The sequence below is a fragment of the Heterodontus francisci genome, chromosome 5 (assembly GCF_036365525.1).
Source record: "Heterodontus francisci isolate sHetFra1 chromosome 5, sHetFra1.hap1, whole genome shotgun sequence".
In the NCBI taxonomy this organism is placed as follows: Eukaryota; Metazoa; Chordata; class Chondrichthyes; order Heterodontiformes; family Heterodontidae; genus Heterodontus; species Heterodontus francisci.
In genome coordinates, this window is record NC_090375.1 from 125,868,396 (window position 1) to 125,940,484 (window position 72,089).

At 42.8% G+C, this 72,089-nt stretch overlaps 1 long non-coding RNA gene across 1 annotated transcript; it reads right to left on the reverse strand.

Moving 5' to 3' along the window:
• Positions 1–23,827: 23,827 nt before the first annotated feature.
• LOC137369613 (uncharacterized) lies at positions 23,828–45,600 on the reverse strand. The gene is made up of 4 exons (XR_010974982.1): positions 45,496–45,600; positions 43,691–43,767; positions 31,999–32,061; positions 23,828–27,248 (listed from the first exon to the last, which is right to left on the reverse strand). It is a non-coding gene; the product is annotated as an uncharacterized lncRNA (long non-coding RNA).
• Between the last annotated feature and the right edge of the window lie 26,489 nt (positions 45,601–72,089).

Sequence of the window (72,089 nt, forward strand, 5' to 3'; positions counted from 1 at the left end):
TGCAGAGTTCACCCCTTCCCCACCCCCACCCCCCATCAGAGTGCAGAGTTCACCCCTTCTCCACCCAACCCCCCCCCCCCATCAGAGTGCAGAGGTCACCCCTTCCCCACCCCACCCCACCCATCAGAGTGCGAAGTTCACCCCTTCCCCACCCCACCCCACCCCACCCATCAGAGTGCAGAGTTCACTCCTTCCCCACCCCACCCCACCCATCAGAGTGCGGATTTCCCCCATTCCCCACCCCACCCCACCCATCAGAGTGCAGAGTTCACCCCTTCCCCACCCCACCCCACCCATCAGAGTGCAGAGTTCACCCCTTCCCCACCCCACCCCACCAATTAGAGTGCAGAGTTCACCCCTTCCCCACCCCACCCCACCAATCAGAGTGCAGAATTCACCCCTTCCCCATCTCAGTGGTGCCAGCTTTCCTTAAAGGGGAAAGTGAAGGCGCGCGGGTACCGCTTGTCGCACTGAGGATTGGGAACTGAAGGTAAGATTGCTGCGATTTAGATTTAAATTCATGCAAATATGTTATTTAAATATGCTAAGTTAGGTCCCATCACAGCGCGGCAGAGGGGCTGCCACGGACCTTCTCCGTGCTCTGATTTTCTGGCCCCACCCCGCCATGGAACACAACATCGGGCTGGGAACAAAATCCAGCCCTTATTGTGTTGCAGACTGTTGTCTCAGAAAGGATCCTTTAATCTGATTGGTGAAGGAGACATATTATTGCTTGCCTTGGTCACACAGGTGCCAAAGTCACTGTAGGGAGCGCTGTGGTGTTTAAACTCTTGAAGAACCACAAGTTCCACTGTAAAACCCCATAGGCACTCATGGTGCATAAACACCAGGATGGATCTATTGGACTGAATGGTCCGATTTCTCTTTGTAGAAAGTCTGTCGGCAAAGATAAATGTAATGAATGGCTAGCGCCCTTCGTTCGCCACTGATCACAAAATGCAGGCTAGTGTTTTCTAGTAACATTGCCCTTTCGAGTTACAGCGGCACATGTCAAGTAATGAAGAATAACAGGCAATGCCTGTTACAAAATTACAGGTTTTCCCATTAAAACTAATGTAAAGAAGTTATTGATTGACATCTTTCTCAGATGTTACCAATGTCAGAGAAGCAATGGAAAATCATGACAACAGGGTACAAGTATAACTCAGGATAAAATATGGGTTAATAATGAAATTAAAATATGAATGCAAATGCAGAAAACAGTGCACTGAACACATGAAGGCTCCAGCTCAGTGTTTCTTTATTCTACTGGCACCAAACATGAAAGTACACTCATGAAGAAAAAAACTTATCTTAAGGAAACAAACTCATTACAGTGGATGACCATTGCTCACCACCCTGAAGCAGGAGAACCGTTGAGATTTTAACTTCTTGTTTCTAATCAGCAGACTTGTTTGTTAAACAATGGGATGCAGGAATACCTCACTTCAGCAGGAGTGCAGGTTTGTGATCCTGAACCTTTCTCTCTCGACCTCTTATCCCCACTCTTTGCAAGGGGGTTTTAGACTTAATCACCATACTTGAAGCGCAGCAAAAACAAAGTTGAGAGCAGGCGCACTCGTGGCCCTCTTGTTGCTTAGTTCCACTTGAATACATGAACCACAGATTACTTTGCTATCCAGATCAACAGAGGCCCCTTCAGCATCTCTGGGCTTCTCGATCTCAGGGGTATCCGTGCTCCTTAGCTAGTCCTCCGTGGTACTTGGTAGCTGGATGCACACCCCAATTTCCCCTTGCTGGCACCATTTCCCAGTATCCGATGCAGTCCTTAGGATGCTCCCTCCGGCTCCTTCTTCTCTTGCCCATGCGCCTTCCTGCTGCCCATGGCTCTCTGGCTCCACTCCTCAGCCCACCAAAGACACTGCTCCAGTCCCCGAAGGGACTATCAGGTGCCAAAAACAGCCCCAATCTGGTGCTCTCCACTGCCACCTACTGGCTCGGAGGTGCGCACCCTGAGGAGAATGTCTGACGAAGCATAAGCTGCTCCAAACTTTGAGGAAATGCTTGCTCTCGATTCACAGCAGCTGATGAGGAGACAGCGTGACTCTCCTGCTACAGGGTAGTGTCCTAGGCCCAACCATCTTCAGCTGCTTCATCAATGACCTTCCCTCCATCATAAGGTCAGAAGTGGGGTTATTCGCTGATTATTGCACAATGTTCAGCACCATTCGCGACTCCTCAGATACTGAAGTAGTCCATGTAGAAATGCAGCAAGACCTGGACAAAATCCAGGTTTGGGCTGATAAATGGCAAATAACATTCGCACCACACAAGTGCCAGACAATGACCATCTCCAACAAGAGAGAATCTAACCATCTCCCCTTGACATTCAATGGCATAACGATCGTTGAATCCCCGACTATCAACATCCTGGGTCTAGCATTGACCAGAAATTGAACTGCAGTAGCCATATAAATACCATGGCTACAAGACCAGGTCAGAGGCTAGGAATCTTGCGGTGAGTAACTCACCTCCTGACTCCCCAAAGCCTGTCCACCATCTACAAGGCACAAGTCAAGACTGTGATGGAATACTCTCTACTTGCCTGGATGGGTGCAGTTCCAACAACACTCAAGAAGCTCGATACCATCCAGGACAAAGCAGCCCTCTTTATTGACACCCCATCCATAAACATTCACTTCCTCTCACCACCGAAGCACAGTGGTAGCAGTGTGTACCATCTACAAGATGCACTGCAGCAACGCACCTTAGACAGCACCTTTTAAACCTCTATCACCTAGAAAGACAAGGGCAGCAAATGCATGGGAACACCACCACATGAAAGTTCCCCTCCAAGTCACACACCTTCCTGACTTGGAACTAGATCACCATTCCTTCCCTGTCGCTGGGTGAAAATCCTGGAACTCCCTTCCTAACAGGAACCCACATGGACTGCAGCAGTTCAAGAAGGCAGCTCACCACCACCTTCTCAAGGGCAATTAGGGATGGGCTATAAATGCTGGTGTAGCCAGTGATGCCCACAATCCATGAATGAATTTAAAAAAATGAAGAATCAAAGAAGAAACAAATTGTCGATCTGATTTGTATTTACTGAGTAGTCACTCGAAGGAATATTGAGGCTGCATATATTGAATTGTTTAGCACCCTGGAACTTATGATATCACTCTGGTTTTGCTTGCTGCCAAGACTGATTTGAATGTGAGGTGGGAGTATGGTGCATAGGGGCCAGAGTGAGAGGGAGGTATCCACACTGTCGCCAGAATGAGGTCCAGGCAATTGTCACTCTTGGAACATATTTAAATGTCTCAATCCTAACTTCTTCCCAAAGGGTATACAAATGAGAGTTACTTGTGCTAAGGCATGCATCAATTCCTGCAAATTTGGATGGTCCTTTGCATCACGATGTAAATTATGTAATTAGCAGACATTTGGCATCCCTAAAGCCAAATAAGTAATGGAAGTGTAAACAACATTGCATCAAAGAAAAATAATGATGCATTGTAATCTCACTTATCCTGAAAATATTGGAAGAAAGGAAATAAAAATGATGACAATAACAGACTGATAAGCAAATTCATCAATTGCAATATGGGAAGTGCCTTAGTGTCATACTTCCTCTTGTTTGAGTTTAAAAACATGCCTGAGCCTTGGCATTTTTTGGCTTAACTATTAGGGCTTTGGAACATTATAGGCTTAACCAGCACAGAAACAATTGGCCCCGATGTTGACAGAGGCAGGTTCCATGAGTGGAGTGGAGGAGTCGTGGTCAGGAAACCTGGAAGTTTCCCTGCATTCTGTGGAATTTTGACTCAACACTGTGTGTCTTGTTTTTCAAGCAGTTACCCCACCTGGAAGCCAGCCTGATTGTCAGACAAGAAACGCTGCAGCAAAGGCCATATCTCAGGAGCAGGTAGTGAGCCTGCAGCTGCATTAGTGGGAGTATGTAGGGGTGTCCAAATCTTGGGGGCAGTGTGATCCTTGATCCTAGCTCGGAATCCAATACTAAGTGTGAGTCAGTTTCCTGATCCCGGGGCAATCAGCTACTCAAGGGGAGGGGGCCCAATCCCTGATCTGGAAGAAGGTAAGCTTGGTGTGCCGGGGAGAAACATGCCCTATCTTTCTGGCCTACAAGTGTTGTAAAGGCACTCACCACTTTCATGCAGCAATTCTCTCCTCCCTTTAACTTCCTGGTTTCCCGAGGCCTGACATCAGGCTGACCAAGGTTAAACCTGAAAGACAGGTTGAATATGGGACATGCAGCCTCATTATAATATTTAAATGGTCAGCCTGCAGGTTAGTTTTCTGGCCCATGTCCTGCCTCCGTTGGAGGAGATTTGGGGTTTGAAATTTTTTTTAAAAACTTAACATTCCACCCAATCCCAAATCACCTATTTTTTGTACTTAACATTACCACCCCATGTGTTCCTTTGCATTGTGTATGCATTCTAGTTCCTCAACAACATTTTCATCATATCCAATATGCAGTGGCACACATGTAACTTGTATTTATGATGGCCATATAATTGCATTTTATATAGGAAAAAATTGTATTTCTGTGACGGTTTTAATTACTACAGACACTTTGCTGGATATTATAATTTTCACATTCCATTTCAAGATCAATATAACATCAATTGGCACAAGAATTTTCTTGATTTTATGATGCAGATCAGGAATATACATTGCATCGCACGACACAACAAATTCATTTTTAAAAATCGATTGATTAAAAGAAAATAAACACATTGGGGGATTCAGATGCTGTCATAAACCTTGAGAAGAGAATGTTTTCAATGTAATCAGTCCCACCCATGATTTTCCCATATTTATGTCGTAATGTAATTTTTTAACCATAAGAATTAAGTCTCACCAATTGTTGGTGTGTGAGGATCTTTAAATTTATTTGAAGGTGTCGTGGCTGATAATGATGACCCTTGGGGAATCTGTTCAATTGAAGTATGATGATGGCCTCACTGAAGGATTAAATCTCTGCCATAATCACTGCACGATTACTAGAATTTAATCTGCAGAGGATTATTGAGAAATAATGCTGCTCTGTTTCAATCCAACTGGATATTTATATAATATATTAAATGCTAGAGTATGCACACATTTCCTGTAAGTGACACACCCTGTATTACAGGAGCCAAAATACTCACTCAAGCATAAAATTCTATAAAAACTCGTTGATGTCCTGTCATTGCGCAGTGAGAGATAAGATGAAGGCTCGATATTTATAGAGATGTGAGGAGGAAGCGGGGGCATATGCATGTGTTGGAGGAGGTGAGTGGAATTCAGAAATGTTGAGAATGTGAAGGACCTGCCAAATTACCTCATTATCAATTTTTAGCCACCTTTCCTGCCCAGATTGACAGACTGGCCAGCTGCCGGGTGGCAAAGTCAGTGGTAGATGGCCACAGCCAAGGACAGTCCCTGGCAAAGAGGAAAACATTACAGGTTAGTCGGGCGGGGGAGGTGTTCGGATCAGCAATCTGGAGGAGAAGGGACCAGGAAACATTGTGGGTTTGGAGAGGTGGGCAACCAATGGCTGCAAAAGATTTGCTTGGGGTGGGGGAGGGGTTGGGGGGGAGGTGGGGGAAGCACTCCTGCTCCTAAGGCCCCCGAACAGTGCTATATTAAAATACTTAGCTTCTGGGTCTGGCTGCTCCCACCTCCCTTTAGCTGCCAATTTTCTTGAGCCCTGGAGAACCTGGCCAGCCAGCGTTAAGTTGAAATCACTGCCAAAGTATCAGGAATAAAGCTTTGTTTACATATTCTAATCATGGACCTGCTTCTCCAGAGCGGGTTACATGGACGCCCCCAAACCCACCACAGTTAAAACTGAAGTAGGCATGTTTATGCAGGTAGGAGTAGGGCTTCACAGAGAAGGCCTGACCCTCTCCCACTCGTCTTTTCCCCAAAATTTCTGCTGACATGGATGAGGGCCAATTGGATCACAGTGTAAAACCATAATTCAGCACCCATTGTTTAAAGTCTTGATTTTATATTATTATTGAGAGTTAAAAAGCAAGACTTAGGGAAGCATAGAAGTAGAGTTTCTCTGCTGTACAGATTGAGGAGGAGGGAGAGGCACCACCTCAAAAAATGTGACAACATACAAAACTATTTTGTAAACAGGTATGTGTAGACTTAAAACACTGACAATTTTCTAGATTTTTCTCATAAATTTATACAGATATACTCTATACAATTAAATCAAATGCATGCTACGCGAAAATAATGACTGCGTACATTGGGCTGAATTTTGTTGGCGTGATGGGGATCCCAATGCCGGGCCAGAAAGCCGGGGGCAAACACACCTTCGCCGTTTGGGGAGCCCCTGGCTGCATTTTCTGGCACTCAGGCAGTTAACTGCCTGGTGCCAGGGCTCCTGCCCCTTTAAAAGACGGGAGCCCATCTCCAAGAACTGCCGGGCAATTGAAGGGCAAGCTCTTCAGTCTCAGCAGCACCACCGGGACCGGTGGCCAATGCTGGAGGGGCAGCTATCAAGAATGGACGTCGACTTCCCCACAAGGTAAATGGGGTCGAAGGTCACCAGGGCCAATAGGCTGGTCCTGGCAAGGATGGGAGGGGTGTTTACACAGGGGAAGCCCTTGCTGCTAGGAACCCCTCTGTGAGCCATGGTGTGCCTGATTAGGAGGGTACCCCCCCCACCCACCCCACAGATAGCAGGGTGCCCACTAGCCACTGGTAAAATGCCACACTCTTTTAAAATATTTTATCGTTCCATTTCATATATTTTAAATACAGGAGGGTGGCACAGTGGCGCAGTGGTTAGCACTGCAGCCTCACAGCTCCAGCGACCTGCGTTCGGTTCTGGGTACTGCCTGTGCGGAGTTTGCAAGTTCTCCCTGTGACCGCGTGGGTTTCCACCGGGTCCTCCGGTTTCCTCCCACATGCCAAAGACTTGCGGGTTGATAAGTAAATTGGCCATTGTAAAAATTGCCTCTAGTGTAGGTAGTGGTAGGAGAATTGAGGGAAGGTGGGGATGTGAGAGGAAAAAAATGGGATTAATGTAGGATTAGTATAAATGGGTGGTTGATGGTTGGCGCGGACTCATTGGGCTGAAGGGCCTGTTTTGGTGCTGGATCTCTCTATGACTCTAGGAATGATAACATCGTGGTTATGTTGCTGGACTAGTAATCTAGAGGCCTGGACTAATGACATGAAACTAAATCCCACCACGGCAGCTGGGGGAATTTAAATTCAGTTCATAAAATAAATCTGGAATAAAAAGCTAGTATCAGTAATGATGACCACGAAACTACTAGAATGTTGTAAAAAGCCATCTGGTCCATTGACATCCTTTACCAAAGGAAATCTATCATCCTTACCTGGCCTGGTATATATACAACTCCAGATCCATAGCAATGTGGTTGACTCTTAACTGCCCTCTGAAATAGCCTGGCAAGCCACTCAGTCCTTAAGAAGGCTGCTCACCACCAACTCCTCAAGAGCATTTAGAGATAGGCAATACATTCTGGCCTTGTCAGCAACGCCCACATCGCATGAAAGCATCTAAAAACCCCTGTCAACAGTTCTATCTCAGAAGCAAGATGGTGGCCATCTAAGCTTACATGGCTTACAGTGTTATGCCATGTGGAAGCTATCACCAGAGGCTTCATCATGGCAGGTTAATATGGATCAGTCCGTGTTGGACAGAATGGTTTCCATGTTCTGCACAAAGCCCTGATCCATGGTGAGCTCATCTGTGCTCTGACTCAAGCTTGTTGGCAGGCTGCGCAGTGCACCTAAATCTGGTAGCTTACATTAGATCAGCCATTCAACAAATCAACAAAGCTGTAGATCCAGGACCCAAAGATGCAGTCAGCAGTGGTTTACCCAAGGCCACATCAGTCCCATAACCTTTCACTACAGCATTTGGAGTGATCCATCTCCTGGAAGACTGGCCCTGAGGCACTCAGAAGTAGCAACAGATGAGGGGGGTAGGAAATGTTGCCTCATCAGCAAGTATACAAGTACAGAGCACTATATTTGTTAGTTTCCAATGGAAAACATATTTTTTGATTACTACACAAATTGCATTGATCTTGTACTTTGTTGTTCATGGCGACTGAAGTAATTTTTGAAAGAAAGCATTCCATTGGTTTGGCCATCTGTACTCAGGTGATGAATATTGGCACCGTCCTGTTGGAGCAGTGAAGACTAATCAGCAGTGATTTGCTAAGATTGGTAGTGCTTTCAAGGAAGATCATTGTCTTGGCAACTTGTTCAACATCTCCAGCACAGTCAATTTTTGGATGGCCTTTGAAGCAGCCAGAAATTATCCTTCTGGATGATCATCGTTCTAAATTGCTGGGACCTGCAGCTCCCTTTCCTCAGGCAGCACTGCAGCTCCTCGTCAACACAACAGAATTGATAGCCTTCCTTCAGGGCAAACTTGTGCAAAGTGCAGCTATTGTAATCTTTGTGACCCTTTGGATTGCATACTGTAGTTCCCCAGTAGATGTGTTCAGGCACCTAAATCTGCTGTTCAGCATGGTCCTCTCTGCCACAAGCCTTGTTGTGTAGACTTGGTTGTATGCATCTTCTGTCGTATTTTCAGTTGCCCAGTGGAGTCATGAACATGACTCTCGGGGTGTGACTTGTCTTAGACATTGTTATCGACACAGAAGACGTCAACAAACATGAAATGGTTCAGAATGAAAGTATCACAGCAGCTGCTGAAATTTCTAACTTTCACATTCAGGATCTCTTGTAGGCATTGCAATTCTGCACAACATTCAGTGAATGGAACCCCTTCCTATTCATGAATGTCAGCCTAACTTCTTTTGGCAACTTCTATGCCACTTGTGTGTCATCTATACTACCATGCACCCTGGTGAACCAGTAATGTAAAATCCCCAGCCCTCCCGCTCCCCCATCAAAATTATAAAAGCTATTTTCATTCATATTTTTGGTGGAATCTGCTTGCTAGGCCGCATCTACACCAACAAAACCTGAGTAGATTAGACTTGGCAGCCCAATTCTTCAGAGGCGTCCAAAAACAGGTGCTAGGCCCCTCATTAACATATACAAGAAACCTAATGCCCGTTTTAAGTGGCCACCCCAGACACCTGAAAAATTGTCTGATCCTATATTGGGTCAAAGGTCTTTTATGCATCCTCCTTGAGGCGTAGAATGTTGGCTCCGAAATTGGCCCTTGTTATGCTGATAAAACGGGCACACCAAGGTCCAATTTTATTGGCAAATATATTTAGGCAAGTAAAATTTGATTGAGCTGAAGTTCTATCAAAAGAGGATGTTTATTCGAGGAACATGGGAACAGGGTAGGTCATTCAGTCTGCTCAGCCATTCAATTAGATCATGGCTGATCTGTAATACAATTCCATTTAGCTGCCTTAGTTCCATATTTCTTGATACTGTTACCTAGGAAAACTCTTATAAATCTCAGTCTTGAAGGCTTCAATTGAACTAGCATCTGCAAGCTTTTGGAGGAGTGTGTTCCAGGTTTCTAATACCCTTTGTGTGAAAATGTGCATCCTGATTTCCATCCTAAATGGCTTAGCTCTAATTTTAAAATTATATCCCCTCGTTCTTGATTCCACTATCAGACAAAATAGTTTCTCTGTAACTACCCTGTAAAATCCTTTTAACATTTTAAACATCTTGATTAAATAACCCCTCAATCCTATACCCTCAAGGGAATACAACCCAAAATTATCCAACATTTTCTCATAATTTAACACTCTAATCCTACTGAATCTGCACTACACCTCCTCCAAGGCCAATATATTTTTCCTGAGGTGCAGTGTCTGAAACTGAACAGTCATCCAGATGGGGTCAGACTCAGGCTCTGTACAATTGACCAAGGTTCTATAACCAACACTCTAGATGTTGGAGAGTCTTTCAGCAGGTGACAAGAATAGTAACTTTGGCAGTTCATTGTCACTTGGCAAGTCAAAGTCCAGAAAAAGGCAGAGCTCTCTCACAACACATCTGTTGAATCTTAACCTAAACATCCACTGTTCCTCAAACAGGTCCAGTCATTTGCACCCTTTCCTGCATATGCATTTTGAGGACAATGGCAGGTGGGTGCAGTCCACATCTGGTGCCATCTCATGTGCCTGGAATTCTTCAGTTCCTCCTCCTCTTCTAACAAATAATAAGTACCTATAGATTCCCATAGGGAGGCCCATTGTTACAATTTGTCAGTGGCAAGCAAAAATGGGTGGTTAAGATAATTGCCACAAGTCCTCTTCAACCACTAATTTGGCTGTAAAAACAATGGCTGGATTTTACCAGCTCAATGGCGATGGGCTGGGAGGTGAGAGAAGACGTAATCTCGCAGCAAAATACATGGGGAGGGAAGCCCAATGTCTTTACTTCTCAACTGGATATTCCGAAGGGCAGCCGGCTTGGTGGGAGGGCTTGGTGCTCAAACGCGGCGGGAAGGTAATTAATTAATTTAATTAATTAATTTTACCAGGAATTTTGAATTTTACAAAGAGTATGTGGGAACAGGTGGGTATCATGGCTGCTTCCCAGGAACCGTGCACACACCTGCAGGAACCGTTTGCAGTGGTCACAGACCAGTTGCACATTAAGTGAATGGAAGCCCTTCCTGCTGATGAAGGCTGCTAGCTGGTCTATGGAAACCTTGCACCCTCTCCCCTCACCCCCTCGTCCAGCCATTGCTCCACAGAGCTCATAGAGGTGGCAATAACATGCAGGTCTGTGTACATCTCGGCATCCACTGAGGGGTATGCTGGATATGCAATGAAGGTTGTCAATCTCTCAATGGAGGAAACCAAACCCACACACACCAGAGACATGGCGGCACTCAAGGCCCGGATGGACTCCTCCATCATCTGCGTCAGGGTGCACATTGCTTCTGGATGTTCCGCCAGATGTTCGTGCATCTCACGCTGCAGCTCCAACATCTGACGCTTTACTGACGTCTTGAGGCGTGTCATCAGCCTGAGGCTCAAGCATTGCCCTGGCCTCCCACAGTCCTCCGAGTGTCAGTGGCCTCGGCTGTCACAGCCTCCGTCAGCTGCTCGGGCATGACTGTGGTATGCTCACCAGGTTGTGATCCCAAATCTACGCTCAAGTGGATACTCACTGATGTGAGTGTATCTGCGCTGGTGAAGGGTGTGGGGGAACAATGTGATGGTGTACGCTCTGAGGACCCTTCCTCCTCCTCAGAGGTGGATGGCTGTCCCCCGGTCACTGCAGCTGTCTGCTCTTGTCTTTGATCTGCGTGAGAGAGATTACTTAGAACGTGATGCACACTCCATCACATCCATCAGACCCCCCCTCCCCACCCAGGGCTGCATTTTGTTGTCCCGCTGTCAGGAGCAGCGGTGGGTGCAGAAAATGGCAGCCACCTCACACAGGAGCTGTGCCACCGTGTTGCTGTGATTACGCGGCGGGCGGCCACTTAACATATTAACAGCGGCCGCCTACCCAATCACGTGGAGAGGGCAGCATTGGTGATGCCATTCACGGCGGTCACCTGATGCTGGAGCTGCTGCTGGCGCCATTTTTAAAAAGCTGCCAGCCCTGCAAACAGTTCAAAATAATGCAGAGTTGACCACTTCCCGACCTCATTGGCGCCAGCTTCTCCTGGACAGGAAAGTGAAGGCGCGTGAGTGCTGCATGACATGCCCAAGATTGAGAACTGAAGTTAAGATTGTGGGGAATTAAATTTAAATTTCTGCAGAGCGGCATTTTAAATGTGTAAAGTAGGGTCCAGTCGCCGAGTGGCGGAGGTGCCGTCACGAAGCCTCGCCACCGCCGGGAGGATCAGGCCTGGCATTCCTGGTGTCGGGCTCCGTGGCAGCCACTGCTGCTCCGATTCTCTGTGCCCCTCCCACTACTAGGAAACCCGACGTCGGGCTGGGAACAAAATCCAGCCCCTAGTATGGAGGTCTATGTGACCAGTGTTGGACACATGAGCACTATGTCTTGAGTTCGCTCAAAGGCTTTCTTGTGCCCATCCATTAGGCAGAATCTTCTCTTGCAAGCACATAAATGACCATTGTTAGTTGCCTACCAAAGACAAGCACAATGCCTGTGCTGGTGGCAGCCACTCTGTCCGTGATGGTGTCACAGAAATTCTTCCTGCAGGCAGTCGCTCAGAAGTGGCAGTGCAGGAATCAACACTGACAGACCATGGCCCTTCACAGAGGGACTGACATGCCCCTGATAGGCAATGCTGCTAAATGGCTATTGCCACTGACTGTATAGGCATGCCCTTTCTATCAATCTCACACCTAGTCACATACAAGGCTGTAAGGAAAACGATGTATGGTGCACTCACCTTGGCGGATCATATGAGGTAATTAACTGATGCAGCACTGCAGCCGGGTTCCAGTGTCAACCCCACAGCTACTGATCTCCTCTACGATCTCCATCCAGACCTGCTTCTTCTGGCAGGCTGGTATCCTCCTCCCATCCTGGGGGAAGAGGACCTCCCGCCTTGTCCGAGAAGCATGGAAGACAATCATGCAGGGAGGCACCACTGAACTATGGGGCCACCCTGGATCGCCCTTCAGTCATTCCTCCAAAAATCATCTTCAGGGCTTCAACAGGTGCTGCCTTTGTGTGAGGAAAGATTTGTCAGAGTGTTGGCAGCCCTTTAAATATGGCGCTAGCACTTCCAGCATAGTGATCTGTCGCCACTCATGCCACCTGAGTGGTTGGCACTTCACCTCCTGTCAATTAATTGACTAGCAGCCACTAAATCGCATTCTCTAGCATGCCCCCCCCCACCCCCCGCCCAAGTGGCAGCAGCTCTTCATTCCAATATCAGCGGTGGGACTTTGGGCCTTGCCGCAATGTTTTGAAAGAAATACTAAGCTAAAAAAGTATCAAAAATGAATTCAAAAGCAGGTAGGCAAAATTATATGTGAAAAATTAAGAAACAGTGAGGGCAATTTTGTACTTTGTCCCCTGGGCAGCAGCCTAGTGGCACAGATTGCTTACCCATTGTAGAATCCATCCAATTTTCATCTCATTAATTTCCTCTGTTCAAACGAAATGAGTCTCATCTTTCAAGTGTCTATTTCCTCACACCTGGCAACATCCCAGTGAACCTGTACTGTACTTTCTCCATTGTCTCAATATCCTTCTTACAATACAAGTGCAGAACAGGTGCCCAAGACTCTAATATGGTGGACACCTTGGGCTGAATTTTAATCGAGCTGCTGTGCGCTTTCAATTCGGCAGCCTTCTGACACAACAGTGCTGCCGAGGAGCCCCCGTGATATTACATGCGGCAGCTTATTTAAATAGAGGGGGCAGAGCAGCCACCCCTGATTACTTAGAGGGGGTAGTCACCACGTCCCCGGCAATGGCGACTGGCGCCACCACGCAGGTGCTGGCACCATTTTTAAAGGGCTTTAAGTCCTGAACAGAAATGACGATTTTTAAAGGTATAGCATGATTAATTTTTATTAAATAAAAACAGTTGTGATGGAAGCCCTTCCCCAACACCCCCAATGGTCATTTCATTGCCTGGGTTAACCAAAAAATGCCTTTTTCCCTAAACGAACTATACCCACCAACCTTCAAACTTTTTAGCTTCGACCCCTTTCCACCATTCACACAACTAATCAAAATTGTTTTCCCCGCTCCCCCTCCCCTCATGCCTTGAAAATTTTATTCCTCTCCCCTCCCCACCAGGTTCTCGCCTCGGAACTCCATATGGAGTTCCGAAAGCACGCAAGGCACGAATGGCGGCCATAAAATCGGTGTGGGACGGCCCCCGCCTACAGGTAAGTAGATTTGCATATTTTATTAATGTTAATTTAAATATTCAGATGAAAGGCCTGTTGCCAGGCAGCAGGGTGGCATCACCGAGGTCCCCACGCCACCGGTAATATGCGGCGGACCCTTCTGAATGTCACAGGCCGAGGCGGGCCTCTCCCTGCAGAGTTTTACTGGCCCCCATGCCGCAACCCGCAGCGTCGAGGGGCCGGTAAAATTCAGCCCCTAGTGCGTGCTCATTATGAAACACAAATGTGTTGCCCCCCCATATTGGTATAGGCAAAAGAATAGGTGTCCAAGGCCAATGCCTGAATCAGGCTTTTTTATATGCGAAAGAGAGCCTAACATTTCCCTGTGTAAAAGGCTGCCCTGAATGCAGGTGCGCTGGCTCAGCTGCATTCACAATAACCAGGTCTAATTGAGTGTCCTTAAAGGATTCGCCTGAATGTGAAATGGAGGAGTCCTTTTCCTGACACTGCAGTGCCGTGGACCATTGCAGGCCCCTAATCTCCCCATCTGTGTCCAGATCGCTGATTTCCCCCTCCCAGTCACCTCCCCTCTCTCCTGATCATATCCAGCCTTCTCTCAATTGCCCTCCCTCCCGATTGACTCCCTTTCTCCTTTCATGATCTATCTGAGGGCTGCTGTCTGTGAAGCAGTGGCTCGAAGCTCAAAGCCTCTTCATCAGCGAGCTACCTAGGGATGTCAACAGGTATCCAAAGCTCCTCAACCTCATTTAATAGAGGAACAAGTTCTAATATTAAGTGGGCCTACACGTTCCGGTGCAGAATTGTTCCCTGCACTCAGTTAGTGCTGGCTGTCGGGTTAAAGGAATTTCTAGCCCTCTTTGTTGTGGATTTTATGACGTTAAATATTAAAAATTACTAATTAAAGCAGGAAATTCTGGAAATACACAGCCAGCCCATCAGCATCTGTAAAGAGAAAAGATAGATTAATATTTTAGGTTTGGACCCTTCATTGGAACTGGAAGATCAATGAGCCTTTTAATAGAAGTAATAAAGGGTGAGCTGGAAGAGAGGTTATTGGTGACATCCCAGACAGGTCTTCTGAAAAAGTAAAGTATTCCTTTATTTATTTGGTAAAAGGAGAAAGCACAAAATGACTGCGACCTGAATGATTTTAGGTAGATGAGTCAATAAATATTCTATAAATAGGAAAGACAAGATGACTTGCTCATTAAAATGCATTTGCACCAGTTCCTTCTTGAGACTTCTAATTAAACTTGTTATTGGTTGTAAGGTTATTGAACATTTCAAGTCCCTGTAAATATCCACTATTAATATGGTGCTATTAGTACTTTGATACTAGAAAGAGTGGGCAATTAGAGTTGGAGTTGTTTGTATGCATGATAAATATACCTTTCATGTTAGCATTTAATTGGTGCTAAAATACAGTAGATGTTCATTTTTAATCCTCTGTCACAGTAGATGTTCATTTTTAATCTTCTGTCTCCGATATAAATTGGAGACTTCTTTAATGAAACAAGTCTTGTGGAACTTATGTAACTTGTGGCAAAACTGATTCAATTTAAGTGCATTTAATTGCCAGTGATTCAACATTGTAGGAACTGGTACCTGTGCGAGGAAAAGTCTAACCTAATGTATGGAATGTTTGAAGAAATGTCTAACTTAATTTATACATCTTGTTTGCACAATCAAATCCTTAGAATTTTCACTCCCAAGGCCATTGGGTCTAAGAGTTGCGTTTGTTAATAGTTCAGCAACTTACATTTATAGTGCTCTGACATAGCAAAATCTCCCAAGGCATTTCACAGGAACACTCCTGCCTCATACTTCACTTGTAGCATTGACATGAAGAACAGAAATGTGCATGTTTTAGGATGGAGCAAAGAATAGATCATAATTTTACTCTACAATATGTGTGATTTTGCGATAGAAATTAGGTTTTGTTGCATCCATTTTACAGGCACAATGAGGCCCAATTTCAGGGATCAACATTTTACGTCAAAAAGACAGCTGAAGACCATCCAACACAAAATTGGGTTAGGGCATTTTCCAGGAATCCTTGCTGGCCACCTAAAACAGGCACTAGGTCGTTCATATATAAAAAGAATGTGCCTAATGCCTGTTTTATTTCCCTCATGGAAATTGGGCAAGGTTGAGCAAGGCAGGCATTGGAGCTGGCCTGCACAGAATGGGCGGCAAAGTGGCACAATGGTTAGCACTGCAGCCTCACAGCTCCAGCGACCCAGGTTCCGTTCTGGGTACTGCCTGTGTGGAGTTTGCAAGTTCTCCCTGTGACTGCGTGGGTTTCTGCCGGGTATTCCGGTTTCCTCCCACAGCCAAAGACTTGCTGGTTGATAGGTAAATTGGCTGTTGTAAATTGCCCCTAAAGTAAGTAGGTGGTAGGAGAATAGTGGGGATGTGGTCGGGAATATGGGATTAATGTAGGATTCGTATAAAATGGGTGGTTGTTGGTCGGCACAGACTCAGTGGGCAGAAGGGCCTGTTCCAGTGCTGTATCAATAAATAAATTCTTTAGCAGCCGCTATGGCCTAAGCAGCAGTCACCAACTAAAGGTCGGTTTTAAAGTTTTTCAAGAAACCTTCCTGTCAATCCAGGTGGAGCAGGAATGATCCACCAAAATCCACAATTTGAGGCTAGCCTCACTCGGGATTTACCATTGGGCTGCTGCTGGCAAGACAAATGGCCCAATATTCTTTAATGTACAATGTGCAAGCTGCCTATTGAGCCATGACAAGTGCCCGCAGCTCACTCAAAAAATGTTAATAAGGCCTGAGATCCCGTTTCTCTTGGGGTGGCATTGTACGCGCAGTGCTAATTCTGGGCCCAAAAACTGGTGGGTGGGGGGGCCCACCGAGGCCTTGCTGCCACTGGTAAAATGCGGTGGGTCTTTCCTGGTGTCGGGGGTCACGGTGGGCTTTTCCCAGAAGAATTTTACAGGCCCCGCCATGACCCCCGATGCGGAGGGCTGGTAACATTCAGCCCCATCTGTTCCAGGGTCTTATGAAGGGAATAATCCTTTGTTTTCAAACTGGGTTTGCTAATTGGTGCTAAAAAATGGGGCCCTCCTGCCCAGTGGAAACACATCCAAAAAATGCTGGGCAAAGACCTACCACCCAGCTGTTGTTATGACTGTAGCCACAGTGATGTTCCCCAGGACCAGACAATCTGGACCAGCCCTCTGAGTCAGGCAACATATGATGTACACATGACACCAATTGCCATTTTTGGACTGAGGTGGGCAGAAGATGTACTTTGCATTCTACAACCAATATCAGCTCGTGGTCCAGTCGAAGAGGATTCCAAAGATAGTTTTCTCTTTACTTTTGAAGGGTCAGAAGAAGCAAGAGTGCTGCTTCAGTCAGCACAAAAGCAACCTAGGCTGCTGCTGCTCAAACTCACTCTCTCCCAACATCGCCCCGCCCACCTTCCATTATGTTCCTCTGGCCAGGATGCTGGTCAGGCCACCTGATATTGCAGCATTCTGCAGCCGATAGGTTGCTTGGGGGAAAATGATCAGGAGGTGGATCAGAACAATGATCGTGAGGTCTGGATTGCATTCTGCCACTAGCCACTCATAGTCTACTTGGGGGGGGCAAAGGGAATCCCCCTGCAAAGTCTTGAGTGTCTTAATCTAGAACTGGATTTTCCACTAAGTAACTTCAGAGCATTATTCCCTTTATAAGACCCTGGAACAGATCGGGCTGCATGGGGGGGTCGTGGCGGGGGCCTGGAAAATTCTTCCGGGAGAAGCCCGCCATGACCCCAGACACTGGGAAAGACTGGGAAAGACCATTCTACCGGCAACAGTGAGGCCTCGGTGCGGTGCCCCCCCCCACCCCACCCGCCGCTGAACAGCGGGCCTTCATTTTAATATCAAAATTATGTTAAACACATGCAAATTAACTTCTCCCGGCAGACATCCCATGCCGATATTCCAGCCCACAGCCAGAACTCCCGCACCTTTGGAACTCCGTTTGGACTTCCGAGGCATGACAATGGTGGGGATGGGGGAGCAGCAAAATTATTAGGGTGGTTGGAGGGGAGAGCGGGAAAAACTCTTTGTATTGGCTGAGGGGATGGTGGGAAGGGGATGAAAGGCAAAGGTAACAAAGTTCAGGAGACACAGTTGGTGATGGGAAGAAAAGTTTTTTATGTGTGCTAAATACATTAAATGGTCATTGGGTGGGAGAGGGGTTTCGACTGGTTAATTAAGTGTGAACTTTTAATTTGTCCTCCATGTCCCTTTAAAAATTAAAATAGCTGGTAAGGGCTTGCAGCTCTTTAAAAATGGCACCGGCACTGTGCAGTGACACTGGACGCCATTGCCAGTGACGGAGTGGCTGCCCCCTCTACGTCATTGGGGGCGGCCGCTCTGCCCCCTCTATTTAAATGAGCTCCCGCGCAAAATATCGCGGGGGATCAGCGGCGCACAAGAGAATGGCGGGGGGCTTATAAAATTCAGCCAGTCATCTGTTATCTGGATCTTAGTTTCAATTGCTATCTGAAAATCAAAGCACACAGAACATCTTAATAGGAATCAATGTAAGGGTACACAATAGGTGAATCAATAATGTTTTGTAGTTCCTATGCTAAATATGGTGGCTTATTAAGAATTGTTCTTATGAACAATGCCATTAATTCTATAAGTTTGTGCTTCTAATTAGCATTCTCAGACTGTTATCAATCCTAATGTTTGTACAAAAAGATAGTATCATTAATATCATTCATTTTATGCTTTTGATTTTCTAACTACACATTGTTTTTCTTTGATAACAGCGTTTTGTCTTGGTTACTGCACAGGCTGCTCTTAATATGAAATTGTTAGTGCTCCACTGGCATTCATTATGTCCATTTGAGTGGTTTAGTATCGAGTGCTGAGTTTCAAGTACACCTGGGTTGACCTGTTTGATTCTGATTGAGTGCCTTTATGTAGTTTCTGGTTTCTTACAATGAAAATAGTTTCATACAGTAAATAACATCATCATTTGTAGGTTTCTTTACTCCTTTTATTCAAAACCGAAATGCTTGAATTTTTGTGGCCGTCTTTCAATGAGAGGATACATTACATTATTATTTTTTGACAAAAGATGGAATTTATTGGAAAGCAAAATTTAGGAAAGGAATAGGAACAGGGCTTTCTGGTTCAAATAAACAGTTAACTTCCAGCTTGTGGTAGAGCTGAACCTCTGGTTGTTGTAATTTATGGACAGATGCTTGCAGTTGTGAACTACCTACATTGTGGCAGCCTGTTCCCAGGCTTCATCAGCCATGCTGTCCAATGGGATTACTATAAGCCTTTGCAGCAGTCTGCCATCCACTGATCAGAAATTCATATCCCTGGATATAAGATTGCTCTCTTCCTTCTGTCCTGTGATGGCTATGATTGCTGTCATAGTGTCAGACTATGTATTCACATTTTTCTTTCCCAACCAGATCATAATTAGTGAAGAAAACAGATGAATAGTAATTCTATCAAAAACAGAAAATGCAGTGTTGCCCGCAATCGAGTAGTTTAAGGAAACTAGTTCAGTAAATGTCACAGTGTCTGCTGCTGTTAAACATGCAACATAAGACATACAGTTTTGATTTTGTTTTGCTCATCCTCTAATCCACTTTTCATAATCAAATCGTAATTTTCTTCTGTGGTTAAAAGAATCCTATCAGAATCCTTTTACATGCAGTGGGTGAATTAACAGTGCTTGTAGTTCCCACATTAAAACTGTGAAGATTGCAAGCAGATAGTCTCAAGGACACACTGAATTAATCGCAGGAGACTGGTTAGCAGGAGGTTACAGAATGGTTTCTGAGCATCCATTTGGGTCATATGTCTAGAGGTGATGGTTGTGCAGGCGTCCCCTTTCTAGGCTAGTATCTGATTCTAACTGGATGTACACTTTGAATAGGGCTGTTACAAAGAAAACAACCGGTAATTATTCTTAGTTTTTAACCATATTTATTAATAAATTGGAAAATATAAACCAAATCTAAATTGTTGAGAGTGCATTGTATATTATAATCTTCAACTTCCTTCTAATATAGTTTCTGCTCTATTTCATGACATGCATGGCAAATACATTTCTTGTGGTTCTGACATCAAATATTTTATTACATGATTTACAATTTTCATGTTGTGCACAATGATTAATTCTCTACAATTTATAGCACATGACAGACTTCAGTTCATATATATATGTATATATTTTTGCCAACAGCATTTGGAAAAGAAGAAAATGAAAAGGTGTGAGTAATCACATTTATTATAAAGGTGAAGGTAAGTCCTCCAGTTCTGTTTTGTTTGACTGAGGAAATCTACAGGAACCCTAATTCACTCTGCCATTAGAAGTGAACAAGCTGGGACCATTCTGATGTTTGAGTTTGCACAGATTTACTATTAACAGCCCCTGATTTTCAGGCATCCAATCTTATCCATCACATTTAATCATGCAAAAAGCAGCATTACTTTATCACAGCAGTTGAAAAGAAAGACTTACATTAGACTGAGTGACATAGGGGGAATATAAATTGAAAATAATCATCAAGGAAATTTAATATTTAGACTACAGCTCCATTGGTTTTGTGATGCTCATTTGGAGCAATGATCTGCCAAACTCCTAATGTCGAATTGATGTGAGTTCTTCCTACAGAATCTCAATGCCTTTTTATCCACACCTTAAATTGATATTCATTTAGAGAGGACATGCTAATGTCTTACATCAAAACAAAGTTTGAAAGTGTGTTAACTATATCCTTCATTTTCTAAGAGGGTTGCACAGCTCTGTTTTTGCTGATACTTCACAGCAAAATGCCAAACAAAAATCTGTAGTTAACCTAGAAAAAAATCTAAAAGCTGGTGATGTAATGATGAGATGTCACATTGGCTCCTCAGCAACAGTGGTAATGACATTTGGGAATGATCTGATACTTATTGATATGTAATTTAAACAAATCTTTATTGATTTTTTTTCCCCTCATGATAATTTTTCTTATTGCCACCCATCCAACAGACAGTGTAGGCAACTTAAAGGGATTAATATTTTCATATGATCCTTCATTATTACTTTAGAATAATGTTTATTTGATTAGTGAATACAGTGGGCGGCTGTGCGTCGCAACACCGCCGCGATCTAGCGCCCGGCAGCTCATTTAAATACGTAGGGTGGGCTGCCCCCCCATCACATGGTGAGAGTAGCCTCAGCAACACCATGAACAGCGTCAGCTGCCTCTGCGCAGGTGCTGGCGCCATTTTTAAAGGGCTACCAGACCTGCCACAAAAGGTGCAGAGTTGAACCCCAAACCACCCTCCCAACTACACGGCAAATAAATTGTCGCTCCGTTCTCCCTCCAAAAACACTTACATTGCATAGTTGTCCTCTCCCCTCAAAAACACTTAAACTGTCGAGTTGAGCTCGATCACTCCCCCAGTAACTGCACAAAGTGCAGAGCTCACTCCTTCCCCCCCACAATAGAAATGCAGAGTTGACCCCATTTCCCAACCCCCCCCACACTACAATCTTAAGTTCCCCCTTCCCCACCTAAGTGGCACCAGTGAAGGTTCATGAGTGCTGCCCGTCACATGGAAGATCCTAGGCAGCCAGAAAGCTCGCAGTGAATGGTATTTAAATGTATTCATTGTCTTTATTTAAATATTTTAAGTTGGGTTCCATCGCCTAGCAGCAGGGGGCCGACCATGGAGCCTTGCCGCCACCTGGAAGATTTTGCTCAGCATTCCCAGCGTCAGGTTCTGTGGCGGACTGCTGCAATCCTTCGGCCACACCCCCTCCCCCACCACGGAGCCCGACGTCGGGAGTTCAACAGTTTTGAAAAAGGTCAGTTCCAGAAATCATGTACGCCTGGGTTGGAGAGATAGCCCTTTTAAAGAATGAATGAATCATTGCTTTTTGAGCAATCTCATCTATCAAATGATACTGTGCAAGTTTTTTTCAAGCAAAACATTTTGGGTTGGATTTTACCAAGATCTCAACGTTGGGCTTTGTGGTAGGGGGGGTGCCTGAAGATAGGTCCAGCAACGGCCCGCCACGGACCAAGACACCAGGAAGGCCTAGTCCAATCCTCCCGGCGACAACAAAGCTCCGTGGCAGGCTCCATGGCGGCCCCCCTGCCGCTGGGCGACAGGACCTCAATTACAATATTCAAATGAATTAAATGAATAAAATTACATAAACTTAGCTGCAATCTTGAGGGCCCCTTCAGTGCGGCGGCCGGCACTCCCACCCTTTCAATTCCCATCCGGGGAAAGGTGGCGTGACACTGGGGGTGGGGGGTAAAATTTTCAGTGTGGTGGCGGGGGTAATGGGTAAAATACACGTGATGGGTGTAGGGGAATTTCAAACTTTGTGCAGTCTGGGGGTGGGGGGGGGGGGGTGGTGGGAGCTCACATTTAAAAGTTGTGTTTTGGGGGGGAAGGGCAAATAGTTACTGTAATTGTTATGTAGGGGGGGTGCTGAAATACGGGCATTAGAAATTTATTTGTTTAAGTTTGGGATATGTCTTTAAAAATGTAAATTTTCTGGCAGGGCTGGCTGGACTTTAAAAATGTGCCAGCGCCTGCGCACAGGCAGCTGACACCATTGTTGGGGGCAGACAGCCCGCCCACTCCACGTGATTGTGGGGGGGGGGGGGGGCGGCGGGAGGCAGGCTGCCCCAGATATTAAAATGAGCCGCAGCATTTGAGATTGCAGTGGTATGCGGCCCGCACGTGCAGGCTGCCATTTTTTGAGCTTGCCGCCAAAATCGACGGCGGGCTCTTAAAATCCAGCCCTTTATATTCTGTATGATATAATTACTGCATCATAGGAAAAGAGAATAAAAATTCTTTTCATCTAAAGGAATTAATTTAAAATATAAAATATAAGTAATATAAAATATATAATATAATGTAATGCAATATAATATAAAATAATATATTCTCGCATCCCTGTTGAAAACAGACAGGTACTGGCCCAGAGTTATTGAGCATTCAATGTTCTGAACAGGACTTTGATTTTGAATGAGTTGTTCTGTAGATGTGAGATGGTTCCAATGAGGAGGAGTTGAAGACTTGACTGTCACTTCCTTCTGGCCGGCTAGACAGAAGTGTGCCCGCCCAGTAGATGTTTGATTTCTTTTTGCTCAGTTGTTTTGCATTTTCTCTCTTTTCCCTTCTATCTGTCTCTCCAAAGTGATACATTGTTCCTTGGCAGAGAACAGACAGTCAACACATGTGGATGCCCAGATTGTCCTTGACAATATCTGGCAGCAACTGTCAGCATTTTTAATCCGGGAACTGAAACACTGCTTATTCATTCACAGGCCGGGATTCTACAAAGCTCCGACGTTGGGCTCTTTGGCGGATGGGGGCGGTGTGCAGAAGATTGTTCCGGCAGTGGCCTGTCATGGAGCCTGACGCTGGGAGGGCGGGGCCTGATCTTCCCGCTGATGGCGAGGCTCCAATGCAGCCCCCCGCCGCTGGGTGACGGGACCTTGATTAATAATTCAAATTAGCAGAACGCATACATTTAAATAAAATTGCTTCCAATCTTGCCATCAGGCCACGATCTTCTGAGTGGCGGCCGGCATTCACGTGCCTTCATTTCCCGTCTGGGGAACCCAGGCACCGCAGTGGTGGGGAAGGGGGAAGCTTAAGATTTTTAGTGGGGGGGTGTATTGGTGTCAAATTTACATCATTAGTGTATGGGATGGTGGGAATGGGTAACGTGTGCATTTTGTTCAGTTTGGGAAATGAAGGTCAAGTGTGGAAGGTAAGTGCTTTGGGGTGGGAAGAGGCAAATAATGAATGTTATTGTTATTGGGGGGTGGGAAAGGGATGACAGATTTTTAATCAGTACAGTGCGGGGGGGGGAATAAAACTTTAAAAAATTAAATTAGCTGGCAGGGCTTTAAAAATGGTGCTAGCACCTGCACACAGGCAGCTGACGTCATTGGTGGCATCGGAGAGTCCACCCCCTCCATGTGATTGGGCGGGGTGGGGGGGGTTGGGGGGGGTGGCCCGACCAGCATATTATTGTGGGCCGTTGTGAGGGAGATTGTGGCGGCATAACCGCCATTTTTTTCACCCGCTGCCACACCCGGTGCATAAAATCCAGCCCACAGTATGTAAAACGATTCACATTCTTTTTATATAACAAACTCAATTAGATTATCAAAAATGGGTTATAGTATGAACAAAAACACACAAAAACTATCAGTTTTGTTGTGTGTTTAGCAGCAACAACAGACACATTTACTGTACTAGGCTACTGCTTGTACTCTCTGTCGTGATAGTGCTAAAAGGAAGGAGACATTCAGATGAGAATACAACAGTGTGAAAAATAGGATTACGGACTTTTAATGAATTCTATAGATAAATCTATAGAATCTATAATAATAGTTTCATAAAATAGACGTAATAGATACAGGAGATAATACTCGTATTGTAGCAGTGGAAAGGAAAAGCAAATGGTTTCTTTTGTGGTTATTTTCTCTTTTTCCTGTCTCTGTGAGCTATGAAGTATTCCCTGAAAGAAAGGACAGGCAGGCAACATGCTCCCATCTCCGTGCCAGGACTCCTCTGTGATCTGTCAGCATGAGGTGGGTGAAAGTGGCCTGAATTAATCACCCACAGATCTTCCTCTTTCAACCTATGTGGAAGAATCCTGAATACCCCTCCTGCTGCCTTGGTGCAGATAAGTCCAGTAACTCATCATAAACATGCTTCTACTGCACGGCACAAATTGTTGGTGGTCTAAAGTACTGTGCCAATTCACTGCCTATGTAATAGAGTTTTGAAGTTGGTAACATTAAATTCATTAACTTTACACCATCCTGCCGAAGCTAATCTAATTTTAAAGTGAACCACTTCCAGTATATTTCAATATATTCCCTTTTGTTTTTCTATTTTCTCTTTGATGTACATTCATTCCCCTTACAAACCATGGTGACATTAACTCTACTTGTTCCAGCTCTGCGATTAGTATGAACTGATGTTGCAGAATCCATTTCAGTGCGCTTTGTAAATAGTGGGTGGATTGAAATTCTTGATCACGTGGCAAAATAAAACTCTAATCTGTCTGAAATGGATTGCATTAGGAATTAGATTTTTGATAATTCATTTTCTTAATGTAGAATTTAAATGCAGATGTGTCAACATATGGAGAATTGCAGCTTTATGCTAAAAATGTGGCTTGTTAGCTTTATTTTCAACAGTTTCAAAATATTCTGAGAGACTGCCAGCATTCTCTTTAAAACTAACAAAAGTACCAGTGAGAAACATTTTAAGACAAACCAAGTATTTTGTGGTAGAATTAAGTGGGGTGTTTTGGATTAATACTATTTTAGTTTAGTTTAGTTTAGTTTAGAAATACAGCACTGAAACAGGCCCTTCGGCCCACCGAGTCTGTGCCGACCATCAACCACCCATTTATACTAATCCTACACTAATCCCATATTCCTACCACATCGCCACCTGTCCCTATATTTCCCTACCACCTACCTATACTAGGGGCAATTTATAATGGCCAATTTACCTATCAACCTGCAAGTCTTTGGCATGTGGGAGGAAACCGGAGCACCCGGAGGAAACCCACGCAGACACAGGTTAAATGAGCTGTTTTCATTTTGGAATACGCTTATTATTTTGCAGAACATATAAAATGAAAACATGAAAACTTGCAAAAAATTGCACAAATTATATGCGTTCAAATATTTTTCAGTTTTAAATATTCTTATTCTAACTCTTTGTGATCAGACTTGTGAGTTGAACACTTTGATTAAAATTTACATATTTATTGACATTCATTGGGCTGGGTTTTACCAACCCCTCGATGTCATGGAATGTGGCGGGGTGGACCGTAAAATGCTTGCGGGGGCGGCCCGCAACAACCCAGTGGCGGTGAGGCCTCAGTGTGGCCCCTACGCCATCAAGCGGTGGGGCCTACATATCAATATTAAAATTAGCAGAATAAATATTGAAATGAACTTGCCTAGTCCTGGCGGCTGTCCCATGTCAATTTTACGGTCACCGGTTGCAATTCGCGCGCCTTCGGAACTCCGTACTCAGTTCCGAGATAAGACACTGGTGGGGAAGGGGGAGGAATAAAATAATCAGGGTGGGAGGCAGGGGAGGGGAGCTGGGAAAGTTTTTTTTTGTTGGCTGTGGGGATGGTAGGAAGGGGTTAAAGGTCAAAAGTGACGAGGTTGGGGGGGTGGGGGAATGTTCAGGGTGGAAATAAAATTAATGTCTGTCAGATTGGCATATAAAACAATCATTGGGGGATGGTTGGGAAAGGGCCTCCTGCTTTTGATTTATATTTTTTAAAATTAACTAAGTACTTTCTCTTTAAACATTCAAATTTTTATTAAGGGCTTGAAGCCCTTTAAAAATGGTGCCGGCACCTGTGCAGTGACGCGGACGCCATTGCCAGAGATGGAGAGGCCACCCCCTCTACGTCATCAGTGGCAGCCGCTCCACCCCCTCCTTTTAAATGAGCCCCCGTGCAAAATATCGTGGGGGTTCAGCAGCAGTGCTTCTGTGGTCAGAAGGCCACCAGCTTCAAAGTGCACCGCCATGTAGTGTGGCGCGCTGATAAAATTCAGCCCATTGTATCTATTGTTTGAAGATTATTTCATGTAGTTCTGTATGTTTCTATTCTAACCTAAAAAAGGAAAAACAGCTTAATATTTAGTAACACCACATTGCCAGTCAGCGTGCAGAACCAGTCTGTTAGATGCAGTTACCATTTCAGCACCGTTGGTGTTAAACTATCGTAGGCACCTTCAAAATGTTTCTTTCAATTTGCTATGGCTTTGTAAAATTACTCATGAAACAAACATGTCACATAGTGATGAACAAAACATTTTTAGTGATACAGAAATGAAGATTTAAGATTACAATTTTATCATTCAACTAATGCCATTCCTCACCAACAATGTCACTATGTAGCTTTCTCAAATATAGTTCGAAACTATGGGGTGAATTTTACTGGCCCCTCAACGCCGGCAGGCGGCAGCCGTCCCACGCCGATTTTACGGCCTTCGTGTGCCTTCGGAGCTCCGCACAGAGTTCCGAGGCAAGAACCTGGTGGGGGTGGGGGAGGAATAAAATGTTCAGGTCGGGAGGGGTGGAGGAGTGGGGAAAACAATTTTGATTGGATGAGGGGATGGTCGGAAGGGGTTGAAGGGCAAATGTAAAGGGGTTGGTAATAAAGCTTCATTTTCTGCTGATGTCCCATAAAAAAACATAGGGGGGAATGGGAAAGGGCCTCCATTAATTCTTCACAATATTCCTTTACAAATGTAAATTTCTCCTAAGGGCTTGTAGCCCTTTAAAAATGTCACCGGCGCCTGCGCGGTGGCGCCGGACGTCATTCCCGGGGATGTGGAGGCCTCCCCCTCTACGTCATCAGGGGCGGCTGCTCCGCCGTCTCTATTTAAATGAATCCCCACGCGTAATATTACCGGGGCTCCTCGGCGGCACTCCAAGCCATATTTTTATTGCCTTGCGTATATCTGAAAAAGAAAAATGTAACAGAGTGTGGGAATCGTTTAAGGAAACGGAACTGGGTAATACTTATTTTGGGAAACCAGCACAGCCACAATGGGTCAAATTGCCTCCTTCTGTGCTGTAACTTGATTTTACAAATAAACAGTCGATCTATGACGTATTCCCTGTGAAATGGGAGGTTCTGTAAAATCTTTGTAATTGATTCATTACAGAATCACCCTGGAGAGGTTTTAAATTAAGAGTCATCTAAAGATCTAATTTAAAAAATAAAAGTAGAGTTAGGTATTTCTGAATATTGTCATGTCTTGAGTTTAAACTTGCTAACTGATTTCAGGCTGTTAGGTGTATTATTTGCTTGCAAACAAATGAATACATTGATAAACTATATATTGTGCACTTCATACAACATTATGTGCAGCAATGGAATCATTTCAATAATTTCTCATTTTTAATTTTAGTAATTCCTTGTTAGTAATATAAAATATAATGCTACTGGTGATTTCAGATGATTTATATGGTGTGAGGCAATTTTTTATATAAAAATAATGGGGCTCTCATGATAAACAACTGATGTTTTTTTTTCCTTGGGTGGTAAGTGGCATTAGTCACTTTTATTTTAAGGTTCAGTTAGTTGGTTTTAAATATAATTATTTCACAAGTGTGGCATATACAATTTGTACTTTCTTGTTGTAGATTATAAAACAACTATCAAAGCTCTAGGTACATGACTATATACATATTTTTTTTAAAAAACTTAAGTAACCTTCTTTTCCCTTATTAAAAAATAGGTACTCCTATATTCTTGAAAATGCTTACCTTAATACAAGCAGATTATTTATGCATCAGTTAATAATTCTTTTGAGTGAAATGTAAGGGTATTGCACAAATGTCATTAAGATTTGTCTGATTTCTCCATGAAAAATTTCTGTAAGACTGTTCTTCTTGTCCTTTACTTCACGACAGTCATATTTACAGCTATTGCAAATCTGTAATTAATAATTGTGGCGGTTGTATTTTTGTGAGATACACTGGATAATGTAGCCATCGTTTTAGGGTTGTAAATCTTTATAGATGCACTTATATTTCAGGCCAGTAGATGACACTATAAGCCAGATTATCTCCATTGTTTTCAATTTACGTACTGTAAATAAGGATGTAGGTCAGGGTGGGCATTAGAATTGCTTATAAGCCAGGGCTTGTATACAGCAAAACAGGCTACATGGTACTGAGTAATACAAGGAGCAAGTCAGTACCTTCATAAAAATCTGTTCCTCAGAATGCTGGTATATCTGTTTTTTGTGTAATAGGGGTTGGATTAGATCAAATCAATGCACCCTTATTGGCTGTTTTATTATTATGAGCATTAACATATTGGGAATGTAAGAACTGTTCTTATTGAAGTCCTTCATGATATTTTTGCAAATCAAATAACAAAATTTTTAAAAGATATCATCAAATTTTGTTGTGGAATGATAGAATGAGAAGAAAAGTGACTGTTGTTCCTAGATTTTTCTTCCATATCATTTTACTTCCTTTATATTTTCCTAGGGAAATTTGACCAGTTTAATGTAATTGTTACTGTTGCTAAAGCATTGATACAGGGAAATTATCTTTTAACTAGGTCAGATATTGAATTTTTTAATGCATACTGAGAGGAAAATCACAAATTACTTATGAGTTCTCATCAGTGGGGGTTTTATTCAGTTCTATAGAATCCTTTAACAATTTTCCACCAAATATATTGCAGCAATATTTTTCAAGGCATAAATGTGGTTTCTGATGTTCTGAAACTGACCTTCAGCTTTTGCAGTGTACCATTTTCAATATCCAGCTGAAATCACTCAATCTATTCCAGAACATGTTACATTAAATAAGTATTTCAAAAAGATTGGTATCTGGGACAACCTTTGGTATCACTGTAATTTAAATAGTTTCTTGTTTGGTGACTTTCCAAATAACCATCCACACACTATTAAGTTGGAAGACCCAATCACTGGAACAATGGCCAGTGTCAGGGATGAAAATGGACGGTTTCAGACATGATGATCTATGACAGTGCCCAGAAGTCTGATAAATCATGAAAGCATATGATATAGATACTTGGATTGCTCTGCTGCAGCAACCAAATCTGTTATTCAATGTGGTGCCATTTACTTTGTTTATATGAGATAAAAGAAAATTATATTTGTTTGTGGTACAGATTACCAACGGTTTTCAAATAATGTCCATTTAGTTTCCTGCTTCTAAATCATGCAATAATAGATCATTGTATTTTAAAAATGCAGTAAACATAATAATTAAATTTGCAAACAAATTAATCACTTTAATTCTGTTACAAGTCCTTTTAATCCTTAGGCAGTTTAATATTCCTATATAATTTTTGAGGACAGGAAGTTAATAAAACAGTGGATTCTGTTTGGTTATAAATAAAAAAATTAATATATTACATTCATACTTAGACAAAGAATTAAAATAATTTGAATGAGACTTTGAAAGTATTCCTGATGAGATTTATTTTCATTCATGAACCAATTCTCTGTATGTTGGCATCTGTTGTTTTGCCTAAATTGAATGATTGTGTAAATCCATTTTCTTTGGCTAAGGCAAGCAATTTTAGCTTTACAAATTAATTATTGGTTACCAAAGTTTTTGTGGATGTTGCATACGGTGGTGGCTTTTTGGTGTACTTTTCCAAATTATCCCTCAAGTTATTCATTTAACAGCTCCTTATTTATTTTAGCTATTATGCACAACTGATAACAGAATTAGTATGGTGAGCAATATATATAATATAATGTAAAGAGTAAAATGTACTTTGGAAGCTGGGGAAGAAACTATTAGTGATGTTCCATTCTTGAATCCATGATGCAGGCATTAGCTTACTTTACTAAAAGTGAAACCAAAAGGTATTTTCTATGTTTGTAGAACTAGAAAGGCAGGTTGAAAGATTTTTCTTTTATTATATTATCTTTGTCTATTCTCAAAAACTCAAGAGAAAGGTGGCAGATATAAAATATATCAAATTTATCATAGAATTGTGGCTTTTTTGCTTCTTTTGACAATGGGGAATAAACCATTATTACAATGGTTGTTTAAGTTATGCATAATTTGGTTACAAATAACCACTAAAGTGCAGTATCTTTATGTCTTCTTGTTGTCAGTATTTTAAATTTTAAATTGAGAAAGGCCCTTTCAAACATACAGTTTGTGGACTAAATTAAACATAGGTTGCCAGGCCTCCTTTGTATGTCATATTTGTTTAGTTCTTAATGTTTTGAAGATGCCTTAGTGTTGAGTTACAGAAATAGCCTTGATGTCTTATTTTATTGAATCATTCATCGAACTGTAAAATGTTGTTGATTTTTTTTCTTATTTAAAATTTAAGTACAATTTTTTTTCTCCAACATTACCAGACATCACCTCACTTATACTGGTGTTCCGTTACCCGCACTAATTATAACATTGCATCTTTTTAACTCTAAAACCAAACTCCATTTATCATTGTCTGGAATAAAACACTTAAAGTTGATTACCAGTATGCCATTCAAGGTATTTAGAAAAATAACCAGCCAGCTATTTATAAGGTAAAACAATTTAAGAGTTGTGAATCCTAATAAATGCAATGGCAGAAATATAAATGAGAGACCTGTAAACACAAAATATGAGAGAGTAATACAGGATTCTGGTGCTTCTAGTATCTAAGCAGCCAAAAGCGCAGCGATACTCACAAAGCAAATTGAAACTGAAGGTTACATTCTTGTAGACTTTATCTTAAAGCAGTAAAACAAGTAGCTGCAACTACAGCTGAAGGTATTGATTTTGTAATTTCAGCAAATTAAGAACAAGACAGGAAACCTATTAAACCTTTTCACTGATTGCCATTGGTATTTTTTGGCGATACAAGGATTGACATTTAAACCAGTCACAGTGTTTTTTTTCTCTTCTCTAGTCAGATGTTCTGCTGAAAAAAATCAGAAGTAACCTAAAACAGAAACCGTCTTGACATAACATATTGATTTTCATATATTGTTAGCATACAATTTGAAAAATCCAAGCACAGTAACATTGAAGATATACAAAATATCTTAATTTCCTATAACTCATGTGTTTGAATATATTCTCATTAATGTTTTTCTTTTATTTTGTGAAATGTTATAAGGCACAAGGAATCTTTTCTGTAATACGATTTAGTAACCTTTGGCAGCAATATTATCTGTCAAAAGATTTGAATAATGATTGTATAGAAAATTTCATATGAACCTAAGATTAATGGATGTTATTATTGAATTATCTGTGCTTATATTTAGGTACATAATGCAATGATTTTATTGTAAAGCTGCAATAACATTTTTCAGGGATTTTGAAACTATTGTTTATCATCTGATCAAATTGGCTTTGTGTATTGTGCTTTGTTTCGCTAGTTTTATGTTTACAGATTAATGCTATAAATTATACAATTCAACTCAGATTCTTCTCAGTTTGTTATCAAACATACTTAAAAGTCACAATTTTTTCCTACTATTTTATGTAGTTTTAGAAAGAATGCAATATCAACAAACACATATATAATTTAATAGAATACAGCAAATATTTGATAATTAGATGTCAGAAATCAATGTTGAACAAAAAGAATTTTGAACAATTAAAAACCTTGAATGGGATTTTCATATGAATTTCAATTCCTTTCTACAGGACTCAGTGAAGAATGTAACGAAAGCTATTTAGCCGGGGTGAAAACGATTTTATATTCCTTACCAACTGAAATGTCATTGTTCAGCCATACTTCCATTTTAGAAGGCACTGAAATTGGCACTGAATCTGTGGGAAAATCACAGGTTAATTCATTGATTGCCCCTTGGAAATTACTGCTGTTAATTGTTAGGTAATTAACGCCATGCTGCAATTATGTTGGCCTTAGGGGGTGATTAATGTTTCAACATGTCACATTAGCAGTGTCTGGATTCTAAAAGCATTCCTTTCACATTAGATTTACAGAACAGATGGTTTATTGTCTGTGGTAACATTTTTTTTCTTTTATTATAATCTGAGTTAGACATTTTTTTTGTTTTAATCAATTAGCGACTCCATTAGTTGTGCTTGAAAAATGATTGCATAATGCAAAATTATTCAGCCAGCAAATTGTCAGCAATCTTGTCTAGTTTAGACCCAGTTACTGCTCTGCTTTTTTTTGCAATTTTTTTAAAATTTGAATTTCTGTTTTCTACCTATACCATTCATGTGTCAGTATACCCAGAAAACCCTCTTGCCATTTGGTACTTAGGCATCAAGTTGACATTGATCACATTGGCTGTGGACTTGTTATGGTGATATCGCTAGCATTAACACCTCTGGCTAATCATCCTGACAGAACTTGGACCTAGCCTGAAAAGCCGATCACGTCCCAGAAGAAGTTGAAGTGACAAGGCCACCACCCCTTAAGGTCACATTTATCAAGGATTCTACAGATGTGTGGATTCCAAGCCACTCACTATACATTTGCTATTAATTCCCATTTGAAACAGAAGCTTCCTGTCCACAATTTTAAAATGCCACCCCACAAAGCCATCTGATAGAATCTTTTATTCAGTATTTATTATTAATTTCTTTTGATATTTTATTGCCATCCTTGAGTTTAATATTCCAAATTCAGAAGCAATTAATCTGTTAAAATTAATATGCATTTGAGTTTTAAAGTTTTGCACATATGACATAAAATTATAGGAATAATGATACTGGTAAATTTATAATTCAGGGTTTACCTCACATGCAATATAGAGCATGCATAGTGTATTTCCTTACATCAAATTGCAAATTTAATTTCATTTGACAGCCTCATGCTGTGGTCACTGCATTAAAAGCAATGTGTTGTTATCCTGATTTGGGCATAACTAACAGCAAATGAGCACTCAGCATGTTATTTGGCAATTGTTCTGAAAAGATGACATTTAGCATATCCCAAAGAGAGCCTTAAAACTGGAGTCTAATTTGTGCCATTATTAAAAATACAGTGGAAAAAATGAACAAACACAACTAAATCATCAAGCATTACTTTAAAAACAATCAAACCAAACAAGAAATAGAAATAACTAATAACTAAACTGCAGAAATGTATAACTTTCTGTCAGAATTTAAGACAGCGTGGTTGCCTTATTTGAATGAATAAAATCATTTCCATATTTTTTCCAGAATACTTTTAAAATGATTTAAATCCTTTGCAAATCAGTTAGGCGATCAGTTTGTATCTGTTTTTGAATACTACCTTTTGTAATTTGATTGTTGTTTTTGACATTTGAGTATAGCTTTTCCATGTTTGATTTAAGGTTCTTATAAACATCAATCATGATGAGTGGGTGGAGTATATAATTGTTTACCTTGATTTGTCTTGCCTATTATTGTATCCACATTTCTGTGTACTTTCACATTTCATATTCTATTGTTTATTCACCAGAAAGATAATACTGTTGAATCCACTTAGATCCATTATGCCATGCTTTAATGCATTTAATGCAGCTTTCAGGTTTTGTGAAGCATCTTCTTGCTTAGAGCTTGACTACTTACCTTAAAATCAAATTATATGTAAACCACAGAGCCCTAGATAAGTATACACGAAAAATATAGAATTATAACAAACATGCATTTGTTATAATCTTACTCTTATTTGTTTTTGTATTTGATATTCAAAGAACTGATTTCTGCAATCTTTCCCGTAAGTGACTTCTTATTGTTGCCAGATTTGTCAGCTGGGATGGTAGGGGAATCTAAACTGGATGCTCCATGGCTGCCATTTATGCCATTTGTTACAACCAGGTAAGAAAGAGGTCTAGGGTTCCCTTTCAGCCTTCACCTGGTCTTACTGTAACAGGGTTTAATTTTAAACACACTGTTTTTAGCTCCCCCTTGGTGAATCATTGTTCACCACTTTCCAATTATAAGGCAAAGAAATGAGCACAAACGGGCTTTCTTAAGTTTAAAGAAGAAAGGTGAAATTTTATTAAAACTTAAACTCTAATTCGGTTGACGCCTATGGTACGGCAAGCCCACACTAGCATGCATACGTGATGCACACATGCAAATAGAGACAAGAGCAGAAGAAATAAAGTGGAAAAGTTTGAGGCAATCTCTGAAGAGGGTTTTTTTGTTACTGTGCTTCGAGCTCGCTGTCATCCTTGATTGTAGGTAGTTCTTGCTTTTTGTTGGGGCGCAGTATTCTTCTTAAACCTTGTTCACTGTAGGAGACTTTTCTCTCTTGGGGTTCATGTGACTTCAATGGGTTTTGGAGTTCCGTGAGAAAGAGATGGGAGCAGACAGGCAGACAGGAGATCTTCTTCAGTGCAGCAGTATTCTGCTTTCTGCCCAAACTGTTTGGACAAATTCAAAAAACTAAGGTTGCCTAGCATGTTAGTCATGTGACTAGCTGGTTTGACCATGTTTGTTTGTGTATTCAGTCATCTTAGCAGTCAACCTGGAATGCAAGCTCCCCCACCTTCAACGTCTGGTGATCAAAAGTCCATTGTGGGTTGAATGTCAGGGAATGGCTGCTTTGTCCTTCCAAACACCATCTGTTAATATGCAAATTTCTTTTACAGCCACAGCTGATCTGTTCAACAAGTCCTCCCCTCACTCCAGTAACAGTTTAAAATTAATGTTCATGACAAAATTAATGTGCCTCATTTTTGGCAGGTGGGGGCCTAACATGACACATTCCATGATTCAACAGGAAGACATGTGTTTCAGTGGGGTTGGCAGCGTTCCTGATAGTTTCTGAGTCCTCCGAGATGAAGAGCAGAATATTACCGTTGTGGGTCCCACTGCCAGAACTAAATGCAGCTCCCAAGTCAGCGCAGGTGAACAGTGGGACCGCAAAGGGTCTTTTACTGGCAGTGGCCAATTAAGAGGTCAATTAATTGGCCAATTAAGGATGGTGGCCTTCCTCTGCAAGCTGCTGGCCCAATCAGAGGAAAGGTTGGACAGACCGGGCTTGTTTTGACTGAAGTTTAGAAGAGTGAGGGGAGACTTGATTGAAGTTTATAAGATCCTGAATGGTCTTGACAAGGTGGATGTGGAAATGTTGTTTCCTCTTGTGGGTGCGTCCAGAACTAGGGGGCACTGTTTGAAAATTAGGGGTCGCCCTTTTAGGTCAGAGACGAAGAGAAATTTTTTCTCTCAGAGGGTTGTGCGACTTTGGAAATCTCTGCCTCAGAAGGTGATGGAGGCGGGGTCATTGAATATTCTTAAGTTGGAGGTAGATGGATTTTTGTCTGCCAAGGGAATCAAAGATTATCGGGAGTAGATGGGAGTGTGGAATTCAAGACTGAAACAGATCAGCCATGATCTTATTAAATGGCGGAGCAGGTTCGATGGGCTGAATTGCCTACTTCTGCTCCTAATTCGTATGGTCGTAGGATCAGCAGCTCGGCAGCATCAGCAATACAGGTGGCCACTGCTGAGGCTTCAGGGAGGAGGCGAGGGCACCTCCATGTTGAAGTGACCTCAAAGGGCCGGAGAGAATTTTTTTTAATCTGCCGGGACCAGGCAGGAAGGTCCCACAACTGGAAGGGTGAACATGCCAGTGGGGGTGTTGGAGTTGCAGGGTGCCCATTGCCATCAGCGGGCCCCTCAATGTGACATGGAGCCGTCAGGAAGGAAGGCTCCCCCGGGAATATACAGGGGGGCCAGCTCGATGTACTTGGTGGTTTCCCCAGACAGCAGGGAGCTGTTCTGATGCTGGCAAAATGGCAACAAGTCATAAAATGGCTGATAATAGGCCAGTAATTACCTTAATTGGCCACCTGCCTCTAGACGGCAGGCGGATGAATCGCTACTGTTCCAGCCTGTGAGATATCCGGTGGAAGACGCCGGGCTTCCCCCTGATGCCTTCCACTGCCATTTTACCAGCCGTACCTCCTCCCAGCCCATCTCCAGAGAGCTGGTAAAATCCCAGCTGAAGTCTTCCTGTGATCCATGGGACTTCAACCAAGGAATTAACCCACAATAATTTATCCAAGCAGCTAGTCCATGGGCCGTCATCCAAGCATCTAATTAAAGAACCAGCAAAAATTACCTAATGAAGAAATGACAGATCTGAATGCAGACCAAGGTAAGAGTTCAAACTTGCAGCTCCATTGATCAGTAAGCTTGGCCGGAATATGACGCCACCCCAACGAGCTGGATGGTGACGGGGGAGGGAGGGGTGTTGTAAAATGGAGCGGGAGGCTCCGGGAGGCCTTCCTGACCCGCTCCCACCTCCACCCCACTTTACGTAGGGTGGGGGGGGGGGGGGCGGTGAAAAACCAGGCTGCCCGCCAATCAAGGCCCTTAAATTGCCAATTAACGGCCACAGGGTGCCCAATTGAGGGCCGCCCCCTTTCCTTCCAAACGACCACCGGGGCATGACCGATTACCCCCGGCGAGGCAAGCCAAACTTACCTGCACTCCTGGCTCCATGTCCTCGGCTGGGCTGCAGTCCCAGCAGTGGCCACCGCTCCTGGTGGCGCTGCTGGAACTAAGAGCTGCCGGCCCGATGATTGGCTGGCAACTCAATGAGGCGGGACTTCCTCCCTCAAGTGGGAGGAAGTCCGTCCTCGGAACAATTAAAGCCCAGGGACTCATAAAATGCGTGACGGATCCCCAGGTTAGGCAGAAGCGGGTTCGCCACCTACCTTTATGGCAGTGGCCAGCTCCCGTCTGCCTGTCATAAAATCCCACCCCTTGTGTTTTACTGTTAGGACTGTAAGCTACTTGAGATATTCTAGTCCCTTACTGTCCCAGCTTCTTCTAGCTCAAACATCAATCTTGTTCAGCAGTTGGCATTCAATAACCAGTGAGCTCGTGTAGCTTCCAGTATGTTAACCCAGTTATTTGCATAATTTCATTGAATAATACAAAGAAGACAACAGAAAAGCAATTAACAATCAAAAGAATAATTATCCCTTTCTCTTTCCTTTTTATGCTGATGGAAATAAATATAAAGGTTCCCTTAAGAAAGGATAAAGTGAGTAATGAATTACTGCACAGGGAGCATTTAGCTAAACAAATTAGTCTTAAAACGATCTTAACTGTTAAAACCATGACAGTCTTCAATGCATAAAATTGCTTGGCGCAGCTATTATCTATTTAACAGTTTTCCATAGCACATGCCAAGCTGAATCCTTTTGTATTTTATCATATACCAGAACAAGCTGTTTACATTTATTTTCACAGAAATTACTTGAGATAAGTAGATTTGGACTTCATAAAGCCATTCCAAAATGTTAAAAAAACCCAAAAACTTTGGGCTGGGTTTTACAGACCCCCCCGACATTGGAGCTCGTGGCAGGGGGTCCGTAAAATGCCTCTGGGAGAATGGTGCCACGCATCCCGATGTTGGGATGGTCCGGCCCAATATTGCTGGTGGCGCAGAGGCCTCGTGGTGGGCCCCCCGCTGCTCGGCGATGGAACCCCCCATTTACATACTTAAATAAATGGAAATAAATACATTAATCATACTTTCGCTGCTGCCTTCTGTCCCACTGCGGTCTTCCTGCTGCTGGGCAGCACTTCCACGCCTTCGGATCCCTGTCTGGGAAAATGAAGCAGAGCACTTCTGGGGAGGAGATATGTTTCTCAGTGCCGGGGGGGGAGGCGTTGGCGGGGTGTGGGAACGGAGTCAAAGTGACATCATTAGTGTAGGGGATGGTGGTTCGGCTTTTAGATTAAAGTCTACACACTTTGGTGGGGGAAGGTCAGTTGGACAAGGTAAGTAATTGTTATTGGGGGGTGGGACAGGGGCAAAATAAATATATTTCATTATTTTCATCCACTTTAGCTTTAAATATTTAAATTTAATGGTAGGGCTCAAAGCCCTTTAAAAATGGTGTCAACGCCTGCGCACAGGCAGCTGACGCCAGTGCTGGGGATGGACAGCCCGACCCCTCCACGTGATTGCGGGGGCAGTGGGGGTGGCCCGGCCCGGCTATTTAAATGAGCCACTGTACTTAGGGTCGCGGCAGCTCAACAACATGCACGAGCCGCCATTGTTTTCGCCCGTTGCCGATTTTGGCAACGTGATTGCAGAATTCAGCCCGTTATCTTGCATTTTAAAGATGGAACTTCCTTCAGCATAAAAAAAACAGATAATATTGCTTTTTTTTCTTAATACTGATTATTAGTACCAATATGATTGTGCAACCTCAGAATTTATTAGATCACAAGAATTTCATACAGCTTAGTAAAATACGACCATGAAACATACTGTTCATTTATGAAATCTTTATACTGCAAAGATAATTCACAAGTTTTCTAGCAGTAAAGATAGAAACTATTATTTGCATACATTTTTAACTTCATCTGCAAATATATGATCCCATATGCTTTTCTTATTTGAATATAATTAAAAGGTGATATGTAACTGTATAAGAAAATTTGCTATTCACGGTGTGATGCATTCTTATTTTCTGTATAATTGTATTTCATGATGTATTGCATCAATTTACATATATCGAAGATTAAGAAAGATTAAACATTTGTCAAAATAAAAATTAAAACTTATTTTATATTGCTTTGCAAAGATTAAGGCATGTTCATCAAGAGAGCAAAGGATTAATTCAACAGTAATAAAGGTGACTTACATATTAATCTAAAGAAAGGGATATAAATTCGAAACTACCTTAAACATCAGATAGTTTGCATTTATGCCTTACTTCAATCTGTGTCTTTGCTTCAATCACATTTTCTACCAACTCAGGATTATTGAAAGTGGGCTTGTGACTCCATTTTCTCCTCTGTACTCTCATTAGTTTATTTAAGTGTTCATTGAGCGATCAGTATAAAAAAAAATTGCAGTCTGGTTTCCATGAAAAGTGATACAATTGCACAACAATCTTATACTTGCCGAGCTCTGTGCAGAGCCAGCATTCACTCAAACATTTACTCGTGTAAGGCTTTATTTTCCCTTGTGTCTGGCACATTAAGTTTGCCATGCCTGTTTAAAGTAACTAAACTGTCCAGTACGTGCCAAACTGTTGCATGTTCTGGATACTCATCAGACCCTCCACTTCCGTATGAACTTTCTGAATCAAAGCAAGCCAATATATCAGGTCCACTTCAAATATTTCTAGTAATGACCCCTTGTTTCCATGTAAAAGCTTAAACAGCTTATTCCATTGTCATTTATGCTTGCAGAATTCCAAATATAGTGCATCTAAGCCTTCTAGAATGCAGTCAACCATATCCTGTAAAAGAAGTGCTTAGAAACCAATAATGCTGCTATATTAAGTGAAAATATTTAAAAACCTTCCCATTGTAGCATTGCTAGTTTTAACAGGAAGAGTTATATTGTACTTGGGGTGAACACTTTAAAACAAGTGTGCTAATTGAAATCAAGACTCCTGTGTTTAATACGGTGCATTATACATGCCAATTATCGTTGTTGTTCATTACTTCTAGAATTAATGGGCTGAACTTTACCAGTCCCTCGATGCTGTGGGTCACGGCGGGGGGAGGCCACCTCGACCCCTGACGTCAAGAAGGGCCCGCCGCATATTACCGGAGGTGGGGGGATGTCGGTGTGCACACCCCCTCCCCCCAACCGGGTGCCCTCATCTAAATATTCAAACGAACAGAAATTAGATTTAAATGAATCTATCTGCAGGCACCAGTCCTCGCACGCTGATTTTACGGCCATCGAATGCAGCTTGCAAACCTTCGGAACTCCGTAAGGAGTTCTGAGGCGAGAACTAGGTGGGTAGGGGGAAGGAATAAAATTTTCAAGGCGGGAGGGGTGTGGGAGCAGGGAAAACAATTTTTATTGGCTTTGGGGATGATGGGAAGTAGTTGAAGGGCGAAGGTTAGAAGGATGGGGGGGGAAGTTCAGGTAGGTAGTTTTGTAAATTTCAGGCAGTGAAATGGCCATTGGTGGGGTTGGGGAAGGGCCTTCATCTCCGAATTATTTATTAAAAACATATTAAGTGTAATACATCTTTAAAAATTAAAATCTCTGCTAAGGGCTTAAAGCCCTTTAAAAATGGCGCAGTGCCTGCGCGATGGCGCGAACGCCGTTGCCGGGGATGTGGCAGCCACCCCCTCTATGTCATTAGGGGTGACCACTCCGACCCCTCTATTTAAATCAGCCCCCACACGTAATATCACCGGGGCTGTGCAGCAGCAGTTCCATGTCGGAAAGCCGCTGCTCTCACAGTACACCACCGCGGAACGCAGCGTGATGATAAAATCCAGCCCAATGTTTTTAATACATTTCTTAGAAAAAATTGTAACCTCTGAAACATTGAATCATCTTTTGTTTTCCGTAATCCTCTATTACATATCAATGGGAAAATATACGAACACACGTACATACAAATTAAAAGCAGGAGTAGGCCACTCGGCCCCTTGAGCCTGCTCCGCCATTCAAAAAGATCATGGATGATCTGATTGTAACCACAACTCCACATTCCCACCTACCCCCAATAACCTTTCACCCCCTTGCTTATCAAGAATCTATGTACGAACATAAATAAAATTTCAGTTGCAGTTTACTGATGATTATAAGAGGCTTGCTTTACAATATTGCCAATGATGAGATATTAAAAATGCCTGAAACATGTTTTGTGCTTCTACAGTTTTCAATGCAAAATTGGTTTGAGATTTTCGTTAACAAATGCATGTAAAATTACAAGCTTAATATATGGACGATTCTGAAAATATTGCATTTGGGTAAAGATGTTCCAACTGTGGAAGCTTTGTACCAAATATCACTGTGGATTTTAAATGAATTAGAGCAAACAAGACTGTTGAGCATTCAAAGGGTTAAAAGATGGGTTTGATTGGAGCTAATCAAAATGGTAATTGCAGAATTCGTACATAGAATAGATACTTTCTGAAATGGTCACAAAACACTGTACATTATGTGACTTTTTGCTTTGATAAATTGGGGACTAAAATTAATAATATATATTTTGCTAATGTGGAAATAGGAATTTTTAAAAAGGAAGTTGCACACAGAGAGCATTTTAAATATCTATTGGAAAAATGTATAGAAAAGAATTCAGTTACATTAAAGTGTGTTAGATAGTTTTTTATTCTATTAGAAACAAAAAAGAGGAATCTTACTCAAAGAAGCAAAAAAAAATTTTTTAAGTACCCTAATCTGAACTAAATTCTTCCACCAGAAACTCTGAAAAACACATTCCAAACAATCACTTTGAATTTGTTTGTTTTTTGACAACTGTTTTTGTTGCTATACTTAATTGTGAGCCTCCAATGCATAGGTTTGTCATGAATACTAAAGTAATGATTGCATTGATGTCTCATTAAAAAATGAAAATATACAAACATAGTTTGCAAATCTCATTAGCACAGTGGTATGTGCTGGGTGGAGCACTACCTAGAACTGTATTCCAGGGAAAATGTTATCACCGATACTGCCCTCAATGCAGCCCAGTCTCTGCCAGTCATGGATGAGCTGGACGAACAGGCAACAAAATTGGAGCTAAGTGATGCCATTGATTCTCTAGCCAGTGGAAAAGCCCCTGGAAAGGACGGCATTACCCCAAAATAATCAAGAGTGCAAAGCCTACTATACTCTCAGCATTCCATGAACTGCTTTGCCTGTGCTGGGATGAGGGAGCAGTAGCACAAGACATGCGCGATGCCAATATCATCAATCTCTATAAGAACAAGGGAGACCGCAGTGACTGCGACAACTACCGTGGAATTGCCCTGCTTAGCATAGTGGGGAAAGTCTTCACTCGAGTCATTTTAAACATACTCCAGAAGCTGGCTGAGCGTGTCTACCCTGAGGATCAGTGCAGCTTTCGAGCAGAGAGATAGACCATTGACATGCTGTTCTCCCTTCGCCAGCTGCAGGAGAAATGCTGTGAACAACAAATGCCCCTCTACATTGCTTTCATAGATCTCACTAAAGCCTTTGACCTTGTCAGCAGACGTAGTCTCTTCAGACTACTAACAAAGATTGGATGTCCACCAAAGCTACTAAGTATCATCACCTCATTCCATGACAATATGAAAGGCACAATTCAGCATAGCGGTGCGTCATCAGACCCCTTTCCTATCTTGAGTGGCTTGAAACAGGGCTGTGTTCTCACACCTACACTGTTTGGGATCTTCTTCTCACTGCTGCTCTCACATGCATTCAAGTCTTCAGAAGAAGGAATTTTCCTCTACACAAGATCAGCTGGCAGATTGTTCAACCTTGCCCGTCTTAGAGTGAAGACCAAAGTACGGAAAGTCCTCATGAGGGAACTCCTCTTTGCTGACAATGCTGCATTAACATCCCACACAGAAGACTGTCTGCAGAGACTCATCGACAGGATTGCAGCTGCCTGCAATGAATTTGGCCTAGCGACCAGCCTCAAGAAAACGAACATCATGGGACAGGGACGTCAGAAATGCTCCATCAATCAATATCAGCGACCACGCTCTGGAAGTGGTTCAAGAGTTCACCTACCTAGGCTCAACTATCACCAGTAACCTGTCTCTCGATGCAGAAATCAACAAGCGCATGGGAAAGGCGTCCGCTGCTATGTCCAGACTGGTTAAGAGAGTGTGGGAAAATGGCGCACTGACACGGAACACAAATGTCCGCGTGTTTCAAGCCTGGGTCCTTAGTACCTTGCTCTACGGCAGCGAGGCCTGGACAACATATGTCAGTCAAGAGCGACGTCTCAACTCATTCCATCTTCACTGTCTCTGGAGAATCCTTGGCATCAGGTGGCAGGACCGTATCTCCAACACAGAAATCCACGAGGCGGCCAACATCCCCAGCATATACACCTTACTAAGCCAGTGGCGATTGAGATGGCTTGGCCATGTGAGCTGCATGGAAAATGGCAGGATCCCCAAGGATGCATTGTACAGCGAGCTCGTCACTGGTATCAGACCCACCGGCCGTCCATGTCTCCACTTTAAAGACGTCTGAAAACACGACATGAAGTCCTGTGACATTGACCACAAGTTGTGGGAGTCAGTTGCCAGTGATCACCAGAGCTGGTGGACTGCCATAAAGGCGGAGCTAAAGAATGGTGAGTCAAAGAGACTTAGTAGGCAGGGAAAAAGATAGAAGTGCAAGGAGAGAGCCAACTGTGTAATAGCCCCGACAACCAATTTTATCTGCAGCGCCTGTGGAAGAGCCTGTCACTCTAGAATTGGCCTTTATAGCCACTCCAGGCACTGCTGCACAAACCACTGACCACCTCCAGGTGCTTACCCATTGTCTCTCGAGACAAAGAGGGCAAAGAATAAAAGATGTGGGTTTTTGGAGGCTCCTAAAGTCAAGAATCGACCATGGATTTTAAAAACTTTAAACAAAGAAAAGTATAGCTCCATAAAATATTCAATCCTTAAGTTAAAAACAAGTTTTAAGTAAAATAGAAAATCAGGATAATACAGTCATAATAAACAAACTAAATATCATGAATAAGTGGAAGTAGTGAATGTTTCACTGTAAACTAACCTTTTTAGCTGATTAAAAGGACATCCCTGTATTGACCTGATCTCATCAGCAGTGTATGCACAACCTGAAAAACACTTCTAAGAAAGACAAGATGAAAACAGCTTGCACAGCAAAAGCTTACAATTGCCGGGACAACAACCAGATTGCTGCAGAGCCAACAGATACTTGAAATTGTAAAGTTCACCTGTGTACCTCTCATTACAGCAGTACAATCATAGCAACACAAGTTTGTATATAAATGTCTGTAAACAAAATATCATAGCCTTACCACAAAAGCATTGCTCATTACTACTATGACAAATAAAGTTTGATGTTTCCAATTTAACAATTTATTTTACCAGTGGCAAAAGAGGCTCCTATGAGTTTCAAACTATTTATAATTTTCTTTCTTTTTTCTTTTGGGCCTCCTTATCTCGAGAGACAATGGATACGCGCCTGGAGGTGGTCAGTGGTTTGTGAAGCAGCGCCTGGAGTGGCTATAAAGGCCAATTCTGGAGTAACAGGCTCTTCCACAGGTGCTGCAGAGAAATTTGTTTGTTGGGGCTGTTGCACAGTTGGCTCTCCCCTTGCGCCTCTGTCTTTTTTCCTGCCAACTACTAAGTCTCTTCGACTCGCCACAATTTAGCCCTGTCTTTATGGCTGCCCGCCAGCTCTGGCGAATGCTGGCAACTGACTCCCACGACTTGTGATCAATGTCACACGATTTCATGTCGCGTTTGCAGACGTCTTTATAACGGAGACATGGACGGCCGGTGGGTCTGATACCAGTGGCAAGCTCGCTGTACAATGTGTCTTTGGGGATCCTGCCATCTTTCATGCCAATTTACATTTTACAAAGCAATTGTTTCCTTTTTCAGGTTAAATATATTTTACAATAACCTATTGGGATTTACTATAAATGTTAGTTTATCATTACAAAGTTTATCGACTAAACAGGAAAACCATTAATTGAACAAAAATAAATTTTGATTAGGTATAAATATAGATACAAGAATTTAAATGTTTAATGTTTCAAAGTACAAACACTCTATAATTAAAATGTAGTAATTTTGCATTGGCGAGGAAGACTTGTTTAGTAATGGAGAGGCTAACCCAAAAGACATCTGTGTACCTATTATTGCTAAAATCAATATTGTGCTGGTTAAATTGATCAACCAATAGGGGACAAATACAGAATTGAGAGCTGTCATCCTTCTTTCTGAAAGGTGAGTGAACTTTACAGCAAACAAAGGGACAATGTAAATCATTTACAGCTTTGTTTTAATGTATAACCTTGGTAAAGTAACAAGCTTTAATAAAAACATTGAACTATGTTCTTGTATAATGTTCAGAAAATTGTCATTATAGAGCTCTTACTGCAAAATAATGCTGCATTGATAGAGCACAGAATCAGTGTTATTAAATTTACATAACTTTTATATATTTGCTCCTTAGCCATAAAAAAATCAATATTACTGTATTACATGAAATAAATATACACACTACTGCAATCTATAACGTTCGATCACATTTGAGCATTTTGTGCCATGAGATTATCACTTCCTAAATCACATCTGTTATGTAATATATCTTTATAATAATGGGCTGCATTTTACCAAGCCCACAACGGTCGGGCTCCATGGTAGGCGTGGGCCACAATATGGGTCCGGCAGCAGCCTGCCAGGGAGGCCGACGCTGGGAGGGGGCGTCCCGATCCTCCCGGTGGCGGCAAGGTTCTATGGCAGCCCAAACCCCCAGTCACTGGGTGACGGGAAATGAATTTAAATATTTAAACGAATGACTTCAATAAATTTAAATAAACGTACCTGAAATCTTCTGAGCTTGCCACGATGCGGCAGCCGTCACTCCCGTGCCTTCAATTCCCCATCCGGGGAAAACCGGTGTAACACTGGTGGGGAGGGGGAGGGAGTTAAGATTTTCAGTGCTGGGTTGGTGGATGGGGTCAAATAAACATAATGGCTGTAGGGGATGTTGGGAAGGGGTGAACTTTAAACTTTGTGCAGTCTTGTGGGGGAGGTCAGATTTAAAAGGTAAGTGTTTTGGGGGGCAGGGCAAATACTTAATGTAACTGTTATTGGGGAGTGGGAAAGGGGCATTAGAAATTTATTTGATAAATTTTGTGGGGCTTATCTTTAAAAATTTAAAGATGCCGGCAGGACTGACTGCCTTTTAAAAATGGCACCAGCACCTGTGCACAGGCAGCTGACGCCATTGCCGGTGACAGACAGCCCACCCCCCCCCATGTGATTGAGGGGGGCGGACTGCCAGTTTTTGAGCTCGCCGCCAAGATCGGCAGCGGGCTCTTAAAAATCCAGCCCAATGTGTGTGTAACAATAGTTTTGCTCCACATCCACTCCGCCAATTCATTCCATGGTGGGATCTGCATCTGTGGATGAATCCTGTATGTTGCTGTGACTTGATTGTATGCTTTCCCTGACAGATTGGAAAAACAGTTTGTTCTACTAAATTTAACAATGATATATCATTATCACAACTTTGGGAGGCAATCCATAAGATCAATAAGTTTGTAGCCTAACTAGGATTTGGATTGCTTTCATGCTGAGTGGCTGCCATACCACAAGTCATGTATAGTGAGCCACAGGCAACAGTAGTTCAGCAAAAGGATGGGATGTCTTGTGCACTTGCAACTATTGTAGATAAAATTCCCTTTCAGAAAGTCAGAGGTAGAATAGATTTTTTAAAAAAGGCTTCTCTTAATACTGAGATGCCACTACATTCATTTCAAGTTAATTTTCTTAAACATTCAAAGGAAGCAAACTAAAAATTGCAATGTACTGACATGTACTCAATTTAAAATATATATACTGATGGTTGAGTTCATTTGGAAAATATTCTTCCATCATAAATAATTGAAATGAAGACATCTGAAATTACATTTGATAAGTACAGGACAACATCTGTGACATTTCCAAACAAGAACTACTTTTGGATGCAGCAACTGTTCAAATTTGCATTAATTGAGAGATCAAGATTTGCTTGCCTGGGCCAAAATGAGTCCATTGTGCTTCAGGTAATTAGTGTTTGATAAACAGGCCTGAAATGAGCTAAGACACAGCTGTCTGTGTTTGTGGTAGAAGACATATCAGTGGTCGTGCTACAACAATCGATTGGCTAGCTGTGACATCCCTCAAGCCATGTCACCAGAGTGAAAGAAACCCCAAATTGACCAATAATAAAGTGTTGGAAGTTGTAGTAGCTGCCTCTTGGGGCTTGTACTTGTAGTGGAAAGAACACCCTTCCCCCACTGCCATCAATCCTCCCTGAAGGACTGTTTGTGTCACTAAATTAGCAAACAGGCTAACATAACATCTAGGAGGGACATCTGTTAAAGATCCCCACCCTCGCCACGACTGTTTTTTCCCCAAGAAGATCTTTTGGTGGAAAATTCTAAACATTTATTTTGTCTAAAATAGATATTCATTGCTGTGCATCTTAAAGTCTAAATTTGAAAACAAATTATTGGTATTGAATACTAGTAGAATGTTTCATGCTTCCATATATTCTAAGGTCTTTGCTAAATTTGTACATACTTCTGTGAATCAAAAAATGAAACAGAAATTTAGGTTGCAAAGCTCAAATAGGTATCATACGAGCCCTTATTGCAAAAAAAAACCAAACCAATGCCCATATGCTATTTTAAATGTTTGTAGTGACTTAGAATGTAATGCCATTTTAATGACCCAATTCAATTTTTTTGCACCTGAATCAAATATGTCAGCAATTGTTGGCTATTTCTTCTTGATTTTTACTGCTCTGACTGTGCAGTCTTTTTCTGTCATGGGCCACTGACCATACAGAGCCTCAGCCGACTTTATATCAAAGACCAACAAGCATGGAAGCTGTTGGTGTTAGTGCATTGAAGACCAGTGACCATAAATATTTAATCCATCAGGAGCATCTATGGACCTTGACTGAGTCTCTCATCTATTCAGTCTTTTAAGTTCCATTGAAGAAAGATTAAAACATTGCATCAGAAGTTTTTATATGCACTATAAAATTACAAAGTGTAATGCAGGTGAATTTTTCTGCTTCAAAGCTAATTAAGTAGATTTGTAAAGATAGCTTCTCAAAGGCTGTTATAATCTAATCCAAATATACTAGAAATTAGCAAAATATAAAAACCATTAAAATATTCCCATGCTTTATGTCTTAACTAAAATAGTTTTATAAATTATGCTCTATAAAACAGACACAGCTTAGCATATTTAAATAACATATTTGCATGAATTAAAATCTAAACCGCAATGGTCTGACCTTCAGTTCCCGATCCTCAGCGCGATATGCGGCACTCACGCGCCTTCACTTTCCCCTTCAAGGGAAGCTGGCACCAAAGAGGTTGGCAAGGGGTGAACTCTGCACTCGAGTCGGGGAAGAGGTGAACTCTGCATTCTGTTGGGTGGGGGGGTGAGAGGTGAACTCTGCATTCTGCTGGGTGGGGGGAAGGGGTGAACTCTGCACTTTGATGGGTATGGGGGAGGAAGGGGTGAACTCTGCACTCTGATGGGTATGGGGGGAAAAGGGTGAACTCTGCACTCTGATGGGTATGGGGGGAAAGGGGTGAACTCTGCACTCTGATGGGTATGGGGGGGGGAAGGAGTGAACTCTGCACTCTGATGGGTATGGTGGGGGGGAAGGGGTGAACTCTGCACTCTGATGGGGGGCAAGGGGTGAACTCTGCACTCTGATGAGCATGGGGGTCGCTAAGAGGTGAACTCTGCACTCTGATGGGCATGGGGGTCACTAAGGGGTGAACTCTGCACTCTGATGGGGGTCGCTAAGGGGTGAACTCTGCACTCTGATGGGCATGGGGGTCACTAAGGGGTGAACTCTGCACTCTGATGGGCATGGGGGTCACTAAGGGGTGAACTCTGTACTCTGACGGGGGTCGCTAAGGGGTGAACTCTGCACTCTGATGGGGGTCGCTAAGGGGTGAACTCTGCATTATGGTGTATTGTTTGCAGGGGTGGAAGCCTTTTAAAAATGGCACCAGCACCTGCTCCTTCAACAGGTGATGCCATTAACAGCTTTGCCGAGGCTGCCCTGCCACATGATTGGGAGTGCAGCCGCTGTGAATACGTAAATGGCTGCTTGCCGTGTAATTGCGTTGGTGTGGCGGCGCGGGTCCCGTGGTGGACGGTCGCTATGTTCCTCATCCGCCACCAGGAGAAGCGGCGTGAATACAAAATCCAGCCACAGAATTTAACACGTACTTATCTCATCACCATTTAGATTGAAATAAAAGCAGGATCGTTCTAATTAAATGTAAGATCTACATTGATTTAAAAGCTGTTTCACAGATATGAGCATTAAGTTTGGTGGTCTGGGTTTTGCCCACAGAGGAGGGAAACAGGAGTTGGGATTGTTTTTGGGTCCCTGCCTCTTAAGGGAAACTGATTAAAGTCCTAATTTATATGTGGTGAGCCCTTAATTAATATGGAAATGGGTTCCTCTCCAATTAGAGCCCATGGGTGTGGGAGCAGAGGCTGGTCAGATGAAGTATGGCACTGATTTAGACTCCTCACGGCAGCCATCACTGAGGTGCTGGTTGTCCTAAGGGAGAAATCTGCAGATTGTGTCAAAGCCATTTACAGCCCTTTTCCCACCCCTCCCCCCAATAACAATTACATTAACTATTTGCCCTTTTTGCCCTTTCCCCCCTCAAAACACTTACCTTTTACATCTGACCTCCCCCCCCACACAAACTGCACAAGTTTAAAGGTCAACCCTTCCCACCATCTCCTGCACCCGTTGGACTGTTTTATCAGCACCCCCCCCCCCAACATCAGGGGTCATGGTGAGGGGGTCCAGAAATACCTCCAGGAGAGGCCCACCACCGGAAAGGCCCCATCCCTTTTTACCAGTGGCGGTGACGCCTCGTGTTGGCCTCCCTGCTGCACAGCAAAGGAGACTTAATTTAAATATGTTTATTACATTTAAATGAATGACTAATGACTTAACTTGTAGTGACGGCTGTCCCATGCCGATATTCCAGCCCCGAACAGCAAGAAGGAGATGATGAAGCACCGTCATATCTTACAAGCACAGCGTCCACTAGCGCAGATACTCTCACCTTGGTGGGTCCTAGTGCATGTGTAGAAAGGGTTGCACAGTATGATGATCACGGCACTAGAGGACAGGAGGAGGTGTCAGAGGCAAACGGAGCTGTGGTCAGTTCCCTGCGAAGGAGGGAGGACAGACACAGCCCTGCTCCTCTGGGCACAATTGCAGGATCTCAGGGGTCACTGGAAAAGAGGCTGTACCTTGAACAGCAGCAGGAGATGTGCTCCGCATAACGGACTTCCCTGAGACAGTGCCGGGTCTTGGGATGAGGATGGAGGAGTTCGTCCAGCTCATGTGCACAACAGTGGTTCAGGACTATGAGCGCATGGATTTCTCCAGGAACAATGGAGGATTGTGTCGGTGGGTGGGGGGGTGGGGGGTGGTGAAGGGTGCTCGAAAGGCCGAACCACCTGTTCAGCCCTGCTCCTGGAGCCCTACCAACTGCACAAAATCCAGCCCTTGGAGCGCACGCAGGAACTGTGCTGGGTAGCATGGATCAGTCAGTGGTGCTAGTGGCACAGAGATGTTTGAAGCCGATGCCACCTGTGCCCCAGCTGGTGTCCTCTGCCAGGCATCTGGTGTGCCAAACAGGGGCTGAGGTTGTCACTGAGGAGAACAAGGGTGCCACCCCTCATAGGCACCCTCATCATATTACTTGTTCTTTGATGTGTGATCTGTTGCTAAGAGTCATGGGAATATTTTTTTATTTTATTTTATTTAGAGATACAGCACTGAAACAGGCCCTTCGGCCCACCGAGTCTGTGCCGACCATCAACCACCCATTTATACTAATCCTACAATAATCCCATATTCCTACCACATCCCCACCTTCCCTCAATTCCCCTACCACCAACCTATACTAGGGGCAATTTACCTATCAACCTGCAAGTCTTTGGCTGTGGGAGGAAACCGGAACACCCGGCGAAAACCCACACGGTCACAGGGAAAACTTGCAAACTCCGCACAAGCAGTACCCAGAATTGAACCTGGGTCGCTGGAGCTATGAGGCTGCGGTGCTAACCATTGCGCCACTGTGCCGCCCCTAAAATATAAATCATATTCAAGATAAATGTGGATTTCATTATAACAGAACTGGAACACAGATGCACAATAGTACCTACAGGAGCTAGTCTTGAACATGTCTTATTACAAACAAAAACAAGAAATGCTGGATTCACTCAGCAGGTCTGGCAGCATCTGTGGAAAGAGAAGCAGAGTTAACGTTTCGGGTCAGTGACCCCAGCTGGGGCACAGTGTCTTATTATGTTGGACTCCACCCACAACTAACTGGCCACGTGTGACTCGTCATCACTTCCTCTAATGTAGTCTCACAACATCCCCCTGACTGACAGAATGTCTGTGCACCAGGGTCAAGTGATGGAGGCTTCTGCAGATGCCCCCACCTCCACAACAAGAATGACGTTGCATCTCTGCCACAAGCCGAGACGAGTGAACAGGCTGCCTCCACCTCCTCCAAGGTCACAAAGGGAATGCGGCATAGGGGTGGCTGAGTATAGAGGTCACCGCATTGCGCGGAGCACTGAGTGGGTCACTGGGGTGTGTTCTTACTGTCTCTGTCTACTATTTTCCTCTATTTGTATTGTATAAATGATGACACTTTAAGCCAGACATCTGGGATTCCTTTTATTGCTGCTGTGACAGGAAAAGTGATATGAGGGAGTGGTAGAGATAACGGGAGTGTCCACAGTCAGGGCAAATCCTCTGGGCAGATGTGCTTTCGTCATTGTCAATAAGTGATTAGAAGTTCCAGGCTGTGTTAGTGTAGGTGTCTCAGAATCTTCTATGCCAGAGAAGGCAATTAGGCATGGGCAATAAATACGGGCCGAGCCAGCGATGCCCACATCCCATGAACGAATTAAAAAACTCCCTGATACACTGATATTTTGTATGCAAAGAGAGAGGAGGACATTGCATTCTGTCTTTCCAAAGAGAATCAGGTAGAGCAAGCACATGGCTTTGCCAGAATAGTGGGTATCCCCATTGTGCAGTGTGCCACTGAGTGCACAAACGTCATTTTGTGGGTGCCGCATGTAAATTCTGAGACGTACCACAACTGCAAAGGGTTCCACTCCCTCAGCGTCCAGCTGGTGCGCAACTATGCTCAGTGTGTCATGCCAGTCAATGCCAGGTATCCTTAAAGCAATCATGCTGCCTTTATTCTTCGTCAGTCCACAGTACCATCAGCATTTGAGTCACCATGAGAAAGCAGAGGAAGGCTGCTGGGTGACAAGGGCTCTCCACTGACCACCTGGCTCGTGACTCCAGTGCACAACCCACACACGTGGGCAGCATGCATATAACAAGAGCCATGTTGCCACATGGAATGTCATTGAACAGACCATTGGGGTGCTCAAGCAACAATTCCACTGTCTGGACCCCAAAATGATATATGGACTCTTAAATTTCTGTACTTGTAAATTTCACAATCCCTATCCTCATATTTATAAATTTTATAATCTCTATCCCTGTAGAACTATTTTTGATGCTATCCAATTTTATGTGTTTTTACTTATAGGGTCTGAGATTCATCTTTGGAAAGAAAGGGGATGTTGTATGAATGCTTCAAGAGTGATGTCCCTTTAAGAACTCAGTATGCTTATGAGTTAAGGACCAGGATGTAGTCATGTCACTAGAAGCCATAGTCACTCTGCAACTGTAACACGCTAGATAAAGATTCTGTACATAGTTTGCTCTGTATTGTATATACTAGTTTAGCTGTTAATAAACCTGTTAGAGATCTTCAAGGCACTGGAAACCATGTACCTCATTGTGTTAGTTAAGATAACACAAAGAACACATGACACTAAACTACCATCTAATGTATCAGTCCTGCTGCCTTTGAGTATGAGGGCGAGTGACTTTGTTTCACTATCATTAGTCTCTTGTTCCCCTTCCACTTCTTGCACTTGCTCCACTGTCCATCTTTATCCAAAATCAGATCCACACCAACAGAAATGAACTTATGCCCATCCCTTAGTCCCTTAGTGCCTGCCTTGCAGGTGCCTTTGCCTGCCCTAATGCTCCCCTGCAGTGCTGCCACAGTAGCTGCAGCATGGCTGGTGGAAGGCTACTCACAAATCCTGGGAAGACTGCAGATGTCTGTAGTATAACGGACTGAAAGGGTGAATGTTGAGAAGTGTAAAGAATGCCCCCCACTATGATGATGTAGGAGATCACATGTGAGAAAGACTTGAAGGGAGATGCAGCATGGATTCAGAGGAGTCATACAGACTGGTGTGGAGCTGTACATAGTTATCATGTATTAAAGGTTAATGTTCAAAGTACTCAAGACTTAGGAAACTCTCTAAGCTGGACTAAATAAGTATATTACGGTGGCAGCATACCAACCAAACATACAACATGGTGATCAGAGGTGGTATCATGAACAGTGGTGGTTCTTACCATGCAACACCCAGAAGAAGAATATGAAGAAATACTTTGAAGATGGCTGACCTGAAAAAAGCACCAAAACTGCAGAACTTGAGATGAGGTTGTGGAATAGTTCTAGAGTTGCTCCATGGACAAAGGAGGCAAAGAAAGTCAGGGAATCAGCTTTTAGAGGCATTCAGGCTGCACCACAGAGGTGGGTAGTCTGTGAAAAAAAAACCTGGTCCAGCGATCACAGGCTTTGGGGATCTGGTGAGCAACCAGTAAAGAGGGTAAACATTTGTTCCTAATGGCACTAGGGAAAATAAAAAGTCCTTAGTGAGGGCGGATCCGAGGTCAATGCCACTACACATGGCGACCGGAGCGAACAAAAGAAATAAAAAATCAAAGAGCCTACAAAATACTCGATACTCTAAGTGAAGGGAGGAAAAAGAGTACAGCAGAAATGCTACAAAATTGCACGTAAAACAAGGAAGAAATAAATCCAAAGTTTAGCGGCGAGATTTCACAGGGAGAAACAGTGACCAAAGCTGGAGTCTGTGTGGGGCTGAAAAGCACAGTAAAATTCCAATAATGGAGGGAAAAATTCAAAAGAGAAAGTAAACCAAATTGAAGCTATGGATCTTAAATTCACAATACCAGAGAGGTTTGGACACGTGGATGGACTAAATCAAACTCAAAATTGGTCACTCCAGCGAAAAAGATTTTTGAGATGTAGAATTGCTTCCAAATTAGATAGCCAGTCTGAAGCAGAGCAAGTTAACACATTACTGTATTCTATTGGGCAATAGCAGACAATGTTATTGCAAGACAAGGCATTAATGAAATATCAGCTAAATTTGATGAAGTTTTAAAAGCCTTTAATAACTATTTCAACCTGCAGAGCAATAAAATTCTGGAAAGGGCAAGAGTTAACAGAAGGGTCCAGAAACCCCAGGTGAAACAATTGATGCTTTTATGAATGGCCTTTAGAGACAAGCTGAAGGACATAAATATGGAGATCTAAAAGCAGAACTAATAAGAGACCACATTGTAGTAGGTATTTCTGATGAATCCATATCCCTATTGCAGTCTAAAAAAGACCTCACCCCAGACAAAGCAATTCAGCTGGTGAGACAAGCAGAAGTTTGGCAGAACAACAGAGTAATCCTGAGAGGTGAAGAATAACTTTGGTTCAGGAAACCTCCAACAATCGTACAGTCTCTTCATCAGAGGGCTGTAAAAGAAGCACCAGAAAAGAAGGTACACTGCAGGTTGGGTGGGGGGAAATGAAAGACGGTACGAAACCCTGCCAGCGATGTGACATCAAAAATATGCACAGGCGTGAACAGTGTCCTGCAAACAAAGCAGAATTTTCTTCCACTGTAAGAAAATAGGGCATTTCGGGAAAATGCGTCACAAATAAAATCTCTACTCCCACAAGTTTAAAAGAAAAAGCATTCAAGCATCGAGTCGTTAACAAAGTTAAACAACATTTATCGGGAGGAACGAAAAAAGCCTCCTTGGTGAGATCAATGATCCTAATCAGGAATTTTGGTCGACAGATATATATGTCAAAGGACATATCACTAATTTTAAACTGGACCCTGGAGTAAGTGCAACGGTCTTAACAGCCAAAGAGCTGTGGTTATCAACACATTACCTGCAACCAACAGAAACTCAGTTACATGTCCCAGGAGGGGTTGAACTGGAAGTAAAGGGAAGCTACAGGCAACACTCCAGTACAAGGGAAAGCAGATTTTGGAAACACTGTATGTTCTAAGGAATCAGGAATTCTCTCTCTTAAGTAGAAGAACTTGTATTGACCTTCATTTTATAAGGAAACTGGAAGAAGTCATACAACAAGAATCCAGGAGTCACTTCCAAAAAGACTTCCCAAAATTGTTTACTGCTTTATGGAGACTGAAGACCAAATATAGCATTACTTTCCAAAAAGATGCTAAACCAGTATGTCTTTTCATGCCGAGGAAGATACCATTCCCACTGATGAAGCAAGTCCAACATCAGATAGAAGGGATGACCAGGATGGGAGTCATTTCTCCTGTTACTGAACCTATGGAGTGGTGTTCTGGAATGGTTCCAGTTCCTAAGCCGAATAGTGACCTTCGCATTTGTGTGGACTTAACTCAGCTTAATAAGGCTGTGACAAGAGAAGTTCATCCGATGTCCTCAGTGGATAAAAGCTTGGCAAAGCTATCCACAAGTACTGTCTTCACGAAGCTTGATGCAAATAGTGGCTTTTGGCAAGTTCCATTCGATAAGAAGCCAAGATTATTGAGAACCTTCATTACTCTATTTAAAGGATTTTTTGTTAACCGTCTACCATTCGGTATAATATCAGCACCGTAAATATTCCAAAGAACTATGTCAAACATTCTACAGGGCCTTGAAGGTGTAATATGCCATATGGACGACATCTTAGTTCACGGTGAATCCATTGAAGAACATGACCTGAGGGTCAGAGCGGTTTTGAATCGTCTGCAAGACAAAGGCCTAATACTTAATGAAAAGTGTGAGTTTTCCAAAACATCTATTCATTTTTTAGGACACATTGTGAGTAACAACAGCAAAATGGCAGGCCTGCAAAAGACGAGAGCCATTAGTGAATTCCCACTTCCTACTTCTGTCCAAGATCTTCAACTGTTTCTTGGCATGATTAATCAGTTGGCAACATTTTTACCCAATCTAGCACAAGGTACTGAGCCTTTGAGACAACTATTAAGGAAAGCTTAAGCATGGTGCTGGAATACACATCAAGAACAAGAATTTCAAAGGATCAAGGAGATGATGATTTTGCTGGATAGCTTCGTGCATTATAACCCTCCACGTCCAACCACAATTGCAGCAGATGCCTCATCTACAGGGATAGGGTAAGTCCTTTTTCAAGAACAGCCAGATGCAAGCAGAAGACCGGTTTATTGTGCGTCACAAGCATTGTCTGAAACTGAGACGAGGTATGCTGTAATAGAGAAAGAAGCTCTCACAGTCACATGGGCTTGCGAGAAGTTCTCAGATTATATTATCAGTTTAAAGGTTGCCATAGAGACAGACCACTAAGCCTTAGTTTCCTTACTTGATGAAAAGGAACTCGCTAGGATGCCTCCGCAAATCCAAAGATTCTGATTGAAGTTAATGAGGTTCACCTATGAAACGGTTATCATGCTAGGCCCCCACCTGCCAAGAATGAGGCATATTAATTTTGTCATGAACATTGATTTCAAACTGTTACTGGAGCAAAGAAAGGACTTGTTAAACAGATAAGTCATGGCTGGAAAAGACATTGGCATATTAACAGATGGTGATTGGAAGGACGAAGGACCATTCCCTGACACATTCAATCCACAATGGACCTTGATAACCAGGTGTAACAGGAGCATTCCAGAGACCGCTAAGGTGATACAATCCAAGACGTGGTCAGACCAGTTAGTCACATGACTAACTTGCTTGGCAACCTGGGTTTGTACAAACAGTTTGAACTCAGAAAGACTATTTGCTCCTGGACTGAGAAGATCTCTCCTGTCTGCTCCCATCTCTTTCTCACAAGCCTCTGAATCCACTAAAGGCACATGAACCTCAAGAGAGAAAAGTCTCCTATAGCGAACAAGGTTTAAGAAGAATACTGGGCCCCAACGAAAAGCAAGATCTGCCTACAATCAAGGACTCTACAGTGAGTTCGAAGAATCATAACAAAAACCCTTCAGATATTGCCTCAAACTTTTCCATTTTATTTTTCTTCTGCTCTGTTCTGTCTCTATCTGCATGTGTGCATATGCATGCTAGCGTGGGTGTGTCGTATATCTGTAGGTGTCGACTGAATTAAAGTTTAAGTTTGATAAATTTCAACTTTTCTTCTTTAGACTTAAGAAAGCCTGTTTGTGTTGGTTTCTTTGCCTTATAATTGGAAAGCGGTGAACAAGGATTCCCCAAGGGGGAGCTAAAAACACGGTGTGTTTAAAATAAAACCCTGTTATGGTAAGTCCAGGTGGAGGCTGAGAGGAAGCCCTCGACACCTTTCTCACCTAGTCGTAACATGGTATATGTGCAGCGCAAGCATAAAAATGACAGCAGATGCATTGACCAGAGTTACTGTCTTACACAACAGGATGTTAACTTTATTCATGAAATGGAATCCTATTCTCAGTTCACTGCTTCACAATGGCCAGCAAGTTCGAGAATCTCCAAGAAATTCGTCATGCTCAGATACAAGGTGAAGAATGCATCTATATCTGCCAATATTGTAAGCAAGGCTGGCCGCAGCAGCATCCCAGTGATAAGAGAATGAAAATCATCTTCGAACACAGAAGACACTTTATAATAGTGGATGATTTGCTGGTATATGACAAGAGACTGGTGATTCCAGAGTCACTCTGGGTGGACATCTTGGAGAAAATACACCAGGGTCATATGGGCATAACTAAATGTAGAGCACGGGTTCAGGTGTCCGTGTGGTGGCTGGGAATATCGAAAGATATAGAAGAAATGATTTCAAATTGCCAGTTATGTGCAGTGCACAGACAGGATCAGAGGGAACCCCTTATCTCGATTCAATTCCCAATGAGACCATAGGATGGATCTATTCATATTTAATGCAAAATCCTACCTGATTTTCATCGACTACTTTTCAAGGTGAATCGAGGTCAAACGTTTGTACACAACGACAACTGAGGCAGTCATTTGAATGTTACAAGAAATCTTTGCAACACATGGTATTCCTGACCAGATAGTGTCTGATAATGGTCCACAATTTGAAAATGACTACTTCACGCACTTTGCAGTAAACTGTGGATTTGTACATCTTACAAGTTCCCCTCGATATCCACAATCTAACAGAGAAGCTGAGTGAGGTGTCAGAACTATCAAAGCACTGTTGAAAAAAAATCAAGATTTTCAAATGGCACCTGCACTCCTGAACTACAGAACTACTCCATTGCTATGTGGATTAGCACCATCAGAACTGTTGGTGGGAAGGAAACTTAGAACACAACTTCCAATCCGACACAAAAAGTTACTTCCAGGGCTACAAGTCCAGGATTATCAGAGAGTTTATGACAGAGAAAAGACTTACTGAACGCATCAATCCTATCATTATAATAAGAAATACTGTACCAGGAATCTACCTAAGTTGACTGAAGGACAAAAGGTTTGAGAAAAGGATAAAAGTACAAGACCAAGGCAGAGAAGGCATAACCTTCGAGAGATATGAAAATCAACAACGATCTTATTCAGTACATACTTCAGAAAGTACTATAAGAAGAAACAGGAGGAATCTTATTCCTATTCATCAAAGACATCAATCAGTCACACATTTGGACAAACCAGATGTAGAATCTGAAATTCAGAAAGTACCGGATACAACAAACCTCAATGAAGGCTGTCCATATCAAGAAACAAGAGTTCAGAGAAAGATACTGATCTTCCGAGTCTGACAAGAACACGATCAGGGAGAGTTGTGAAACATCCCATCAGATTGAATCTGCGATGTCAGAGGCTTGAGGGAGATGGGATAGTATGCAAAAATAAATATAAGTGAATGCATTAGTAAGGATTATAATTATAATTAGGATTAATAAGCGATCTCGTAGTTAAGGATCCTCGAGGGGGAAGCAATCATAACATGGTAGAATTTCAAATTCAGTTTGAGGGTGAGCAACTCGGGTCTCAAACCAATGTCTTCAACTTAAACAAGGGGAATTACAGAGGTATGAAGAAAGAGTTGTCTAAAGCGGGCTGGGAAAATAGACTAAAAGGAAAGTCAGTTGATGAGCAGTGGCAGACTTTCAAGCAGATATTTCATAACACTCAGCAAACATTTATTCCGGTCAGAAGGAAGGACTCGGGGCGGCACAGTGGCGCAGTGGTTAGCACCGCAGCCTCACAGCTCCAGCGACCTGGGTTCAATTCTGGGTACTGCCTGTGTGGAGTTTGCAAGTTCTCCCTGTGTCTGTGTGGGTTTTCTCCTGGTGCTCCGGTTTCCTCCCACAAGCCAAAAGACTTGCAGGCTGGTAGGTAAATTGGCCATTATAAATTGTCCCTAGTTTAGGTAGGTGGTAGGGAAATATAGGGACAGGTGGGGATGTGGTAGGAATATGGGATTAGTGTAGGATTAGTATATATGGGTGGTTGATGGTTGGCACAGACTCGGTGGGCCGAAGGGCCTGTTTCAGTGCTGTATCTCTAAACTAAACTAAACTAAACTCGATGAGAATGATGAACCACCCGTGGATAACAAAGGAAGTTAAGGAGAGTATCAAATCGAAAACAAAGGTGTACAAAGCGACGAAAGCTAGTGGTAGGCCAGAGGATTGGGAATTTTTTAGAAACCAGCAGTGGATGACTAAAAAATGAATAAAGAGGGAAAAAATTGATTATGAGAGTAAATTGCTAAGAAATATAAAAACAAACAGTAAGAGCTTCTACGGGTATATAAAAAGGAAGAGAGTAGCTAAAGTAAGTATGGGACCCTAAGAGGATGAGAATGGGAAATTAATAACAGGGACCAGGGAAATGGCAGATAATTTAAACCAATATTTTGCATCGGTCTTCACAGTGGAGGACACTATAAACATCCCAACAATAATAGATGAGCAAGATGAAAATGGGAGGGAGTAACGTGTAACAATCTCTATCATGAGGGAAAAGGTGCTTGACAAACTGATGGGACTAAAGGCAGACAAGTCACCAGGACCTGATGGCCTGCATCCAAGGGTTTTAAAAGAATTGGCTGCAAAGACAGTGGAGGCATTGGTCATAATATACCAAAACTCACTGGATTCCGGTAGAGTACCAGCAGATTGGAAAACCATTAATGTTACACCCCTATTCAAGAACGGAGGGAGACAGAAAGCAGGAAACTATAGACCAGTTAGCTTAACATCTGTCATTGGGAAAATGCTAAAGTCCATTATTAAGGAAAAAATAGTAGGACATTTAGAAAAACATAATGCAATCAAACAGAGTCAACATGGTTTTATGAAAGGGAAATCATGTTTGACAAATTTGTTCAAGCTCTTTGAGGACATAAGAAGCAGAGTAGATAAAGGGGAACCAGTAGATGTAGTGTATTTGGATTTTCAGAAGGTGTTCGATAAGGTGCCACATAAAAGGTTATTGCACAAAGTAAGAGCTCAGGGTATTGGGGGTAATGTGTTAGCGTGGATTGAGGATTGGCGAACACACAGAAGGCAGAGAGTTGGGATCAATGGGTCTTTTTCAGGCTGGAAAGCCGTAACTAGTGGGGTGCCACAAGGATCGGTCCTAGGGCCTCAACTATTTACTATCTATATTAATGATTTGGAGAAAGGGACAGAGTGTAGTGTATCCAAATTTGCTGACAATACAAAAATAGGTGGGAAGGCATGTTACAATGAGGACACAAATAATCTGCAAAGGCATATAGATAGGTTAAGTGAGTGGGCAAAAACATGGCAGATGGAGTTCAGTGTGTGAAAGTGTGAGGTCATCCACTCTGGTAGGAAGAATAAAAAAGCAGATTATTATTTCGATGGAGAAAGACTACAAAATACTGCAGTACAGAGGGGTCTAGATGTTCTTGTACATGAAACACAAAAAGTTAGCATGCAGGAGCAGCAAGTAATTAGGAAGGCAAATGAAATTTTGGCCTTTATTGCTAGGGGGGTTAGAGTTTAAAAATAGGGAAGTTTTGTTACAACTGTACGCCTGGAGTACTGTGTACAGTTTTGGTCCCCGTATTTAAGGAAGGATATACTAGTATTGAAGGCAGTTCAGAAAAGGTTCACTTGGCTGATTCCTGGGATGAAGGAGTTGTCTTATCAAGAACAGCTAAACAGGTTAGACGTTTATTCATTGGAGTTTAGAAGAATGAGAGGTGATCTTAATGAAACATAAAAGATTCTAAGGGAGCTTGACAGGCTAGATGTTGAGAAGAAGGGTCCGAAGAAGGGTCACTGACTCGAAACATTAATTCTGCTTCTCTTTTCACAGATGCTGCCAGACCTGCTGAGTGGTTCCAGCATTATTGTATTTATTTCAGATTTCCAGCATCTGCCGTATTTTGCTTTTATTATAGATGTTGAGAATATGTTTCCACTGGTAGGGAAATCTCGAACTAGGGGACATAGTTACAGAATAAGGGGTCACACATTTAAAACTGAGATGCAAAGGAATTTCTTCTCTCAGAGGGTGGTGAATGTCTGGAATTCTCTACCCTAGAGAGTTGTGGAGGCTAGGTCACTAAATGTATTTAAGGAGGAGATTGATAGATTTTTGAAATCTCGGGGAGTTGAGGGGTATGCGGAGCAGGCCCGAAACAGGAGTTGAAGCCTGGGACAGATAAGCCATGATCTTATTGAATGACAGAGCAGGATTGAGGGGCTGAATGGCCTATTCCTGCTCCTATTTCTTATGTTCTTATGTATAAATATATATATGGATAAAGACTTGCGGGGAGATGTAGTATAAGGATCCAAAAGGGCTAATGTTGAGACGTGTAAAGAATACCTCCCATCATGATGATGTAAGTGATCACCTGTGAAAGAGACTTGGAGGGAAATGCAGCGTGACTTCAGAGGAGTCACACAGACTGATGTGAAGCTGTACATAATTATAATCTAATAAAGAGTTAATGCTCAAAGCATCAAGACTATGGAATCTCTCTAAGATAGACGAACTAAGTATATTAAAGTGACAGCTTACAAACCAATCATAAAACAATGACCTTGGAGGATACCCTCGAGTAACTCTGGGCCCCAAGGGCCCAGGTTCAGACTGCACCAACTCAGAATGGGTGGCAGCAATCTGGGCTGGCTGACTGAGAGGTAACAGCAAGGGCACTGTCAGTTTTGCAATGGTTGGAGGATTTTTTTCATTCTTTCATGGAATTTCAGCATTGCTGACAAGGCCAGCATTTTTTAAATATTTATTCATTGGATGTGGGATAGAATGACCGATGATGGTTCTTCCCACTCCCCACACACTGCCCAAGTCTTCTCTTCCAGAAGCACTTAGAGAAAATGAAAGGGGATAACGATCACCGTGGTTTGAAAAGGTTATGCAGCAGCAGAAGACTGGCAGCACCAGGCAGCAACAGGCCAGGAAGTCTAGAGCTAGTAACCCACCTCCTGATTCCCTAAAGACAGTCCACTGTCTACAAGGCACAAGTCAGGAGTGTGATGGAATACTCTACACTTGCCTGAATGTGTGCAGCTCCAACAATACTCAGGAAGCTCGACACCGTCCAGGACAAAGCAGCCCGCTTGATCGACACCCCATTTACCACCTTCAACATTCACTCCCTCCACCACCGACACACAGTGGCAGTAGTGTGTACCATCTAAAAGATGCACTTTAGCAATTTGCCAAGTCTCCTTTGACAGCAGTTTCCAAATCTGTGACCTCTACCACCTAGGAGAACAAGGACAGCAGACACATGGGAACACCACCTGCAAGTTCCCCTCCAAGTCACACACTATCCTGACTTGGAAATATATTGCTGTTCCTTCACTGTTGCTGGGTCAAAATCCTGGAACTCCCTCCCTAACAGCACTGTGGGTGTACCCACACCAGATGGACTGCAGCGGTTCAAGAAAGCAGCTCACCACCACCTTCTCAAGAACAATAAGGGATGGGCAATAGCCAGTGATGCCCACATCCCATGAAAGAATGAAAAAAGGCGACAATGTTGTCTGTGTGTATAATTGCTAGAGGAAGAAGAGAAAGAATCAAGATGGCTTTGTCCCCCATCTAGGTCTGGAAGCCGGGTGGTAACTCAGACCATTGCCCCCCACCCCCCTTCCCTTTTTCCCTCCTCTAACTCTTGTGCGCCACCTTATCCTGCAAAAAGGTTGGATTGAATTATAGTGTGGCAATTGTATTGTGCACTTCAGCTGTATGAGGCATCTTCATCTAGCATGCATGTTGAGAGGAAGATGCAGCAAGTTGGGAGGAGAAGGCTGGGTAGGCAGTTAAGTGCAGGACAGCAAAGTGACAGGCCTTCCAGTTGTGAGCAGCTGAACTCAGACTGCTGTGTGTACCTCTTGTGATGGCATCGGTAGCTGGTGAGTGTGTGATTGTAATGAGAAAGAGAGCTGCTGCCAGGACCTGCTGTGATTGGAAAGGAAGCATTGAAGTGGAGGAGAGGTAGAGATTAGAGTGCTGGGGGAAGTGGGAGTGGGGTAAAAACTGTTGTGGCAATGTCTAATACTGAGAGATTGAGACAGCAGTTCCTTCACTTCATTTGGCACCATTTTAGAATTCAAAGATTGAAAATGGGGGCCTCCGGTTGATACTGCGCTCACAGAAAAGAAAGACTTTTTTTAACCCATAGAGCCATTATAATCTGTTCCTTCCAGGCACCAAATATTAACAAAAAAGGTACTTGAAGGATGAAGTAAGATATTTCTATTTCATTGTAGGTGAAAAGCTTGTTAAATCCCAACTAAAAATAAAGATAACCCTGGTTGAATTAATCAACTAATGGCATGAAAAAATAATTTCTCATACAAATAATCTTGCAATGGAAGGAATTTGTTTTGATCAGTTATTTCTTTAACACTGGTTTTACATTTATAATCATGCCTATTGCTTGTTTAGTCTTTAACTTTTACTTATGACTTCTCTAAGCATATCAGAAAAACTGGGTCTTCTGTATAATACTCAGTTAACAGCAACTTATCTGTTCAGTAGATTCAATACCTGAGCAGAACATGAATCAAGCAGTTTAGTGACAGGTCAGAATGGATGTTTGATAAGACATAGACAATAAAAGTTTATTTACCAAAGCAATTCTTTCAGCTCTGGTGCCAGGTTGACTACTCCTAAAGATTTACTCCTATGAATAATCCACTTCTCCTTCCATTTTCTAAGGAATGAAAATTTGAGCTGTTTGAAGTCTATTGTTCAAATGCTACCATTTTCAAATGTGCAGAATCCAAATGAATTTCTGGGGCATCTTGTCCTGGAACTTGACTTTTACCATTGGATTTATTTGAGAGTTTATTTTGGATGGAAAATTATAGTTGAGTGAGTATGATATATCTTTTATTAAGTGACTTAATAACTTTGGTTACTTTACAAAATTAAAACTATATTACAATTGTCACGCTCATGAGAAGTGCAGCGTTGAAAATACAGAACTAAACTGAAGAGTTATAAAAAATTGGAACAATTTTTAAAAGCCTAATACATGTGCTATCAACAAAATGGAGGACAAGACACATGATTCTCAGTATCTCTTGCACTCAAATCCACATCTGTGCCTATTAAGACTGAAATCAAATTATGCCCCATCTGTATGGAAATGCAACAAATAATCACACCTGGATGTGAGCTCTACTCAAACAACAATGAGACAAGACCTTTCTCAGAGTTATCGGGCTCAATTTTATGCTGCCCCAGCGGGTCGGATGATGGCGTGGGGGCGGCGTAAAATTGAGCGGGAGGCTCTGGGAGACCTACCTGCCCCGCTTCTGCCTCTGGTGAACTTTACGGTGGTCGGGCGGGGGGAGAAAACAGCCCACCCGCCCGAAGCCAATCAAAGCCCTTAAGTGGCCACTTAACGGCCACTTAAGGGCCCTCGCCCACCTCCGCGGGTATTCTACCCGTGGCAAGCGGGCATGCTGGGGGCGTGAAAGGCTGCCCAGCGAAAACTGCCAGTCTTTTCGTGCCCCGGGGAGGTGCCATGGGAGTCGGGTACAGGGTGCCCGATTGAGGGTCGCCCCGTCTCCCAACCCACCCCTGGGACCCAAGACACCCACTCCCCCCAAATGACCACCATAGCCTCACCAGGGCACGACTGATCCCCCTGGTGAAGCATGCTCAACTTACCCACTCTCTAGGGTCCATTGCGTCGGCTGTGCTGCAGTCCCAGCAGTGGCCGGCATCCCGGTGGCGCTGCTGGGACTAAGAGCTGCCGGCCTGCTGATTGGTCAGAAGCTCACTGAGGTGGGACATCCTCTCTCAAGTTGGTGGAAGCCCTGCCTTGGGGCAATTAAAGCCCAGGGATCTGTAAAATATGGGACAGATCCCCAGGCTAGGCGGAAGCGGGTTCGCTTCTGACGCAAAAGTCAGTGGCGAATTCCCGTCCGCCTAGGGTAAAATTCAGCCCACCATCTCTGAATAGCCTCCATTACAGTGGAGAGTGAACCACCCTCATCTCCTCAGAATGGGGCCATCATCAAGGCCATTATATAGTCCAGCTAGGACTGAAACTTGAGGCCACAAGGGCAAAACCAACCCTTGTAAAATTGACCTTAAAAGGTAATTGTTTTAAGAAATAACGGGGGAATCTTTTCAGAGCAGGACTCGAGGTAACAACATCAGTCTGTCCTCAGCCATACAGTACAACAACAAAAAAGCCATTTTGAATTCTAGCAAGGCTGAGAGAAAGAGAGAGAGAGAGAGAGAGAGAGCAATCAGTTCCAGCCAACACAGCTGAACCCTGCTGAGACAAGTTGAAAGCTAGCAGAGACAATAAAGTGCCTTTGTCAAAACAACTCCTCTACTCATGAGAATTGACCTAAGACATCAGCACTGACTTCATCCCAAAGTAAACTGCCAGGAGAATGCAACAGCCCAACGATTACCAGACAAACAACAAACAGGCCAGCAACTTTAAAATTCACCTTCCGAAGGGCTCTGCCAGGTTGTTTCTGAAACAACAGATTTGTATAACCTGCACTCTGAACACCTCTTACTCTGTACTTTTCTATCTATCTTCTCTTACGAGTGCATGTGAGAGTGAATGTGTGCGTAAGTGGTGTGGTGAACATTTTTGGGCAATGATTATTGTTTAATCAATACTTAATCTGCTTTAAACCTACAATAAAACCTGTCACTGTCTGTTTATTTGGCAAATAAAACATAAGGGGTTAAAACAGTAACAAAAACACTTCTCGTGTTCAGTTGGGAGGTGAACAGTGGAAACCAGCTATGTCATAACATAATGAAGCTTTGAGTAACCCCATTACTCAGCTAAACTTGGCCACTGGGGACCAATATGGCAGTACATCTTTATACTTATTTACAGATGTGTTCTTTTTGATTATTGATATTTCTTCGTAATTAGGAATACTTTCAAATATTTCACTACATGGGGCTGGATTTCAAATCCTCTCTGCTGCTGGGAATGGTGGCGGGGGGGGAGGGTTAATGAAGATCGGTACGGAGGAGGCCTGCCACCAACTCTTTCGATAGTAGGCCCTATACCGATCTTGGTGGCGGCGGCGAGGCCTTGTGGCGGCCACCCTGCCGCTCGGCAATGGGACCCATGTTAAAATATGTAAATGCCTACTTATTGTGCTGACCACAGTGATTCAGCCACCACATTTCGATCTTTATTCTGGCGGCTGTCAATGGAGGTGAAGGCTTTAGAAAGGGTGCAGAAAATCTTTACGAGAATGACTCTAGGGATGAGGGACTTCAATTATGTGGAAAGATTGGAGAAGCTGGGGCTGTTTTCCTTTGAAAAAAGATGGAGAGAGATTTGATAGAGATGTTTGAAATCATGAAGGGTCGAGACAGAGTAGACAGAGAAAAATTGTTCCCCTTGGTGCAAGGGTCAAGAACCAGAGGGCACTAATTTAAAGTGATTAGCAAAAGATCCAAAGGCGACATGAGAAAAAACTTTTTAAATTAGTGTTTATGATCTGAAATACACTGGGCTGAATTTTACTCAGGGACCGTGGTGGTGGGGGTGGTGGGGGGGTGGGGGGGGGGTGGGTGGCCAGCAAAGGCCCCACCTCATTTTATTGGCGGCAGCAAGGCTTCGGTCCAGCACCACTAACCCCCCCGACTCACAGTCAAGCAGTAGGACCTTCATTTCAATATGTTAATGAAGATAAATACATGCAAATAGCTTACCTGGTCCCGACGGCTGCTGGCTGGACCTCCCATGCCTTCGGCCGAGGCATGGCACTGATGGGGAGGAGGGAGCAGTGCAATTCTCAGGGCGGGAAGTGGGGATGAGAGATGAAAACAGATCTAAATGGCTGAGGAGATGGTGGGAAGGGGTTGAAGGGCAAAGTTACAAAGTTTGGGAGGCAGGAAATGGCCATGGTGGGTGGGGTGGGGGGGCGGTGGGGTGGGGAGGGCCCTCAATCTGTGATTAAAGTTTTCAATTTTAATTGCCCAATGTGACTTTAAAAAATGATAGTACCAGTAAGAGCTTGGAGGCCTTTAAAAATGGCACTGGCACCTGCGCAGTGGCACCGGACACCATTGCGAGGATGGAATGGCCGCCCCATTTACATCATTGCGGGCGGCCACTCCACCCCCTCCATTTAAATGAGCACCCGCGCGAAATATCACGTGGGCTCAGCGACGGCGGATCCGTGCAAGTGGACTGCTACGATCAGAGCGCGCCGCCGCGATCTGCGGCGCACTCATAAAATTCAGTCCACTATCTGAGATTGTGGTTGAGGCAGATTTAATCGTGAATTTCAAAAGGGAATTGGAAACGCACCTGAAGAGAAAGAATTTGCAGGGCTACAGGGAAAGAGCAGGGGAGTGGTACTAGCTGAGTTGCTGTTGCATAGAGCCGGCATGGATGTGATGGGCTGAATGGCCTCCTTCTGCACTGTAACCATTCTATGATTCTATCATAAAATGCAACATGTAAATCCTTTACCTGTGATAGAAGATAAAATACAAACAAAATTTTAACAGAAAAACTATTTTTGACATACTATGTGGCCTGCAGATAGTAACAGAGCTTGGTATAGCAGGAAAGCTGCACTGTCTAAGATGTGTGTACCAGATTGTTGATGATCAGGAGCTTTGGAATGTGATCAAATGGCTACCAGCTGGGAAAAGATGACATAAATGGCCAGAAGTATGAGGCAGGTCAGTATATAGGAAGGTTTCATTGAAACAGGGTTATTGGGTTGACAGTTGCAGGAAACTTCAGAGGGAAAGTGGTGATGATAAAGTTATGTGTTGCCTATGCTCAGCCTGAATTATGATTGGCTGCTTGGTGTTTAATTGAAGTCAACAAAAGGTTGGGGAAAAGGGGTCTGATCTGATTTTTCTTAATTTATTTATCTTCTCCAATGCTCTTCCCAGTTTTCCCCCCTACACCTCTTGAAGGTTTGTAACTCATGCTGCAGCATGGTTCCATAGACAGAAACAGTTCTCCAGGATGTCACCAAACTGGTAGTTCTTCATGTGTGAGTCAGCAGGCAATTCAATCAATGTCCCTGCATATCCACTTCCAGTAGTGTTCAATGATCAGGAGTGGAACCTGACCAGTTTTATTTCTTTCTAGCTTGAGAGTCCTTGAGACTAATAGTAGTGCTTCCCTTCTATTCCAGCTGAAACTGGTTAACTCAGCAAAGGTAAGGAATTGAAACTGGGAACTTCCCAATCAATATGGCACAGTACCACATTACACAGTGCATTTAGCCTGTAAACCAACATACATCAGGGCATATCTAAAATAATAAACAGCAGCAACTACAACCTCATCTCCAATGTTTACTTCTGTGCTTGTTAGCTGTTTGTGTCTTATTGACTAAATAACACTATATAGAACACAACATATTAGACATAATAGCTTTCTTAGATTGTAATGAAGAATATGTTCATACTCAGATATTCAGTGCCTAGTATAGCTTTGAAGTTTGGCCAAATATTGTGCATCTTAAAAATAAAATTATTAGTCACATTCCAGAAAATGCAAGAAAGGAAGCTGCGTCAATTAAACAGTAGCCGTTTATAAAATATTCTGGTCACAGTCCTTTGCAGGCATGTAAAATTAATCTAAAAATGCATAGCAAGTATTTGATCTTGCCGCACTATATTATGTCCTGGGGTTAATATTTTAAACATAGAGACATATAAGCAAAATCGCAGTGCAGCAGTTGCAGAGTAACAGTACTTATGGATAATTCCTTGAAAACGAAATTATTTGAACCCAGTTCTGCAAGTGCCAATTTAATTAATCGTTTACAAGATGGCGGATATGATTTGTTTTGGATAGCTGCTCAATACTTCCCATTGATTTTTACATTATCATGCTAGATATGGTCATCATTACTACCCCAAGGAAATCTTTAGGGGAAGCTATCAGAAATTCTTTTTTATTTACTGCTTTTGTTACCACTGCCTTTCTTGTTACAGAGCATTGTAAACTTACAATAGAAGCAGAATGAATAAAATAGTGATGATCCATTCAATTTTCAGATACTGATTGCAATTGTGTACCTTGAGATTTTATTTCCATATTTATTTGCTGCCTTAGTGATTTATGAACTATTTTCAGACTTCTATGAAATAGAACAAAAGACTATAACTTAATTCTACAAGTTTTTGTTGAACTATGACTACACACCAGCTTAAGCAGAGTAACCAAGAATTAAGTACATTACCGTCGTTCTAACAGAATATAAGGTTTTGAACAGGTTTAGGTCTGTTCATGTAATTGAGAACAGCAAATGAAGCTTTACACTACTTGTTATGTGATCTATAATAAATATACATCAAGTGAGGTTGTTTACAGAAAAAAACCCCAAAAATTTTAAATATAATTAACATATATTAATATGAATTTAATGACTTTGGTAGTTGCGATGCCGAAGTCAGAAGCGGAATAAAGATAGTCAGAAGTAATTTTGTGAAGGTGAAGGATGTGTGAACAACAAGGAAGCTCAAGCTTTTAACAAAGAAAAAAAACTCATAAGATGCTACATTCTATCCACTTTCCTGTATACCTCAGAAACCTGGACAACAAGTAAAAATCTGTGGAAGAAATTAAAGGCCTTTGAAATGTGGATGCCAAGACGTATGCTTAAAATTCCTTATACAGACCATAAGACAAATGAAGAGGTGCTTGAAATTGCAAGAGCAAAAATAACTCTAAAAAGTGACATCCAGAAAAGACAATGTCAGTATTTCGGCCATTTGAGATCTCCTCTAGAAAGCAAAGTGGAGGGCAGAAGAAAGAGGGGTTGTCTGAGGCGTAGTTGGATGATGGACGTCACAGAGTAGTTGCAGACGAGCTACAGTGGATGGAGCAAGATAGATGAGCATGACCTACACTGACAGCAGATCTCCTGGTAGGAGTTGCTACTGCAGCAGCAGGAGTGACCATTTCATCTGTGTACAAATATATGGTTGTGCGTACTTCTAAAAGACGATTGGGTACAGCTTGAATTACAGTAGAAAGATTTAATCTTAAGGAACGCACTTTTAAAAAATATATTTCTCACCATTTCATAAAAATTTTGCCCAAGCTTTCTTAGTTTAGAAACCTGAAGTGCCAAGTGAATGATCAATCTCAGCCTCTTCCTGAGATCCCCAACATTACAGAAACCAGTTTTCAGTCAATTCAATTCACTGCACATGATCAAGAAATGGCTGAAGGCACTGGATACAGCAAAGGCTCTGGGACCTGATAACATCCCGGATGTAGTACAGAAGATATGTGCTCAAGAACTAGCCGAGTTGTTCCAGTACAGCTACAACATTGGCATCTATCCGATAATGTGGAAAATTGCCCAGGTATGTCCTGTGCACAAAAGCAGGACAAATCCAATCTGGCCAATTAATGCCCTACTCTCAATCATCAGCAAAGTGACAGAAGGTGTTGTCGACGGTGCTATCAAGTGGCATTTGCTCAGCAACAACCTGCTCACTAATGCTCAGTTTGGTTCTGCAGGGTCATTCAACTCTGAACCTTATTACAGCCCTGGTCCAAACATCGATGAACGAGCTGAATTCCGCAGGTGAGGGGAGAGTGATTGCCCTTGATATCAAGGCAGCATTTGGCTGAGTGTGACATCAAGGTGCCCTAGCAAAATTGAAGTCAATGGGAATTGGGGAAATCTCTCCACTAATTGGTATCATACTTAGCACAAAGGAAGATGCTTGTGGTTGTTGGAGGTCAATCATCTCAGACCCAGGCCATTACTGCTGGAGTTCCTCAGGGTTGTGTCCTAAGCCCAACCATCTTCAGCTGCTTCATCAATGAAGTGGCACAGTGGCGCAGTGGTTAGCACCGCAGCCTCACAGCTCCAGTGACCTGGGTTCGGTTCTGGGTACTACCTGTGTGGAGTTTGCAAGTTCTCCCTGTGACCGCATAGGTTTCTGCCGGGTGCTCCGGTTTCCTCCCACAGCCAAAGACTTGCAGGTTGATAGGTAAATTGGCCATTGTAAATTGCCCTTAGTGTAGGTAGGTGGTGGTGATGTGGTAGGGAATATGGGATTAATGTAGGATTAGTATAAATGGGTGGTTGATGGTCAGCACAGACTCAGTGGACTGAAGGGCCTGTTTCAGTGCTGTATCTCTCTATGACATTCCCTCCATCATAAGGTCAGAAGTGGGGATGTTTGCTGATGATTGCACAATGTTCAGCACCACTCCTGACTCTTCAGTTAGTGAAGCAGTACGTCTTCTGATACCGCAAGACCTGAATAATATTCAAGCTTAGGCTGATAAATGGCAAGTAACATACACACCACACAAGTGTCAGGCAATGACAATCTGCAACAAAACAGATTCTAACCATCTCCCCTTGACATTCAATGACATTACTATAACTGAATCCCTCACTATCAAAATCATGGGGGTTACCGTTGACCAGGAACTGAACTGGACCAGCCATAAAAATTCTGTGCCTACAAGGGCAGGTCAGAGATTGGGAATTCTGCAGTTCGTAACTCACCTTCTGACTCCCCAAAGCCTATCCATCATCTATAAGGCACAAGTCAAGAGTGTAAAGGAATGTTATTCACTTGCCTGGATGCTCGACAACATCCAAGACAAAGCAGTCTGCTTGATCGGTATCACATCCACCACCTTAAACCTTCACTCCCTCCATCACTGTGGCAGCTGTGTGTACCATTTTACAAGATGTACTTGGCAACGTGCCAAGGCTTCTTCAACAGCATATTCCAAACCTGTGACATCGACCATCTAGCAGGACAAAAACAGAAGGTG